General features: G+C 36.2%; 3 protein-coding genes and 2 pseudogenes across 4 annotated transcripts; 2 read left to right on the top strand and 3 right to left on the bottom strand.

Moving 5' to 3' along the window:
• Positions 1 to 13,433: 13,433 nt before the first annotated feature.
• On the top strand, positions 13,434 to 17,693 carry LOC120133314 (probable sulfate transporter 3.4). Its single transcript, XM_039149920.1, is given in 16 exon segments — positions 13,434 to 13,661; positions 13,663 to 13,771; positions 13,774 to 13,850; positions 14,211 to 14,259; positions 14,363 to 14,570; positions 14,804 to 14,975; positions 15,388 to 15,453; positions 15,543 to 15,609; positions 15,612 to 15,655; positions 15,744 to 15,860; positions 16,084 to 16,210; positions 16,294 to 16,580; positions 16,704 to 16,894; positions 17,053 to 17,138; positions 17,209 to 17,285; positions 17,374 to 17,693. Coding segments are annotated over 16 exon segments (1,902 nt in total). The 5' UTR covers positions 13,434 to 13,580; the 3' UTR covers positions 17,518 to 17,693.
• Positions 17,694 to 18,439: 746 nt separating this feature from the next.
• Positions 18,440 to 20,398, bottom strand: LOC120133277 (annotated as a pseudogene).
• A 15,016-nt stretch (positions 20,399 to 35,414) lies between these two features.
• Positions 35,415 to 45,644, bottom strand: LOC120133337 (MAR-binding filament-like protein 1-1). Its single transcript, XM_039149944.1, has 4 exons — positions 45,344 to 45,644; positions 43,975 to 44,027; positions 43,725 to 43,862; positions 35,415 to 37,322 (listed from the first exon to the last, which is right to left on the bottom strand). The coding sequence occupies exons 1-4, from the start codon at positions 45,588 to 45,590 to the stop codon at positions 35,607 to 35,609; spliced, it is 2,154 nt and encodes a 717-aa protein (XP_039005875.1). The 5' UTR covers positions 45,591 to 45,644; the 3' UTR covers positions 35,415 to 35,606.
• A 1,651-nt stretch (positions 45,645 to 47,295) lies between these two features.
• Positions 47,296 to 49,988, bottom strand: LOC120133339 (FCS-Like Zinc finger 10-like). 2 transcript variants are annotated; one of them, XM_039149945.1, is made up of 3 exons: positions 49,845 to 49,988; positions 47,619 to 48,713; positions 47,296 to 47,527 (listed from the first exon to the last, which is right to left on the bottom strand). In XM_039149945.1, exons 2-3 carry the CDS (start codon positions 48,629 to 48,631, stop codon positions 47,374 to 47,376), a joined length of 1,167 nt encoding a protein of 388 aa, XP_039005876.1. In that variant the 5' UTR covers positions 48,632 to 48,713; positions 49,845 to 49,988; the 3' UTR covers positions 47,296 to 47,373. The 2 variants fall into 2 exon arrangements, with proteins under 2 accessions (XP_039005876.1, XP_039005877.1); XM_039149946.1 differs by having other exon boundaries at positions 47,619 to 48,669; positions 49,845 to 49,959.
• A 3,931-nt stretch (positions 49,989 to 53,919) lies between these two features.
• On the top strand, positions 53,920 to 55,633 carry LOC120133338 (annotated as a pseudogene).
• The last annotated feature ends 3,977 nt before the right edge of the window (positions 55,634 to 59,610 follow it).

Raw genomic sequence — 59,610 nt, 5'->3', positions numbered from 1 at the left:
CGCCATGACTGATTAGATTGCGCTATCTGTTATATTGTTGATATTCTCTGCTTTGGACCCTCATATTGAATTTGGATACTCATTACGCGTTCGTGGATAGCTTTTCACTTCGTTCGAGTCTAATTTGCGGTTTGTCAGTGGTATTTCAATAGTTGATATCCTTTTTAATAGTTCTTTGCCAATGCGATCAAATCTGTTTGTATTTATCTTTGTTCGAATTTTCTTGATTATATTTTAATATTCCTTGTATGGTCCTTATGTGATCTTAAGTTTCTAGTTTTGTTTCAATGATTATAGGAATTGTCTTAATATATACTTTATATAATTATGATTGTGAATTTTATTATAATTTAAGTATTTTCTATTTTAAATAAAATTAGTGATTTCTTTAAAAAATATTGTAGATAAGAAAATATCAGATCAAATTATCAGTTCTGGGAGTAAAAAATAACAAGGTGTAGATACACATATGATATGACTTAAAATATAAGTAACAAAAAGAACATTCTTAATAATATAGAGGAGTAGCTTGAGGGGAAGTCAGCCAACACCATGTTCATCTAAAACTACCGCCTAAATTTCATTGGAGTGGCCTGAGGCAGCTTTTCGGAAGCGTGGAGATGTGATTGCTCATACATAGCTAGAAAGAAGGATATGGTTGGGAAACGTTTTAGCTTTGTTAGGTTCTCTAACAAAGAGGACCCGAAAGGGCAATCTAGAGACTGAATGGATTTACAACTTAGGTTTTCGCATAGTAGTTAGGAGGCTAAATATACAGAAAGGTCTCAATTGTGGAAGGTGAATACAACCTATTCTAAGGCGACGATGAGGAATGACGTGTTAGTGTATGAAAATTAGTTCAATTTGAGTTTTGAAGGAGGTTTGAAGTTGAAGGTTGCAAGAGGAATGTTAGTGTAAATAATGAATGAATGAAGTTGTGTTGGCATGGGACATGAGCACAATACTACTGCAGTGCATGATGGTTGCGCCTACAGCTGATACATTTCAGCTAATCAGTTGGAGCAATTAGTTCTGTTGAAGTTGGTTACTTCGTTTGTTATAGCCTTAATTCACTAAATACTCTCCCTAAAGACTTGTAAAATCACCCCTTTGAATATAAATTCAGAATGTTCTTTCATTTCTGTTTACTATTCTCATAGTTTGAATATCATTTCTTAATCTTACATGGTATCAGTCGCCAAAACGATCATGTAGTTTCTGTTTGCCTCTTTTCTTGAAGGTTCTTGGAGGTTCTTGCCTTTCTTTGAAGATGGGACTTGCAACAAGCTGGTGTTCAGTCTCCGGTGAATACAGTTACCTCAATGTCATATGCTCTTCAGTCATGTCCAGTGTACAACATATACCCAAACAGGATGTCATAAAGCTTACCGAGTCAACATACCTTCTTTGGAAGCATCAGGTGACCCTTATAATTGATGGCTATGGATTTGGCTTATCTCTGGTGATAGTCCTGCTCCATCTCAGTTTGTTAAAATGAGTCTGGGCAGCTTGAGGAAAATCAAGTGTATCATGTGTATAGGTAACAAGATAAGTTGCTTGCTCGTGGTTGTTGACAACGGTTAGCATGGAGGTTTTGCCACATCTTACGGGGCTCACATCCACTCGCACAATCTGGAATGCAGTTTCAAGATTGTTGGAGTCGTTCTAGTGCCAGATTTCTTCTCTCAGACACAGTTTGCACTCTCAGAGGAAAGCTGGCTTGACTGTGAGTGATTATTTAGCAAGATCAAGACAATATGATTGTTGAATGCTACAGGTTGTGTTGTACCTGAACAAGAACAAGTAAGTGTGATTCTTGCTGGATTGTCATGGAATTCGAGTCCATTATGCTATAGCATCTCATGATGTAGTGTCACTGGATAGTCTCACTGAAATGCTCCTGGATTGTGAGGCTAGGTAGAAAGCCTTTTTAAGCGATGATATTGCTGCAAATATGGTTGTACAGCCGAAAGAAGAGAAAGGGGCAGGCAGGCTGCCACTGAACCAGATACAACAGAAAAGCAGTTTTATTCGGGAGGTCAACAGGGAAGTCAGCAGGGAGGCTATCGCGGTCGAGGCAGAGAAAGGTTAACAATTCAAATAGACCACATGTCAGTTGTGTGGAAAGTTTGGGCACATGTTCAGCGGTGTTATCATCGCTTTGATCGAGACTTCACTGGAGTTGGCAGTGAAGATCAGTCTGCTGAGCAGTGGAAGAAACCAGCTGAACAGACAGTTCCTGTGAATGGACATACGTATAGTCACACGCTCAATCTCATGTCTTCTACCACTATCCGTCTAGCTTCATGCATGGTGTGCCCTATGCTTTGAATCATCAAGGACTGCCTTACTCCTCGAGTCAGGTAATGAATACCTTCCTGGGGACTGTGGAACTCATCCTGCAAAAACAGAAGGACAAGAGTCGTTTGTTCATACTGCACCTACAGCCTTTGTATCCACTGTGCCTAGTATGGCAACAGCTCACAGTGCTCCAAATCACTCCAATGCTTTGTGGTATCCAGACACAGGTGCCACTCATCACGTATCGAATGATCTTGTACCATTCAATTCAGGTATGGCATACAAAGGTAACAACACTCTTCTAATGGGTAATGGTGAAGGAATTAAAATTGATCATGTTGGTTAAGGCTCTCTGTCTTCTAGCCTCAGACCTCTGGTGTTACAAAATATGCTACATGTCACACACATTAAGAAGAAGTTGCTGTCAGTATCTCAATTCACTCGTGATAACAATGTATTTATTGAGTTTCACCCTTTTGAATGCTTGGTGAAGGATGCACAGACCCGGACCATTCTGTTGAGAGGGAACCTCACACGTGAAGGTTTATACCATTGTTACCGTATGAAGAAAACAAATCTGTTGCATGGTGAATAATGTGACCAAGGCTTCAAACAGTCTGGAACTCTGGCATAGGCGCTTAGGACACTCCTGCGAGAAGAGTGTCAAAGATGTTATGAAAATGTGTAATGTTTCTAGTGAAAACAAATTGAACAATGTTTGTTCTGCATGTTTACAAGGCAAGGCTCACAAGCTGCCTTTTTGTAATTCGTTGACTGAATACAAAGAAATTTTTCAGCTGGTTGTGTCAGATGTGTGGGGACCTGCACCTGTAGTTTCAACTAAAGGTTACGCATATTACGTATCATTTATTGATGTTTAGTAGACATACCTGGGTGTATCTAATTAGAAAGAAATCTGAAGTCAGCCAATGCTTTCTCAACCTTGTTAAAATAGCAGAGGTTCAGTTTGGGAAGAAAATCAAAGCATTGCAGAGTGATGGTGGAGGTGATATCAGGCTCTGAAGAGTTGGTTTTTTACCAATGGAGTACAACATCGAATCTCCTGTCCCAGCACGTCAGAACAGAATGGGAAGGCTGAACGTAAACATCGCCACATTGTTGAGATGACTAGCCATGTTAGCTCAAGCATCACTGCCAATAAAGTTCTGGAGCCATGCCTTTACTATGGCAGTGTATATCATAAACAGACTCCCATCTGAGGTCATTTAGGCAAGACCCCGTTTGAGGTTCTCTATCACAAAGCTCCTGACTACTCAGGTATGAGAGTTTTTGGTGTGCTTGTTTTCCCTTAAGGTCGTTTAATCAACATAAATTGGATTTTCGGTCAAGACAATGTGTGTTTCTTGGGCCCAGCACCTCACATCATGGGTACAAATGCCTAGACAATGATGGCAGAGTTTTTGTCTCTCGTCATGTGAGGTTTGACGAGCAAATTTTCCATTTTATAAGAATCAATTTGTGTGCAAGTGTCATGGACAAGAAGTCATCACGACTGGACAACTGCCTATAGTTTATAATAAGCGTAGAGCCACACCACTTGGAAATCATCATAATGTGCATAGGGTTGGAGCCACCTCGTCTTCTGCACATAGTGATAATCTTGGGACCACACCACTTGGAGTTATATGAGACAATGCTCATGACCATGGGACCACGCCGCTTGGAGCTATGCGAGATATTGCGCATGAATATGGTGCACCAAATTCAAACAATGGAGATGCTCGTGGGGTCCAAGGAGCAAGTGAATTAACAATAATGCATGCGTTGAAGAGACAAATAATCATGGTGCACCAAATTCAAACAATGGAGATGCTCGTGGGGTCCAAGGAGCAAGTGAATTAAACAATAATGCCACTGCATGTGAATTAAACAAAGGCACTCATGTTGAAATATTAAATGCGCATGATGAACATGGGGACCAAGGATTGCCGTGGGTCCTAGGAGGAAATAATATTGAAAGAATAATCCAAGGTCCAAGAAATTTACGTGGTGCACATGAAGAATTAAATAATTATGATATGTGTGGTCACATGGGGAACAAGCTAACGCAAATTCAAACGTTGAAGGTGGTTATATGCGTGGTACGCATGGGCTCCAAGAAGGTTGTCGTGGTGCGGCAGACATGAATAGAAAGAGTAGTAGTCATAGTGCATGTTCACGTGGGGCTCAAGCAGGAGGGTGTGTTCATGTGAATTGAACCACAATAATGCGCCCACTCCTATTGAAGATTTAAATATTGATACGCATGATATGGTGCCTACTCGAATTCAAGAATTAGTTAATGGTGATGCATATGGCGTGGTGCCCACCCATGTTGATAATTCAACAAACGCATGGGTCCAAGAAGAAGTTAGTGGTGCGGTAAACATAAATATAATGGGAGCAGTTTTGATGGCAGCTCACGTGCGATTCAAGAAGAAAATGGTACAGCAGAGCCGTGTTGAAATCCAACGTAATGTGGAGAGTGGTGTACCACAAGCTGTCTCAAATGTACATCCTATGATGACCAGGAGTAAGCATGGAATCCGGAAGCCAAAGTTTATAACGTTGCAATTCAGATCGAGAGCCAGCTAATATTACAGAGGCCTTCATGAGTCCTCATTGGAAAGAAGCTGCACAAGCTGAGTATGACACCTGGTAAGGAATGGCACGTGGACACAAGCTGATGGCTCGATTTCAAGGTACAAAGCACGCTTGGTGGCAAAAGGTTTTCTTCAAAAACCAGGAATTGACTTTGATGAAGTTTTTAGCCCGGTGGTTAAGCCTGCAACGATCAGGGTGATCATTTCCTTGGCGTTGTCACGAGGATGGAAGCTGAGACAAGTTGATGTCAATAATGCCTTTTGAACGGCTACTTACTGAAGAGGTTTATATGACTCAACCACCAGGGTATGAGCAAGGCAATGGTGAGCTGGTGTGCAAGTTACACAAGGCGATTTATGGGCTGAAACAAGCACCGAGGGCCTGGTTTGAGCGACTGAAGGCATACCTGGAATCTGAAGGTTTTTGCCTAGCCAAGTCGGATGCCTCTCTTTATGTTCGAAAGACCTCGGATAGCTTGGTGTACTTACTGGTGTACGTTGATGATATCGTAACAGGGGATAAAGAGTGGTGTTCAAAGTGTTATAGACAAGATGAATGCTCAGTTTTCGTTGAAGGATCTTGGACCATTGAGCTTTTCCTAGGAGTGGAAGTCGTTATGAAGTTGATGATGTTGTTTTGAGTCAACAAAAGTATATCCAAGACCTTTTACTAAGCATGGTTTTGGTGAGGTGAAGAGTCTTCCCACCCTATGGTCTCTAACATCAAGCTGTCAGCCAAGGAGGGAACACCACTTGAAGATGCTGCAAGATACAGAAGCATCGTAGGTGCCCTGCAGTACATTGTGATCACTCGACCTGATGTTGCGTTTTTGTGAACAGGGTGTGTCAATTCATGCAAGCCCCACTGGATGTTCATTTTATGGAAGTCAAGCGAATACTTCGTTACCTACAAGGTACTGTTGACTTTGGACTGCGTTTTACACCCTCCTCGAGATGGCTTTGACTGGTTTTGCAGATGCAAATTGGGGCTCGGATGTTGATGATAGACGGTCGACCTCAGGGTTCTATATATATTTTTGTAGGAACCTGGTCTCGTGGAGCTCTAGAAAGCAACAGGTTGTTGCATGTTCAACTGCTGAGGCTGAATACAGAAGTGTGGCTTGTGCAGCTGCTGAGATGGTATGGCTTCGATCTTTGTTGGGGGAATTGCATGTAGTTTCACATGGCAAGGCTACGTTGTGGTGTGATAATACAAGTGCAGTTGCAGTATGTGCTAATCCCGTACTGCATTCCAAGTTCAAACATATTGAGCTGGACTTGTTTTTCGTTCGAGAAATGGTGGCTATGGGACAGCTACAAGTGCATGAAGTTCTGCAGTTGAGCAGGTTGCTGATGTGTTGACCAAACCTTTATCAGCACCTTTGTTTCTCAAACACAGACAACGGTTGCTGGTGGTGCAACTTAAGAGCAGATCAGTTTGAGTTTGAAGAAGGTTTGAAGTTGAGATTGCAGGGGGAATGTTAGTGTAAATGAACATTAGTTCAATTTGAGTTTTGAAGAAGGTTTGAAGTTGAAGATTGCAGGGGGAATGTTAGTGTAAATGAACATTAGTTCAATTGAGTTTTGAAGGAGGTTTGAAGATGAAGGTTGCAAGGGGAATGTTAGTGTAAATGAATGAATGAATGAAGTTGTTGTTGTGCATGGGACATGAGCACAGTACTACTGCAGTGCATGATGGTTGCGCCTACAGCTGATACATTTCAGCTAATCAGTTGGAGCAGTTAGTTCTGTTGAAGTTGGTTACTTCGTTTGTTATAGCCTTAGTATTCAATATAAATACTCTCCCTAAAGACTTGTAAAAATCACCCCTTTGAATATAATAAAATTCAGAATGTTCTTTCCTTTTCTGTTTACTATTCTCATAGTTTGAATATCATTTCTTAATCTTTACATGACGAGCATAAAGGTTTTCAAGCCATGAATCAAAGTGAAGGAAGGTCAAAGGATAAGGGAGCTAGCAAGAAAACAACAAATGAAGGGTGTTTGGTAGTGAAGGCTTCGAAGAACAAGCTACGAGGAGACTGAAAACTGTGCAGGAGCACGTTAATAAAGAAACACTACGAAAGTTAGAAAAACGTTTGGTAGGTACTATGGCGACGGTGTAGAATTCAAATCAAGTAGAGGAAATGCTACGAGCAGGAGCATTTGGCGAGATAAAAACAAAGTATCTGGGAGGGTGTGACTTTCTAATAGAAATCGAAGACCCAAAGTTATATAGTTTCATGAAAGAAAAAAATGGTCCTGTCTCAAGGAGGTATTTCTAGAAGGTGTATCGTTCAACGAAGAGAGTAATCTGGATTCAATTGACAGAGTCTCGCTTCATTGCTGGAATCACCAGACTTTAAAAAAGAAGCAGAAACGGGGGGAGTTCTTAGCACTGGGGGAGAATGTTCTTCAATCTAGAGATGGAGAAAAAGTTACGATCCTTTCAGCAACGAATCAGTTGGAAAAAATATAAGAAATTATCGAATTGGAGGTAGGAAGAGACCTCTTTCTGGTTCAAGTTAAAGAATTAAACACAAGTATGCATGTCCCAATTTTCAAAATCAAAAGGAGAATAAGTCTACAAAAAGGAAGATTGTTGTTTCACAAGAACAGTACCTCATCACCCTTGTCGGACTCCAATTGGAGCAAATGTTCGACGTCCAAAGTAGAACCCAAAAGTCCCTTAGACAAAGGTGAAATATTCTACATTGCATGGGGAATCTACTTAGTAGAACCCAAAAGTCCCTTAGACAAAGGTGAAATATTCTACATTGCATGGGGAATCTACTTAGTGGCGGCTCATTGTCAATTTGAATTGATGAGGAGAGACAAATTGGAGAGATAGCAATTACGGGGCTCAAAAGTAATGATGAGATGCTCATGCGTGTTTCCAAGCAGTACGTGACTTGTGAAGAACCTGATGATGATCAGAACATGGGTCAAATATTGAATTTAGATAATCTTGTCATAGTTTCTGATCCGTCGAGTAAGCCTACATTGATTAGTGGACATTCAAAGCCCGGACCTACTTGTAGGGCTCTAGAAGATATACAACATATGGGCTTCAAGAATAAATAATGTAATCAAATGACAGTTTGGGAGGAAGGCTCTGACGGTGATACTATGTTGGGTCATACTAAGGTGGAGCCTAAAAGGAAAGAAACCTGGGAGGAAATGGTTGACAACTTGAACAAATGGCCAACCGAAGATAATTCTCATTCTGCTTTAAATGAAGTGGCTCTTCATAGTAGATCTCTTCCACCAAGAACATGAGGAAACAACAAAAAGTATGGGTCACTTGAGGAAATACAAGATAAAGCGTTGACAAACCTATTGAAAAATATAAAGACTCGGTAAACAAGAAGAAGAAAAAAGTTAATCGAGAGGCAGATACTTCAGAGTTGGAATGGAGGTCCCTCTCAGACTCTCTCAGACTTAAAGCAAGGCGGTTGATTCAGATGAGGGAAGCCAAGAAAACTGTGAAACTTGGTCAAGAGTTGGGATAGTTTTCAGAGGTTCTAAAGAAGCTCTATTGCGTGAGTTAGCATCGTTAAAAATCCGTTGACGAATCGTTGGCTTTCTAGATTAGTAGAGAGTTGAAGAGGCTCGAAATGATAATTTTATCCTGGAATATCCGAGGTATGGGTCCGACGTTAAATTTTCAGCTTTACACAAGATTATTAGAGTCAATAAAGTATAAGCAATCTTTATTTACAAAAACAAAAAAAATAGAGTTTGAAGAATATGAAATTAAGAATTTGTGGTTTGATGATAATTTTGAGTTTTGATTCTCTGAAGCGAATGGCAGAGCAGGGGATTCCTCATTAAAGGAAAATGAGTAGTGAGCAAGTGCCACCTTGGAATGAGATAGAGGTGTTAAAACGAACAAATGACACCAAGTGGTTTTTGGCTAGAGATTTCATTTTAGTCCGCAGCAGAATCAAAAGAAAGTGGAAATTTACATGGTATCCGGGTAATAGGAGGAGTTGACCAAACAGGTTGTTTGTAGAGGAAGAGTGGATCTAGGAAAACGTTGATGCTACTTTATGGGGGCTACCAAGATCAGTTTGAACCTAATTCTGATAGAAGGTGGACTGGGGCCATAGACCGTTAAGGTTTATAAATATTCTGTTAATCCAAGTGAGATGTTTAGAGATAATTAAGGAGGCGGTCGTGAATGTTGGTTCGATTGGTCATGTTTTGGCTACAAAGTTGCGAAGAGTTAAAGGAGCACTGCAAAAGTGGAACAAAGAGGCCTTTAGGATTGTAGATAATGAAGCGCAAGTGGAGTCAAGGTTAAATGAGCTTGAAGTGTAAGGAATTAATGATAGTTTGAATGTCTTGGAGCGTAAGGATCTAGCAAAAGGAATGAAAAAGCTTTGGGATTTGCTGAAAAATGAAGGAGGATGTAGGGCGCTAAACATCCAGAATTAACTGGTTGTAAAATGGGATGAGAACTCGACTTTCTTTCTTAGAGCAATCAAACTTCAGAGCAAAAAAATAGGAATGATGTTGTGTTAATATTGTATGTTGCTTTGTTAATACTGTCCGAGTGGGCTGGTCAGTAGCAAGGTTGGAGAGTTATACAGAGTTAATCCATCACTCAGGATGTTGTTTGTTTTTTGTTCTGTAACATAGCAATGTTTGCTTTTATTTAGACTAGTTCGGGTGATTTCTTGTTTTGTGATTTTTGGATGCTGCTCGATTTTTCATTGTCATCAGATGGTTTCTCCTCACACAGGGTTGTTGTTAGTACGCTATTTTGGTGGTTGTTTAGTCTTGATCTATGTTCGGATATGCCGTTAAATTAGCTATTGGGATTGTTGTGGAGGGGCCAGTGCCGCTTTAATGTTTTTGTTTTGTAAGCGTCAGTGAACTTGTACTTTATACCTTGTTAAGAGTACTTTTTTCCTCCAACTAAGTTTAGGGAAGTTTTTAATGAGACTCTTAATGTAGGTTTATTTAATTAATAAAATTCATCTTGTAGAAGAAAAAAAACATAGGATAGGACTTTACAAATTTTTATTTGAGTTTAAGTTCAATCATAGACACGGTTGGCTTTGTTTGATGTTACTCTAATTCACCACATTAGATTTATTTTAACTTTAATAATAATAATAATAATAATAATAATAAATATTACTTATTAAATTGTGAATGGAATACAAAAAATAGCATTTAAAAATCTCGAATAATAAAATAAACACTAAAAAGATAGCATTACTTTTTATCCATCAATGGCATATAAAAGTCAATGCTAAAAAAAGTTGATTGTATTAAACATTTAAAAAAAACGATCATCTATTTCAAACACCACACCCAGAAATAAAGGTAAAATTAACTTTGAAGAGAATAAATGTTTAATAAAAATAGAGTAAGAAAAAAGAATAGAAAACTATTTAAAAAAAATAAAATAAAAACTGGAAAACAAAGGCTATAATTTTCTCTACTTGATGCAAAGGTAACACTGATTAGACGGTCTCAATTTACTACCCTCTCCTCTAATCCTCTTGTTTGAAATGAAGCTGAAATTGGAAATTTTAGATATTCTATTCCTCTGTGTATAAAGTCGTTGCTAACCTCGATTCCAATCCATAATTATATATATGTATAGTTTTTTTTTATATCAATCATAAATATATCGAATTTTCAAGTGTAAACATAATAATAACCCTAACTTTTTCTCTCCTAATTTTCTTTTCTTGGTAAGTCGTTAATCTCTTTTTCTTATCTTTATTGATCAACAACGACACTAATTTTAATGTTAATTGACGACCGTCAGTATTCTTTATTGTCCTTTTATTTTCTTATATTACATCTTTATTATCTTTTATTTTTATTTTCAATAAGTCTGTTTGTATGACACGTTCTCATATACCTTTATGACACGTTTTTTTTCTGTCTTTTAGCATGTTTTTCAACCGTTTGGTCGTTGTTTTTATTTTTTTTCTCGAAGGTTGATTTGACATCGCCACGACTGATCAAGATGTCGATTATATGTTATATTGTTAAACTTCCCTACTTTGGACTCTCAGATTGGATTTGGATACCCGTTATGCGTTTATGGATAACTTTTCACGTTGTTCGAGTCTGATTTACGGTTTTGTCGGTGGTCTTTCGGTAGCTTGATCTCCTTTTGTGGTTCATTTGTCGATGTGATCAGATATGTTTGTATACATCTTTGGTTGAGTTTTTTTTATTAGATTTTAATCTTTCCTTGTATGGTCCTTAAGTGATCTTAAGTTACTAGTTTTGTTTCAATGATTATAGGAAATTGTCTAATTATGTGCTTAATTTCTTTATTGTAATTTAGGATTTCTTATTTCGAATAAAATTAGTTATTTCTTTAAAAAAAAGTATAAACATAATAATATAATAAATATATTTAGTTATGATAATTATTTTTATAAATTGTAAAATCAAAATTCATTCAAAAAACAGGATTTCGTTACAACTAATTACACACAAACAACAATGCAAATTTGGTTCTTCCCATTGGAACATGTTTAATTTTAACCGTTGAGAAAACTTTAAAAATCAATTGGTCTTTAAGCGTCTAAAGAGATGGAATTATTGCCCTCCTAAAAGAATATTTTCAATTCAAGCAGCTGTATTGAGAATTAGATGCACCTTTGTAAATTTCTAAATAATCACTACACTGTTTATATAATGCAAAAGCATTATTAAAATATTAATAGTATAAAAATTAAATTAATATTATATTAATTTGTAATTAAATTTTGGTTTCACTACATGCTATATGCAATCAAAGAGGAATTTATTTTTAAAAAAAAGGGGAAAGAAAAGGAACGGACTGTAATGGATGGAAATGCAAAGGCCATTGTTTTTTAAGAGTAACTTAACCTTTAGGAAAAAGTTAATGTCAAAAGTAATAGCAATGGAGAAACATTTCAAATATTCCCTTTGGCAAAGGCAGTTGGAAAGCTACACGTCTTTCTTTAAGACTCTTTTAGCAAGGCTTTTGAGTTTAAGACTGTAGACTGTTATTTTGGAATAATTTTCCTCTCTTTTTTCGAATGTCGGCTTTTTGAACCTATTCAACAATAATAATAATTTTGCAAATAAATACTCCGAAAATAGTTTCTGATGCTTTTCGAAATTGTTAAAATAAAAATTAAGAATTGTTTTAATTTTGAAAGCCTAACAACTGCATATGTTGATTATGTTCATTGATCCTGCTATATATATATATATATATCTGACTAAATAAGAAGAATACAAGTTTGTAAGAGGAAGAAAACTTTGAGAAGCAGTTTAGCTAAGAAAGAAAAGGGACATAAAACATGCTTATGAAGATCACGTTCGATTGTACTCATGTTTGTTTATATTTACAAGTCAAATTCAAAACAACCACTCACATGTTAGTATCTAAATCTTCCATCACTTTATTCCAATCACATGCTTAAATATCTTCATATTTATCATTTTCCTTCATTTTATAAGTTAAGAATTAAATTTTTATTTTAGAAAAACCTTTTTTATTAATGTTGAAAATAGAAAAATAAAATTATATTATACTACTGTTATGCATTTATTATGGTAAGATAACGAAGTTCATTTTCTTTTTTAGGAAATTTATCGAGTTATAGAGATATACACTCTGACTCCCCTCATATTTTTCATTATAAATTTCAAAACAAATCAAAAATTAAGAAAAATATTATTCAACAAGTTTCTTTTTTTTTTAAAGAAATTAAATTGACATCCAATCTATTAATTGAGTAATTCAAATCGAGTGCTGCAAAGGCAACAAAGATCAATTATGAGGACGACCTTTTCAATCCAATTGTTTCATTCATAACATCACGATCCGAACTCATAACCTTGTTTAAAGAATCTAATGTCTCATCTCACTAGACCAAACTAGTATCCAATTTATTAATTGATTATTTCGAATTAAATACTGTAAAAGTCAATTATGAGAACAATCCTTCTAATCCAATTACTCCGTTCACAACATTAAAATTTGATTATTTGATCTTATTTAAAATACTGAGTGTCTCATCCAAAAGGTAACCTTATATATATACAGTGACGCCATGTTAATATATATAATTTATATTAAAATTATATAGCATAATTAAATATATAATATGACATTTTGAAATTTACATTAAAGTTATATATGCTTACCGTTTCTTACAATATTTTATCTTGTCCAACCTCCAAATTCAATCCCTGAGGTATTGAAATTACAAGAAAAACAAATTCAGGAGGTGTTTAGTGGGGGGCATGGAAAAAAACTACTGTTCAATAGTAATATTAATGTCCAATTACCCTCACTATTTAATTTTAGTAAATACATTAAATTCTGAAAGCGGTCTGTTTCATTTTCTAAAAACCTCCAAATCATAAGTAGGAAAAGGACTAAACTAGCCTAGTCAAGCAAATACCAACAAACTGAACCATAACTACCCTGTGAGATACCCTTGCCAAGTTCCACTTCTCTATAAATTCAGAGCCAATGCCCATCCTTCTTCCACCAACAAACCATCACCAAAAAAAATGCCTCTTTAATTCAAGTTCCAGTTTTTGCCGAAACAAAAAGGGGAAGGGGAAATGGGTTTGAATTCCAACAGGGTTGAAGATTTCTTTAGCCATACTAGAAACACAACCGTAACGACTGTTAAGTTTTCTACATAGATACCAATGCCAGCACCAGAGGCGGCAACAATGGAGATACACAGAGTTTGCATGCCGCCAAAGAAGACCACTTTCCAGAAGCTCAACACAGGCTTTCGGAGATATTTTTCCCGATGATCCTCTCTACGGATTCAAGAACCAAACGTGGTGTAAGAAGCTGGTTATAGGAGTCAAGTCTTTGTTCCCAATATGCCAGTGGGTCTTGAGTACGATCTCCGGCTGTTTAGGTCTGATATCATCTCTGGCCTCACCATTGCTAGCCTTGCAATCCCACAGGTAAAATCATCAATCAACACTTAACCACTCTCTCATGGTTATTCATGGGTTTTTGTCCACTAATGAATATTAGTGGACGTGTTTCTGAATATGTTCCGGTTTCTTTAAGATCATCAGAATGACCTTTGAAAAAAAAGAATGTTTTTCACTGAATGCGTGGCTTATGTGAAATGGATATTTGTTTTTCGTTTACATTTTTCATGATAAAATAATTGTATACAACTTATCTAAAGATGACCCCTCCCCCCATTTGTATGTCAAATATGGCAGTAAATTATGTTTTGGATCAAATCAAAATTCTTTCATTAAAAAAACTCCTTATTCTTTTATGATAATCTATTTTGTTTTGATGGACTGCAGGGAATCAGTTACGCGAAGCTTGCAAATTTGCCACCTATTGTTGGTTTATGTTAGTATCAGAACCAAAAGAAGCCTTATCTCCAAGTTGAATGCAATGTTAGATAAATACAGATAATAACTTGATTGATATGAATTTCTATCAATTCATGCAGATTCAAGCTTTGTTCCTCCTTTGATATATTCTATCCTAGGGAGTTCTAGACATCTTGCTGTTGGTCCAGTGTCCATTGCATCCTTAGTGATGGGCACAATGCTCAGTGGAAGTGTCTCCCCTACTGTTGAGCCAATTCTCTACCTTCAATTGGCCTTCACTGCTACCTTCTTTGCTGGTGTATTCCACACATCTTTGGGTCTCTTAAGGTACCCTTTTTAATGATCTAAAGTCGAAAATATAACAAGCTTAAGATCCCTTCACTCTGGAACAAAGTGTGACATGCATATTGATTCAGCCTTGGTATCTATTAAACATAGGTGTTCCAGAACCTTAGTCATCATTTACAGAAAATAAGAGTTGTTGAATATAGTGGATTAAGTAACAAAAGCTGCTTCTTTTATCTATTAGGATTTTAATTGATTCTCGTTTTGATTTACAGGTTAGGCTTTGTTATCGATTTTCTATCGAAGGCAACACTTCTCGGATTCATGGCAGGTGCAGCAGTCATTGTGTCATTACAACAATTAAAGGGGTTGCTTGGAATAGTTCATTTCACAAACAAGATGCAAATCATACCTGTTTTGACCTCTGTGTTTGAGCACAAAAATGAGGTAAGTGGGTACAACAAGGGAAGCAAATTTCAACTTCCCTTTATTCATTGTCCTTTTTGAAAATAACTGTGTTAGTCACTATGGAAGAATGTCAACTAAGCTAGTAATTAGCAGCATCTCGGAAGTTCTCTTCTTGCTTTTTGGCCAAGAACCAGTGATTATTCTTTTGGAAAGGGGAAGTTTACAAATGCTTCCATAATCATTGCTTGGGATAATTTTGATGAATGAAACATATCCCTTTGATTTGATCCGATAAACTAAGCCACTGAATCAATGACTGCAAGGCATGTGCCTTTTCTACATATGAGATGCATTCCATTCACATTAGGCATTCTTTCATGTAGAGAGACATTCTACTTTCGAAAAGTAACAATGTTCCAACGGTGTAATGTTGGTTTAAATTTATCTGCAGTGGTCCTGGCAAACTATTGTAATGGGATTTGGCTTCTTGTTCTTTATGTTGACAGCAAGACATATTGTAAGTATCTCTATTTTACCACCAAAAAGTTTGTCCAGATTCAAGCTTAGTTCTTTAAAAAAAATTCATGTTTGAAAATTTTGATACAGAGCATGAGAAAACCAAAGCTTTTCTGGGTATCAGCAGCTGCCCCATTAACGTCCGTAATTCTATCAACGATCTAGTCTTCTGCATTAGATCAAAAGCTCATGGAATCTCATATGTAAGAAATGATTCTTTGACTCTTATGTAAAAGATCTTTTGAAAAAGTTCTCCAAATCTAAGTTGTGTCTTTCAACATTATATTTCAGATTGGCCACTTGCAAAAGGGCTTGAATCCACCTTCATTGAACATGTTATACTTCAATGGCCAACATCTGGCTTTAGCTATCAAGACTGGAATTGTCACTGGGATCCTGTCCCTCACTGTAAGCTTTCCTTAACCAGCACTGTCATCAATATCTTACTCGATAACTAAAGCCCTTGTTGATACTGAACACCCTGGAAAACATAAAACATACTAATCTTATGGATGGCCTATCTTACCTATAAATGATTGCGGATGTGCATGGGACTGCCACCATGTTCTTGATATCTATTTTCTGTATGATTTCTCTATCTAATATCCCGATGGTTTATAATGTTTTGCAGGAAGGGATTGCAGTGGGAAGGACATTTGCTTCTCTAAAGAACTACCAAGTTGATGGAAACAAAGAAATGATGGCCATCGGTCTCATGAACATGGCTGGTTCTTGCACTTCGTGCTATGTTACAACAGGTGTTGACTCTTTCACTTAATAATTCCAATATGAAAACTACTTAACAGCATCTAAAACTAATCTATTTGACATGTCTTTTCAGGATCGTTCTCTAGATCTGCGGTAAATTACAATGCTGGAGCTCAAACAGCAGTCTCTAACATAGTATTAGCTGCAACTGTGCTTGTGACACTGCTGTTCCTGATGCCACTATTTTATTACACCCCTAATGTCATCTTAGCAGCCATCATCATAACAGCAGTGATAGGGCTTATTGATTACCAGGGGGCATACAAATTATGGAAAGTTGATAAACTTGATTTCGTGGCTTGTATTTCTTCCTTCATTGGGGTTCTTTTCATCTCTGTTCCTCTGGGACTAGCCATTGCAGTAAGCATTTTTAAACTTTCCAAGTGACTGCTTTCATCTCATCTTCTCTAGTATTGTATCGTTGAAAGCATCGACATAGAATAATAAGTAACAAAAAATTTCAATGGGTGCCTGAAATTGCAGGTTGGAGTTTCTGTATTCAAGGTTCTCTTGCATGTCACCAGGCCAAACACTGTGGTATTGGGAAATATTCCACCAACACAGATATACCAAAACCTCCACAGATACAAAGAATCTTCAAGGGTCCCTTCATTTCTCATACTGGCAATCGAATCTCCAATGTACTTCGCAAATTCAACTTATCTACAAGAAAGGTAACTCCATAAACGCATCCTTTGAATGTTACCATTGATAGGCCAAGAAACCATATAAATAGATTTTAGGCTGAAATGTTTTATCAGTCTAGCAGATTGTAATACAGCATCTTGTTGAACAAACGGTTGACTGACTGAAGGGATCTCTTTTGTTATAGGATGTTAAGATGGATTCGAGAGGAGGAAGAATGGATAATTGAAAACCATGAAAGCGCTTTGAAATGTATAATTATTGACATGACTGGTAAGATAAAGCTACTATCTTTTGTACCAAAAAATATCCCATGTTTGGCTAACAGAATGAACTTTATCAGCTGTCACAGCAATTGATTCAAGTGGCATCGACATGTTATGTGAACTAAGAAAGATACTGGAGAAAAGATCACTTCAGGTAAATGGTTGTCAATTTCCATGCAATGAAATTTCACTGCATACATTAGGACGAGGCTTTGACACTTCGGTTTTTCGATCATTTTCAGCTAGTGTTGGTAAATCCAGTGGGAAGTGTGATGGAGAAATTGCATCAGTCGAAAGCCTTGGAGTCGTTTGGAATGAGTTCAGTCTATCTCACAGTAGGGGAAGCAGTGGGAGACATCTCAGCTTCATGGAAGCCTCAACCATGATGAGATTATTGTAGACAATAAGCAAACGCTTGACTAACCCTTTTAGACCCTCTAGCAGTCATGAATGTGGTTTAGCATAGAGAGGACCTTTTTGTTTTGTTTTGTTTTGTTTTGTTTCGTTTCTTTTTCCTTTTCCTTTTGTGAGAAACCCCCAAGTCAATTAAACATTGTGAATTGGTTTAATATAGAAATCAAAGTAAGAAATTAAATAATTTAACTCTCAAGACAATAACGCTTAAAGCGCCTATTAACTACCAATTTAACTCTTCTTAATTCACTTCATTGTGCCGATGAGCTCTGGGAAATTGGTACGAGGTAAAGGTTGCACCCATTTCTCTTGAACCCTTCCATCAAACCTCTTTGACGTGTGATCAGGATGAGTTTCCACAACCAGAGACCAGGAGGTATATTTTCAATGGTCAAGCTCATGTCATCTAACAAGTAAAGACTTTCCAAAAAAAATGATTTTGATATTTTCCAATCGTTTCAAGCAAAATAAATTAATTGAATTTTGTATCAACGAAAAATAAACCAATTTGTACCCAAAACGAAGCAGAAAGAACCGATCCCTTAGTAAAGTGATCGATGAAGGATAGACTGCTTAAGAATACAAGGTAAAGTGGAAAAAGGGTTATTGTATAGGGGTAGATCCCTTAAGGTTAGCAAAGCCAGAAAAGGGTTGATCCCTTCCATATAGGAATCAAATGGTTCTACATCAATGAAGACTTTTCGAAAACAGTCAAACAATAAACACTCAACCAGTCAATAATAAACAATCATTTTCTACAAGTGGACCCTGCATCGCAAACTTAATTTTCTCGACCTGGAGGAGAAACGCACTGGATTCATTTGGATCCCCGCCATACTGGACTTATCAGATATCACCAGTCAGTAATAAGCACTCAACCAAACAATTCTATTGAAGAATGAAAAGCTACTCAATTATGAAAGATAAAATCAGAAAACAGTATCAGATGCAGTGAATCATCTTTCGCAAAACGACCTAAAATTGTATACTAAGATCTCCCTCAAATGAATGCATACCTAGCCTTATGTGCTCCAGCTTCATATCACTTGAGCATCACTAATCCCAAGCTTTTATGGTTGCTCTCTGCCATCTTTAGAAGTACTTCTGTATTTGTACAGAAGCACTGGACATAGATTATTCAAATTAAGCTAGTTCTCATTACAGATTAGACTTCATATCACTATATCCTTCAGCTCTTCCAAGAAGTGAAGAAATACCATGAATTTTAATGCCACAAGGGATTTCTTCACACATGATTCTTTGTTAGTCAAATATCTGCATGGAGTAGTTTAAATTCAGCCGATATCATGCCATTAAAAGAAACTATATATATAAATCGAAAGGGAACAAAACCGTAAATAATATGGCATGTTAAACCCCAACCCAGAAAACTAGCAATGTCCGAAGCCAATGGCTGAACAAGTATTTGAACCATTTCTGTTTTATGTTTTAACTTTTGCTAAAGAACTGGATCTTTTTATTTTCTATTTTCTTAGATAAGATAACTAACATGAGAATGGATATTTTCTTTTAACAGTTAGGGGTTAAGCATTAAAAGAGAAAAGAACTTTTCTTTTTTTCCTGGAAATGCCTCCATCAATGTCACTGATATAAACCAATAAAGAAAAAATATATATTTATTTCATATCATAATTGGGAACTCATTTTAGCATATATAGGAATTATCTCTTACATGATCTGTATCGGGTGGGAATCTCGCTCAGTTCCCGTTTAATGCATAAATATTCACCTAGCAAAGCCATCACTGCAACTCCAGTACCATTCACAACCCAACAGGTAACAGAGGAAGGCCAACCACCATATACAAGGCATATAAAAAGATGGATAATATAGTGGGTGGCTGAAAATCTAAGCACTTCTTTGCCCTTTCAATCAAATAAATCATGTACCCAGCTCTAAATAGATCCAAATAAACAAAAACGCAAGTTAAAATGAGCTAAGTTTGGAAAATACCTAAATTATTAGTACAGTATACTTCCAAGTTTTAATGGAGGCAATATCATCACATGAGTAATATTTAACTCTGGCCAATTAATTCATAACTAAATAAAGCCTCCCTCTTCCAGTAAAACTGAATCAGCAAAAATAACAGATTCAAGCTTAATTACTTTCAAGCTTAACTACAATATCCTAAAAAAGAGTTCAAGAGTCGATCAACTTTGCATTTCGGCTTCGAAAAGCATGTGCAGAGATGCCTAAATCCTAGTTTTTAGTATCATAAATAGACATCATAAAACTAATGACACAGACCAATATTCGACATGGCAAGTGTGCAACATAATCTGTATGTAGATCAAAGCCAGTCCCATAACCTATATCCATAATGAAATGGGGAATATTTAGTTCAATCCAAAGCAACTGTAGGTGTTATGAGGTACACAGCAAGGGTTAGGCCATAGTTGAGCAAAATAAGATTTAGCTTTAATGCTACCGTTCTTTTATGTTTAAAATTCAAGCAAATCTAATATAAGTATATCAAGAAAGCATCAGATAGAAACTAGCCATTTATTTGATAATTGCATTCAAAAGTTAGGCATATAATCATATAAATGAAGCACAGATAACAGTCGAGGCGGAAATTATATTCTCAGTTTCTCACCCTGCAAAAGCGCTAAGCAGAAACGAAGCAATGACACACCAGCCGACAAGGGTGGAGCATGTAAGTGTAGCGTAGTCAAAGAAATCGACCAAGCTCATACGAGAAACATGAGTACCAACAAGAAAGGACAAGAAGACTCCAAAAGTGAGGTAGTATAAGCATTGGAGGCAAACAATTTGGGCTACAATTAGCCAAGGATCCCATACCATCGGCCCATAGAACACGACTGCAATTTGAATTAACCCTTTCAATTCCCGAATACCCGAGGTCAGTAAGAACCTCAAAGAATTTCCAAAACAGCTACTCAGTAAGATTTTAAATGTTACTTATATCCAAGGGTCAGATCCTAAAAAAAAATTGGTTCCGTTGAATCGAATACAAATCCTTGGAAAATTAGATGGATCAAACCTTTCAAAAGGTAAAGAAAAACCCAGTTTTTAAACAATGAAAATTCAATGTTAAAACAGATTTTGGTGATCAATTTTTTCACTTTGTAATGTACCCAAAATAGAGACTAGGTGAACTCGGATCTGGTAAATCAACGAGTCCGGAGGGGAACAAACCCGAATCTGATAAGAAAGATCGACTGTTATTTCTCAGATAAATTAATAATATATATATATATATATATATTTCCCAATTTCTCAGATAAATCAGTCCAGATAATGGAATGACCCGAACCCACTTTCTAAAGCAAGCCCTTCTCCACGCACACCAAATGTTGCGCCAGATATAGGAAGGCGCCGAGCCTAGAGCAGCATTCATAAAATCCCCCAAAGGATAATATTTGGCCCTTAACACGCGACCTACTAACGAAGAGGGATTAGTCAGGAGCCTCCAACCTTGCTTTGCCAATAAAGCAACATTAAACTTCGCCATATCCCGAAAGCCTATACCTCTGTCTTCTTTATGATTACACAATAACTACCATGTGCACCAATGAATACCTCGTTTACTCTCCGACTTCTGCCACCAAAAACGAGTCATAATACGTTCTAGCTCTACACACAATTGCTTAGGAAGCAAAAAACAGTTCATAGCAAATAGAGGTATTGCCTGTAGAATCGATTTAATGAATACCTCCTTTCCCCATTGAGTGAGAACCCCAATACACCAATTCCGAAAACGAGATTGAAATTTATTACAGAGGTAAGAGAAAGCCCCCCTTTTATTACGACTAACAATAACCGGAAGCACCAAATACTTTTCCGGATTTGACGAGGATGTAACTTCTAAAATTCTTCAGACATCCCTTCAATTTTCATCAATTACATTTGAACTGAAAAAGACTTCCGATTTATCGAAATTAAACAACTGGCTTGAACAAGTACCATAAATGCGTAGTACTTCTTTTATCCGAGAGGTTGCCATCGCCGAGGCTTCACTGAAGATAAGGCTATCGTCCGCGAAAAACAGATGGGAGATCACAGGTGTATAGAGATTAAGTTTAACCCCTTGTAATTCATCCGAAGATACCGCCTGGCGAAGTAAAGACTACAGCCCTTTGTTGGTTTTTGGCAAAAGTCCCACATTGGTTGTGTATAAGGAGGAGGGGAAATTCTTTTGTTATAAATAAAGCCCTCCTCCTCCTTAGTTAATCATCCCACAAATATAAGCCTTCTTCTATTTTAAAGGCTATTTGTATTCTTTCTCTCTTTGTAATATTTCCTCTATTAGTGAAATATTTTGGTGTTCTCTTTTATGTCTATTTAATAGCTATTGTCGGGTATAGTTGTTGTCAATTATTGTCCTATTAAAATTACTTGTCTTGGTAGTTCTGTCTAAGGAAAGTGGGTTTTAAGAGGGACCATTGTGACCCCTCCTCTTTCCTGGGAATCTACCTTGGGGTGATTTTTAGTACAATCGTTTTCACACTAGTCACCTAGATAATAGTTTTCACGGTGAATCTGTTATTGGTGGAAATTAACCCGAATTTCACAACAATTGGTATCAGCGCTCTTGGTTTATTTTAGTATGCTCTGTGGTTGCGGCTTAGGCTGATCTTCCACATCAGAAAAATTTCCTTGGGATAATTGACATTCTGCATTGGCAGCTATTAAATAGAATTTGTAGCAGAAATGGCAGACGCTTCTTCATCTTCAATTTTGGCAAGAAATGCTGTGACAAATGTTAGATTTGCAGTGGAGATTTTTGATGGCACCGGTCATTTCGGCATGTGGCAAAGCGAGGTTCTAGATGCCCTATTTCAGCAGGGTCTAGACATTGCTATTGAAGGAGAGAAACCAGATGATGTTGAGGAGAAAGAATGGAAGAGGATCAATAGAATGGCATGTGGTACTATTCGATCGTGTCTTTCTAGAGAGCAGAAGTATGCATTTTCTAAGGAAACTTCTGCAAGTAAATTGTGGAAGGCACTGGAGGAGAAATTTTTGAAGAAAAGCGGTCAGAACAAACTCTACATGAAAAGAGACTGTTCCGCTTCAACTATGTACCAGGTACCACTATGAATGATCACATTACTAGCTTTAATCAGCTGGTGACTGATCTGATGAATATGGACGTGACTTTTGAAGACGAAGATCTGGCTCTGATGTTGATGGGATCACTTCCTGATGAGTTTGAGTATCTTGAAACTACTCTACTTCATGGGAAGGTTGATGTGTCTCTCAGTGAAGTAACTGCTGCCTTGTATAGTTATGAATTGAGAAAGAAAGACAAGAAAACACAAGTGTCGAAGCAGAAGCTCTTGTTGTTAGAGGCCGTTCCAAGAGTCAGAATAAAGGAAGCAGAGGGAGATCGAAGTCAAAGTCCAGATTGAGCAAAGATGAATGTGCTTTTTGTCGAGAAAAAGGGCACTGGAAGAAAGAATGTCCCAAGCTAAAGAATAAAGGCAAACCTGAAAGGGGGAAGGCTGTCTCAGAATCAAATGTGGTCGAGTATGATGATGGAGATTCAGATTTCGCATTCGCTGCTACGCCATCAACCAGCTGTTCCAGTTCATGGCTGTTAGATTCAGCTTGTAGCCACCATATGACCCCAATAGAGAATGGTTCTTTGATTTTAAAGAACTAAAAGGTGGAATTGTCTACACAGCAAATAATTCCCCTCTTGACACACTTGGGATTGGTTCAATTCGCTTGAGGAATCAGGATGGATCAATCAGAACCTTAACAGGTGTCCATTATGTACCAGATTTAATGAGAAATCTCATCTCTGTGGGAACCTTAGAGTCAAAAGGTTTAGAAGTGAGGGCAAAAGATGGGATTATGAGGATTATCTCTGGTGCACTGGTGATAATGAAGGGAATCCGAAAAGAAACAATGTGTATTACTTTCTGGGTAGTACAATTGTTGGGACAGCAGCAGTGGCAGCTTCTACTGATGAACAGGAGTCAGAAGCAACCAGGTTATGGCATATGCGCTTGGGGCATGTTGGTGAAAAATCCTTGAAATTACTGATAGATCAAGGATTATTGAAGGGTGCTCGGGCTTGCAAATTAGCTTTTTGTGAGCATTGCATCAAAGGGAAGAAGACGAGGGTGAAATTTGGAACAGCAATCCATGATACTAAAGGTATTTGGATTATGTTCATTCAGATGTATGGGGTCCTTCCAAGACAACTTCATTGGGAGGAACACACTATTATGTCACCTTTGTTGATGATTTTTCCCGGAGAGTTTGGGTGTATCCAATGAAGACAAAGGATGAGGTGCTAGGATTTTTCCTTAAATGGAAAAAGATGATGGAGACTCAAACAGGCAGAAAAATCAAACGTCTCCGTACAGACAATGGTGGAGAGTACAAAAATGATCCATTTCTGAAAGTCTGTGAAGAGGAAGGTATTGTTAGGCACTTCACTGTCAGAGGTACACCACAACAGAATGGAGTGGCAGAGCGTATGAACCGGACATTAGTGGAGAAGGTTCGGTGTATGTTGTCTAATGCTGGGTTAGGCAAAGAATTTTGGGCTGAGGCTTTGGTCTATGCTTGTCACCTTGTCAACCGCTTACCATCGACTGCTATTGGTGGTAAAACACCATTAGAGAAATGGTTTGGAGTACCTGCTACAGATTATGATTCCTTACATGTGTTTGGTTCCACTGCATACTACCATGTTAAGGAGTCAAAGCTGGATCCAAGAGCAAAGAAGGCGATTTTTATGGGGATCACCTCTGGTGTGAAAGGCTATCGTCTTTGGTGTCCAGAAACAAAGAAAATAATCTTCAGCAGGGATGTTACCTTTGATGAATCTACCATGTTGAGAAAGGTGACTTCAGAAAAATTGGAGCAGACAGATGGAACTCCCAAAAAGGTGGAGTTTGAAGGAAGCAAATTTGTCCCAACCAGTAAAGAAATGATGTTGACTCTCCTATGGTAGAAGAAGAGTCAGATGAAGAAGAGGTTCAGACCCAAGAACCTCCACAGCAACATGAATCAATTGCACTCAGAAAGGGAAAGAGGACCATTAGACAACCTGCTCGTTATGCTGATATGGTCTCTTTTGCATCACCAATTGCAATTGATGACGTTCCTGCCACTTTTAATGAAGCAGTTCAAAGTTCAGAACATAAAAGTGGAGGATTGCCATGAATGAAGAAATGCAATCCCTTCAAAAGAATCAGACGTGGAAACTAGCTAGTCTTCCGAAGGGAAAGAAGGCAATTGGGTGCAAGTGGGTATATGCAAAGAAAGATGGATTTCCTGACAAGAATAACATCCGCTACAAAGCAAGATTGGTGGCTAAAGGCTACGCTCAAACGGAGGGAGTTGATTATAATGAAGTATTTTCTCCAGTTGTAAAACATTCCTCCATCAGAATTTTGTTGGCTTTGGTAGCGCAGTTGGATTTGGAACTAGTTCAGATGGATGTAAAAACTGCATTTTTACATGGAGACTTGGATGAGGAAATCTACATGACTCAGCCAGATGGATTCAAAGTTGCTGAAAAAGAAGAGATGGTGTGCAAATTAGAAAAATCGTTGTACGGATTGAAGCAATCTCCAAGGCAGTGGTACAAGCGATTTGACAAGTTTATGATAGGGCAGAAGTACACAAGAAGCAATATGATCATTGTGTGTATTTACGTGAGCTAGAAGACGGATCCTATATATATCTTCTTCTTTATGTTGATGATATGCTGATAGCTTCCAGGAGTCAGACAGAAATTGCGAAACTAAAGACTCAATTGAACAGGGAGTTTGAGATGAAGGATCTTGGTGAAGCGAAGAAGATTCTAGGCATGGAGATATCAAGGGATAAGAAATTGGGGAGGCTTTGTTTGTCTCAGAAAGAATATCTGAGGAAGGTACTAAAACGTTTTGGCATAAATGAGATGTCAAAACCAGTTAGTACACCTCTTGCTCCTCATTTCAAGCTCGGTGCATCCATGTCACCTAAGGATGATGCAGAACGGGAATACATGTCAAAGGTTCCGTATGCAAGTGCTGTTGGTAGCTTGATGTATGCAATGGTGTGTACGAGACCCGATATTTCACAGGCAATTGGGGTTGTGAGCAGGTATATGCATGATCCTGGAAAGGAGCATTGGCAAGCTGTGAAATGGATTCTGCGGTATATTCTAAACACCGTAGATGTTGGTTTGGTCTTTCAGCAGGACAAACAAGATGGTCAGTGTGTAGTTGGGTATTGTGATTCAGACTATGCAGGTGATTTGGACAAGCGTCGATCAACTACTGGTTATGTGTTTACATTTGCAAAGGCACCAGTCAGTTGGAAGTCCACCTTACAGTCAACAGTGGCTTTGTCTACTACAGAGGCAGAGTATATGGCAGTTACAGAGGCTGTGAAGGAGGCAATTTGGCTTCAAGGGTTGCTTGGTGAATTGGGAATAGAACAAAAGCACATCAAAGTGCACTGTGACAGTCAGAGTGCTATTCATTTAGCAAAGAACCAGGTTTACCATGCAAGGACGAAGCATATTGATGTTCGATATCACTTTGTACGAGAGATTCTAGAAGAAGGTGGAGTCATAATCCAGAAGATTCGGACCACTGAGAATCCTGCTGATATGTTGACAAAAGTGGTAACTGCGGTCAAGTTTAAACATTGTTTAGATTTGGTCAATATTGTTACAAATTAAAAGATTGTTTTTTAGAGATGTGTGTGGAATTTGCCAAGGTGGAGATTTGTTGGTTTTTGGCAAAAGTCCCACATTGGTTGTGTATAAGGAGGAGGGGAAATTCTTTTGTTATAAATAAAGCCCTCCTCCTCCTTAGTTAATCATCCCACAAATATAAGCCTTCTTCTATTTTAAAGGCTATTTGTATTCTTTCTCTCTTTGTAATATTTCCTCTATTAGTGAAATATTTTGGTGTTCTCTTTTATGTCTATTTAATAGCTATTGTCGGGTATAGTTGTTGTCAATTATTGTCCTATTAAAATTACTTGTCTTGGTAGTTCTGTCTAAGGAAAGTGGGTTTTAAGAGGGACCATTGTGACCCCTCCTCTTTCCTGGGAATCTACCTTGGGGTGATTTTTAGTACAATCGTTTTCACACTAGTCACCTAGATAATAGTTTTCACGGTGAATCTGTTATTGGTGGAAATTAACCCGAATTTCACAACACCCTTCACTGCAGATAAGAAAGAGATAGGGGCTAAGAAGATCCCCTTGTCTTATACCCCGCTGAGGAACAAAGCTTTAACCTTCAATACCATTTATTACTACCAAATATTAAATTGAAGAAACACAACGCTTAACATAATCAATCCACTGAGGAAAGAAACCCATTTTACTCATAACCGCCCAAACAAAGTGTCATTCGACCCTATCATAAGCCTTACTCATATCTAGCTTTAGAGCGAAATACCCCTTGTGTCCTTTCCTCTTCTTCATCAAAGAATATAAGACTTTGTAGGCAACTATAATGTTGTCTGAAATCAATCTGCCTGGCACAAACGCACTTTGAGCTTCATCAACAAGTGCTTCATCAACACAACTATGGAGCAGATCTCGCATCTGATTCACCAACATTTTTGGACAGATTTTGAAAAGGACGTTGCATAAACTAATAGGTCTATAATGCGCTAACCGAGTAGGACTGTCCGTCTTTGAAATTAGCACAATATAAGTTTGATTTATTGAACTCATCTCAAACTGTTCTAACAAAACGCCAATGCAGTACTCAGCAACTTCAGCCCCAACCAAGTGCTAAAATCGCTGATAGAACAGAGCGCCAAGACCATCCTCCCCCGACGCTTTTAAAGTAGACATTGACTTGATTGCATTCGTCACCTCCTCATAAGTGAAAGGCAAACCTAGTGATCGGTTCATATCCTCCGTAATACTTGTACCAATGCCATCCAGAATTTTACTATTTCCTGAATCAGAATTTGAAGTGAGCAGATTCAGAAAATAATTGCGGGCTAACTCATCAAAACCTATATCAGTCTCAATCATCGTTCCATCCTCCGTCTCCAATGGCATTATCCTATTTTTCAATTTCCTCTGGGAAGCAAATCTATGGAAAAACGCTGAGTTATTATCACCAAATTTAAGCCAATTGGCTCGAGCTCATTGTTCCCAATACAGCTCCTCCTTATCAGCTTCTAAACTAAGCTGCAATTTAGTATCCACAATATCACCTAACACGTCATCCGTCGGCTGCTGATCTTATAAATCCTTCAAACTTTTCATCAAGTCAACTACTGTTAGCCGTTTCTCACAGCAAATTCGTTTTTTTTATAGGAATAGAACAGCAAATTCGTTTAAACCAGGCATCTAAACCATGACACACATGATTCAGTTTATCTGGAACCATCCCCTCAGCTTTAGACCATAACCTTTGAACTTCAACTTCGCAAGACTCCTCCAGCAACCATGAGGCTTCGAACTTGAAGTACCATCGACGAACCGTGTTTGTAATCACCATCGTGTTTAAAAGCAGCGGACAATGATCAGAAAAAAGTATGCAGTTGATGTGTCAGGATATCATTCGGGAATAAATCCTTCCACGCCTCGTTTGCAACACCTCGATCCAACCTTTCTCTAATAACATTTGAGGCTAACCTACCCCTCTCCCATGTGAACCAAGAGCCTCTGTAGCCTAGATCGATCAACCCACAATCATCAAGGGCCTCACGAAAAGCAGACATTTGCCTTTCACCACGAATCAAACCCCTTTCCTTCTCAAACGAAAAAATAATCTCATTGAAATCTCTAATGACAACCCACGGTACATCCGGAGTATCATTTAGTTATCGTAACAAACCCCATGACTCGCCTCGATAACTTTCTACAGGGTCTCCATAGAAACCAGTGCATCGCCAAGTACACCCGTCCACATCAGAAGTAAACAGAACATCATTATGTGAGCATGAAACAGAGCGAAGTGTAACGTTAAAATTTGTGCGCCACGCAAGACACAGCCCGCCGTGAGTACCAAGCGGATCTACTTCTAAACCAAAAAGAAAACCTCCCGACCTTCTGAACTTCTTCATTCGCGATTTTTGCACCCTTGCCTCCATCAAAAAACCATATAGGGATTCAAATCTCTCAATAGATGCCGTAGACGACGAACAGTCCGGGGCATCCCTAATCCCCGAACGTTCCAACTTATGAGTTTTATGACACGACTGACCTGTGATTTTAGGCCTGCCGATAAAACGATAGCTCCATCATTCTTTCCTTCATCGTTGTTTTCAACTGAGGAATTCTGTTGCCGCTTAATCCCCTCTGGCTTACGGATAGGAAATATTGAGGAAGTCGACTATTGGATAAAGTAAAATCGTAATTGATAATTTAAAAAAATAAAAATAAAGATAAAAATTATAAAATTTACGTGAAAAATTCCTAAATAATATAGGATAAAAATTACGGGCAACGGTAGAAGAATTTAACTATGAGAAAATAAGAATTACAACCTCTCTCGATCTACCAAAGATAAAACAATGATAATTCTTTCTTGATAAAAATGAGAAAACAACTCTCAAGAAACTCTCTAAATTCTCTAGTATTATGAGAAAACTAGAATGATTTGGGATGATCTTGAAGTTAAATGAGTTAGTGTATTTATAATTGAAGCTTAGAAATTAATCTTATAAATACCCTAAAGTTGTAATGACTAAATTTACAATTTACCCATTACAAAAATTCAACAAAAGTTGATGCCCCTTTTTTTTCTCCACGCAGCACCGAAAGTTGCATTTATTGTGCACACTTTCGGTGCATAGTCAACAATCTCCCAATTGAAGATTTGATTGGAACAATCATATCTTCACAGCATTTTTTCTATCTTGTACCATCATGTTGTTTACGTCTCTAACAGGCAATAAGAGGATCGACACCAGGTAAATTTATCAGCATTGATTGCCTTCGTCATGAAATCTGCTATGTTGTCTTTGGTATGAATCTTCTGCATATCTACCGTCTCTTCTTCCACCTTTTCACGAATGAAATGATACTGAACTCGTATGTGCTTTGTCCTTGAATGAAATGTTGGATTCTTTGCTAGATGCAATGCGTTTTGACTGTCACAAAACAGAGAGACATAATCTTGATTGTGCCCAAGCTCCTCCAATAGCATCTTCAACCAAATTGCTTCTTTACTGGCTTGTGTAGCTGCTACATATTTTGCCTCTGTTGTGGATGTAGCCACAACTAACTGCAATTTTAAAACTCAACTTACAGCTCCACCAGCAACTTTGAACACATATCCTGTTGTAGATTTGCTTTTATCCAAATCCCCTGCATAATCAGAATTTACATAACCATTGATTAGTAAGTTTGATCATCCGTAACATAATGCAACATTTGAGGTCTATTTGATGTATATCAGGATCCCCTTTACTGTATTACAATGCTCTTTGTCTAGATTCGCCATGTACCGACTAACTACTCTCACTGCTTGTGCAATGTCTGGTCTTGTACATATCATAGCGAACATTAAATTTCCCATTGTCGATGCATATGGCACTCGAGACATCTCCATCTTCTCTTCTTCACTGCTAGGACTCATATTGGAGGATAATTTGAAGTTAATAAGAAGAAGGGTATAAATTGAGTTACAATCTTGCATGCTGAATCGTGACAATATCTTCTTCAAGTAATTCTTTTGTGAAAGCCAAATCTTCCTATTACTTCTGTCTCGGTGAATTTGTATCTATAGAATCTTGTTTGCTGATCTCAAGTCATTCATTTCAAATTTTCTAGCCAGTTGTGCCTTCAATTCTTCAATATGTTCTTTGTTGGGTCATGCAACCAATATTTCATCCACATACAACAGTAATATAACAAAATTGTTGGGTCTGCATTAAGTCTGTTGTATCCAATGCAAATAATGAAGGAATCAAATCTCTTATATTAGCACCTCAGCTTCTGCTTTAGACTGTACAGAGATTTGTTCAACCTGCAAACCATGTTCTTTTTTTCTTTTTCTTCAAAACCTTCAGGCTAGAGCATGTAAATCTCTTCTTCAAGATTTCCATGAAGAAAAGTTGTTTTAATATCTAGCTGCTCTAGATGTAAATTCAATGTAGTACACATTGCCAAAACTACTCGAACTATTGTTAGTCGAACCACATGAGAAACTATTCCATTTAAATCAATACCTTCTTTTTTAGCATATCCTTTGACCACTAGTCTTGCACGATACCTCTCAACTTGATCGTCACCATTCGCTTGATTTTGAAGACCCATTTGTTACCAATTAACTTCCTTCCTTGTGGTAGTGGCACAAGGTCCCATGTATTATTATTATGAAGGGCTTCGATTTCTTCTTGCATCACCATCATCTACAGTGAAGCATCTGAGCTATTTATTGCCTCCTGGTATTTGATGGCTCACCGTCCTCTGTTAAAAGGCAGTATGCAATATTACCTTCTATAACATAATCTGAGTGCCAATTGGGACGTCTTCTTACACAATCTGATTAACGAGTTGTTGGAGCTTTAGAACTCTCTAGTTCTTGTTCATCATGTGCTGGTTCTGCTTTAGAAGAATCTCATTGTTCAAACTCCTTTTCCACATGTATCTGTGTAGTCTTTGAATTTTCAGTGCTACCATCTTCTTCTTTTCTTTGTAGCTTATATTCTATAAAGATAACATCCCTGTTAATGATTATTTTGCGGGCAGTGGGATCCCACAAGCGATACCCCTTTACACCATCAGCATACCCCAAGAATTTGCATTTCTTGGATTTTGGATCCAGCTTTGAAATTTCTTGGGAGTTGTACATCACATACACAATACTTCCAAATACATGGAGGTTTGAATAATCAGCTGGTTTACCAGTCCACATCTCCATTGGTGTCTTCATCTCTATTGCAGTTGATGGAGCTAGATTCACCAAATAACAGGCGGTATTGACTGCTTCTGCCCTGAATGATTTTTCTAGGCTTGCATCCCTCAACATTGTTCTTGTTCTTTCTAACAAGGTTCTGTTCATCCGCTCTTCCACTCCATTTTGTTGAGGAGTGTTTGCCACTATGAACTGTCTTTTGATGCATTCATTCTTGCAAAAGTCATCAAATTTTTCATTTGTGTATTCTCCTCCATTATCTGTTCTGAAACACTTGATCTTATTTCCAGAATCAAGTTCCACACGCGCTTTGAAGTTTTTGAAAGTGGAAAATACATATGACTTCTTCTTAATAGGGTAACCCAACATCTCCTAGAGTAGTCATCAATAAATGAGACAAAATATTTTGCTCCGCCTAGGGATGTAACTGGTGCTTACCATACGTCAGAATGAACCAATTCTAGAACACTTTTGCCTCTAGAATTTGACGTGTTGAATTTCAACCGGTGCTGCTTACTTGTTATACAATGCTCACACAAGGTAAGTGATACTTTTGTTAAGCCTGGAAGTAGATTTTGCTCTACAAGGACTTTCATTCCTTGTTCTAACATGTGTCCAAGTTTCTGATGTCATAACATTGCAGAATCTGAACTACATGAGGCAACAGAGGCTTCTGCTTCTAGCAAAGTCTCTCCCTTCAGCATGTACAAGTTTGCAGCTATCTTTTCGCCTTTCAACACCACAAGCGCTCCACGGAACACCTTCATAATTTCATTCTGTGTTTCAATTTTGCTTGCATTATTATCTAACAATACGTAGGATAATAAAATTTTCTTCAGGCCTTTTACATGTCGCACATCTCGAACAATTTTAATTGTTCTATCATACATATTCAATTTGATGGTATCCACGCCTACGATCTCTAAGGCATGATCATTACAACTATACACAGATCCTCCTGAGACAGGTTCATAATGATGGAACCATTCTCTTCTTGAGGTCATGTGATATGTTGCTCCCGAATCAATGAGTCATATATCTGCAAATTGTTTTCTTCCTTCTATGTTGATTGACGCTTCACAGCAAAGAGCATCTCCATCATCTGAAGTGTTTGTGGTATTGCCTTGTGGATTGGAGTTTTTATTTAGACTCCAACAATCCTTCTTCAAGTGACCCTTTTTTTCACAGTTGTAGCACTTTAAATTCTTCTTGCTTCTCGACTTTGATCTATCATGTTTGTGACTGCTGCTTTGGTCATGTTCTGTTGATCTCCCTCTCATCGTTGTAAACGCTTCTTCTTGTTGCAGATTTACTTGTCTGTCTTCCTTGTTCTTGCGCTGATTTTCTTCTTGTAGAACAATAGCTGCAACGTCATCGAAGACTAGACTGATGACGTTGTTGTTTGTCAAGTTGATAATGAGTTGATCATACGAATCAGGTAGACTTTGAATTAGAAGTTCAGCAAGTTCTTGTTCTCCTATTGTACATCTTAAGGATGTAAGCTGAGAAAATAACGTGTTCAGTGTGTTTAAGTGCTCTGTCATTGAAGTAGATTCTAGTATACGGAGAGTGTACAATTTCCTCTTAAGGAAAATTTTATTGTGCAACGATGTGGCCTCGTACAATTTTATTTTACAATTTGCTCTTAAGAAAAAATTCATCTGCTAATGCTATATGAAAGTTTGTCATAGCATTCCCGTCCATTTCGATCTATTTGTTGTCTTCTGTGAAATCTACCGGCCTTTCACTGATAGCTGCTAGACAACCATCTTTCCTCATGATAGCCTTCATCTTCAATTTCCACAATGAGAAATTTCTCCCATTGATTTTTTCAATATCAAATTTTGTTGCCATAGCTTCTATTACGGATAGCTCCCACTATTTCACTATCGTAAATAGTTCTCTAGAACCTTCAAAGAATGGGTAATACTTTTTCACTTTCTTATGTTGGAGGATCCACCTTTTGGTGGCAATCACAAAGACAATAAGCAGATATTACACATTCAAATCTGACTCTGATATCAATTGTTGCGGAAGACGGCTATCGGATAGAGCAAAATCGCAACTGATAATTTGAGAAAATAAAAATAAAGATAAAGAAGACACAAAATTTACGTGGAAAACCACTAAATAATATAGGGTAAAAAATTTTTTTTTGATAAGAATTAAAGGTCTCGTTAAAAACTTCCTTCGTAATTAATGGAGCTTGGAGAAATCTCCTTAATCATTGGAAGGAGGAAAAGAGCGCCTTAGGGTAAAAATCACGGGCAACGGTAGAAGAATTTCACTATGAGAAAATAAGAATTACAACCTCTCTCGACTTACCAATGAGAAAACAATGATAATTCTCTCTTGATAAAAAGGAGAAAACAACTCTTAAGAAACTATCTAAATTCTCTAGTATTGAGAGAAAACTAGAATGATTTGGTATGATTTTGAAGCTAAATGAGCTAGGGTATTTATAGTTGAAGCTTAGAGACTAATCTTGTAAATACACTAAAGTTGCAATGACTAAATTTGCACTTTACCCATTACAAAAAATCAACAAAAGTTGTTGTCCATTTTTTTCTCCACGCATCACCGAAAGTTGCATTTATTGTGCACACTTTAAGTGCATAGTCAACAGGAAATTCTTCTTCCACAGATACCATAACCACATCCGAACTCTTCCCCAGTTCTTTATTAACTTCATGAGAGGACCTAAACCAAGCCTGCTGTCTCTTGCTCTGAACACTACCACTCATGGTTTGCGTTGTGCTATCCTTACTAGTCGCATCCTCCGATTCAATCGGATCACCATACTCCCGTAGCCAAGAGCTAGGAGTATACACCCTGCGCCGAGGCGAGGCCCGTAGTGATGCATCCCATTGTGGGATTAACTCCTGTTTCGGTTGTAAAATACGTATAAGGCAGAAGCTTTCCCCGTGACCGAGCTTACCACACACAAAATAAAACATTTTTAATTTCTCATATTGGAAAGCAGCATAGGTAAAGCCCCGTTTGGGAGAGCAATTTTCATTTTACGCTTCAACGGCTTGCGAACATCCAGCAACACTCTCACTCGTAAACCACCCCTATAGCCTAATGTGATCGCGACAACATCAACTCCATATAAGAACCAACAAAATTCCCTAATTGCACAGCGGCCTATTCAGAGATAAAACCGACCGGCAACTCATTGACTGGGATCCAAAAAGTAACAGAATTAAGGTCCACCATACTTGGATCCCCTCCTTGAGAAAGTCGATGAAGAACTAAAAGGTGCGAATTAAAAAATCAGGGCCCCTCCTTCCAGTTGCGTTCGATATCAATTTCATGATAAAGTCGAAAGAGATTGCGATCCCCCTCCAAATCATTAATTGAGATGCCGCCAATAGGGTGCCAAACATTGGCCATCATTGTCCTCATTGCCTGGAAATTGATATTACCCGTAGTAAGAAACCTGCTCACCAAACAATAGTCAAAAGAGATCAATGGCATAGATTCCGATTGACCAAGATCAAGAAACTCTCTCTTCCTCCCGCAAATCCAACCTTGCCAACTCATTCTCAAGATCGCCCATAACACCAGAACAAAGCAATTGATCACCAAAGCCGATTGAAAGAAAATATAAAATAAAATAGAAAACGGTCCAAAACGACCGAAACTCTAAAATAGAGACAAAAAACCCTAAGATTGTGTAAAACTATTAATTAAGTAGTGAATTAAACTTGTAGTATACTCATATGAACGAACGAATATATATATAATATAATTATATTAAGATTATTATTTGATATACCAAGTGAAATCTTATTTTATCCACAAGTAGGGTTAAGGAATTGCCGTGTGTTTAAATTTAATCATAATATATAGACATATTTTATATTTGTCTCCCATTGTCTATTTTAAAACATGATAGAAAAGAAAAATATTTGAGAACTTGTGTTAGTATTCCATCAGTTTGAAACAAACAGTGGATGTTTACATGCAAAAGAAAATTTCTTAATTTAACATGAACGGTGTCAGATATATATAAAAACAATACGCTGGTATTGCAAAAAAAATGTCTTAACTAGCATACATTTGATTTGTACATGCATAAGTAAATTCCTTAACTAGCTAGGTAGCATACTCGATGTCAGATTTATATAACAACAAAACAATGGTATGGCTAAAAATTATCAAACAACAATCAATCCATGACGAGAATATATTAGAGCTCAGGATTGTTACTGGTGAACCTCATTCTGAGCTACTTTTTCTCCTCCTTGTAGTTTTTCTCGCACTGACTGTAACTTTCGCTTTAGCTTCACTTTCATCTTTCTGCTGAGGCTTATCGTTCGCCGGAACTTTGGACAACTTTATTTGACTCCTCAACCGTAGTATTTCTCCCTTAGCGGAAGCCAATTCGTCCTCGAGTTTCCTCGCTTGCTTTTCCAAACTATCCCTTTCCTTGCCAAGTGACACCACAAGCTTATGAGAATCTTCCATGTTTTCTCGGGCTTCTTTAGATGCATTCTTCTGCTCTGTGAGTGTTTTGTAGAGAACCATTTTCTCATCCTCTAGACCAGATATTTTAGCATTAGCACTTTCGAGATCTTTAGAAAGTTTTAATATATTTTGGTTCACCTCATCAAGTGACTTGGTAGCCTCTTCCAGGTCCATTTCAAGTGATTTTCTTGCTTCCTTGTCCTTTGAGATCTGCTTCTCCAAAGCCTGCAGTTCTTTCTTTAAAGAAGAAACAATCACTTTCTCTTCTTTCAAATCATTGGCCGTAGTTTCTGCCTTTTTATACACATCCACCAATTCCCTTTTAAGGCTGTCGCGGTTTTCTGTCATAGAAGTCAGTTCATGAGAAGAAGTCTGAAGCTCCTCCCTAGTTTTCTTCAGAAGCTCTTTTGCAGCTGCGAGCTCACTGGAAAGAACTTCGCCACTTTGTTTTGCCTCATCAAGGCTACCCTGCAGTCTTACTTTAGCTTCATCGAACTCGGACCTGACCTTTGAAATCTCAGACTCGAGCTCTTTACAATGCATTCTTGAGTTCTTTAATTGCTCAAACAGATCAGAAGCCTCAATTTTGGACTTTGCAAGAGTTTCCTCAGAAATTAGTAGTTCTTCTTTCAGGTTCTTTACAAGTTTCGATTCCACCTCAAGTGCTTTCTTTAGGTTCTCTCTTTCCTTGTTCAAATCCAGAACAATTGCTTTGTTTTCACTTACATATTTTAGGGCAATCTCAAGTTTTTCCTTCAGCTGTTGAATTTCTTTTTCTCTTTCTCCCAAAAGCTTAGCATCTGCTGCAGCCTTATTTTCAGAAGCCAATTTCAGATTATTGTAATCCTCCTGAAGAGCACCAAATTCCTGCCTAGAATTATCTCTTTCAACAGTTAAAGAACTTATCCTTGCATTTAATTCATCCACTGCAGAATTTTTCAATTCAAGTTCACTTTGATTTCTCAGCAGTTCTTCTTTCAAATCTTCAATCTCAGAACTTGCTTTCTCTAGTTCTTCCTTAGTTTTCTTGTATGTGGTTTCAAGGTTCTTTAACTCTGATTCTTTTTCAGCTACGGATGAGCTGAGCTTTTGAATGCCACCTTCCTTACCTTTGAGTTCTGAACTGAGCAAGTTAACTTTTTCTTGTAGGACATCAACTAAATCAAGCTTTTCCTTCAGTTCTTGTTCAAGGGATCTTTTTTCTTCCCCAGCCTTCAAGAGATTGCTTTGAAGATCGTCTATTTGAACTTTAAGGTCCTGAATTAACCTCTTCTCATTTTTAAGTTCCTGCCCTAAGCCTGCAATTGAATTGTTAGCTGAATTTAGTTGATCCAATAAAGACAATTGTTCTTCCTTTGCCTTTTTGAGTTGCTTGGTTTGTTCTTCACTTTCTTTTAGCAACTTTGATTCAAAGTCTTTTTTCATTGAGACAATTGCAGCTTCCTTTTCTTGCAATTTGATCTTTATCTGTGTGTACCAATCAATGTAAAATTAATTTTAAACAAATCCATGGTAATGTAAGTCAAACTTAATTAAGAAAGGCAAAACATTACATTAAGTGGAAAACACCTAAAGCATTCTTTGATCTATAATCTTTTCCTTTTTGTCTTTTCTTTTCTTGAAAGGTGGTAGGGAAGTAGGGGGAAGGGTATAGTCTGAGTGTTGGTAATGCTCATTGAATATTGATATTGGAAAATTAGGTAAATGCTCATTGAATATTGGAAAATTAGGTAATGCTCATTGAATATTGGAAAATTAGGTAAATGCTCATTGAATATTGGAAAATTAGGTAATGCTCATTGAATATTGGAAAATTAGGTAATGCTCATTGAATATTGGAAAATAGGTAATGCTCATTTAATATTGGAAAATTAGGTATTTCCACTAGCATTGGAAATGACTATTTTGCCCTCAATATTTAGCCTATAAATAAAGAGCAATTTCATTCATTTTGTATCATCTCAAGCAAACATTTGCTTTGAAATACTCCTATCTTTAGAGTGTTGTTTGAGTTAAGAGAAGAGCAATACCACCAAGTTCACTCTAGTTTTCGAGTGTACGAATTCTTGGAGAGTCGTGTTAACCTCGAGGGAGCGGTCCGCCTATTGCAGCGATTACACACATCGGGGCGAATTCGTTTCTAAGGCAGTGGTTTTTACCACGACACGGTTATCATTCTGATTGATTATTTTATTTAATATTTTTTCAGTCAGTGCTAATGCCTCGTTTTGCAGCAGTCTATTTTTCCAACAATTTAAAAACGAATTCATACTGCTACTATGCTCGAACATAGTTGAACTTCAAAGCAGATATGGGCTTTGAACAAGCAAATTCCACGTATGGCTGCAAAAAGTAAGAGTTTCAACTATTATCGTTGAAAATAAAAGTTCAAACGTCTGGTATGTTACTTTGATTATAGTAACAATACTATCAATTTAATTGGTAGTTCAATTTCATGTTAAAACCATTGAAAGTCTTTTAATGCGTGGAGTTTTTAATGCATAATAATGTATGAGGTTTAAAACATATGCACGTTAGCATTAAAGCCATTAAATATTATTTTTAACATTGGTTTTAATAGTGATAAGTGCATGAGATTAATGCATTAATGATGCCATGAATTTTAGTGGTTTCAATATTTTAATGCTTGAATTAATAATATATGCTTTCAATGTTTTAAAGATTAGTGCTTCATAATTTTTAAGATCGATATGCGTTAGGTACATTTGAAAGCAATTATAAATTCTTTAACAATTTATTGGAAATGGTATATATAATGCGTTTAAGGACAATGAAAACTATAATATCATTTTAAGAAATGGTATTTATTGGAAAACATGAATATATTATAATCATTATGCGGTCATAACTTTTGATTTAGAGTTATTGGTTGTTTTATGGCATTATTATTATGCCTTAAGATTTATGTGTTTATGATGAAACAGTAAAAGAAACTTTTAAATGTGGATTAAGATTACATTTAAAAATTTGACACATTTGTGTTGTGCTTATGATGCATCGGTTGAATATGCATTAGTGGTAATTTTTTATTGACAATTCATTTGGGTGATAAATGGATTAATATTTGAATAATGAAAAATCATGAAGAAAAAAAAAACGGTAAGCTTTGAATAGAGTTTTTAATGGTTCTATTCTAGCAAGCAATTGAATTGTTTATTAAGCTTTAATGACAATTAATTAAGCTTTAACAATTTTGTCTAAAGGTGGTAGATGGTCGTTTTATTCTTAGTGAATTGTTTCATGTTTCCATGGCCTGCCTTATTTAATTCTTTATTATGTGTTTAAGAATTTTAATATGGTTGGTTCATGTACAATGAGTTGAGCTATGAAACTATAAAGATAACAAAACAGTTGCAATTTTGGAGAATCATGAAGATGATGATGTTGAACGAGAAGATTCTTCAAACTGAATAGTTGTTAAATTCGATTTGATTTCCACATCTTGAAGATAAGAAACCAAAATCCTAAAGATAAGGATCTTGTCACAATCAAATTATTGTTAGTAAATTAATTTCGTGACTAACCATGTATATTCTTCATTTGACTTCAAAAGATTTAAAAGAGATGATGGTTCAGATGAAGAGATTGTCACGATGGAATTTGGGATCATGCTGATTAAAAATGATGATGCAAAGGCTGAAGTAGTTGCATGGTGAGGATGAATAAGTCTATTTGGAAATTATGACTCTACCTGCGAGGTCAGATTATTTAGACTTGTTATCTGCTAATTCATGTTTTTTTAAATACATGAATTAGATTGCATGAGCCTTTAAGATAGTCTTTAAAACTTAGAGATACTATGAAATGAGATAAAACCACTAGTAAAGACTAAGGTAGTACTACTAAGGATAAGATAGTAGTGCAAGACCAAAATATATATATGCTTAATAAGATACTATTGTGATTAAAAGTATCAAGCATAATTCTTTAAGAAGTCTTAAGAAAGAAAAAATCTATAAATAATTTATCGAAAAGTAGTTTGATGAGTATAAAAGTGCATGTCTAGGATTGGTTCTGTGAAGACTTGGTACTTATGAGTGCCTAGTGCACCACCTCTCTTTCATAGAAACCTACCTGGTGCATTGTTCATTACTATACTAACTATTCCAATACTATGACAAGATAAAAACTCTTAAAACTTAGTGCAGGGAGTTAAAAGAGTGTGTTGTAGCTATTAAATCTCTAAGTGATTTTTCCTAAGTAGAGGAAAGAAAAGAGATTATCTATTTCATAATGGTTTATGCATTTTAATCTTAATGATTTGTAACTTCTCAAAACTTTTGAGAATATAATTATTTGTAAACAAAACTTGAGTTTGTTAAAATATAGTTTTATGACTAAAACTCATAACAAACTTTATTCTAGTATGATTGAGTATTTGTTTACATGATTTACAAGACACTTATGGATATCCCAAAATGTTAGAAATGTGGGGGTGTCTTAAAATGTAGATTAAATACATAAATTTAAAAAGAAAATATTCTATCAACTTCTTCTAGTATTCCTGCTAGGTTTTCTCAAGAAATTGATTTCGAGACTAAAAGAAGTAAAAGGCTATTTGGACCAAATTTTATCACTTCCTTTATTTCTAGGATAAATGATTTAGACTCTCTTTCTGATCATATAGCTTAAATATTATATGAGGATCCTAAAAAGGCTATAAGATCTATCGATACTAGTTCTAGAAAAGCGCTATTAATGATGAACTATAATCGATAATGTCTAATCATACTTGAGAATTTAAACCAATCTGTAGCAAATGAATCTTCCGGAAGAAAATAAGACCAGATGGTTTGATTCAGTGGTATAAGGCAAGGCTAGTTGTCAAAGGATTCATTCAAAAGTTTATTTTAGACTACTCTGATTTTTACTCTCCCGTTATGAACATCTCAACGATCCGTGCATTATTTGCACTAGCTTCCATTCATAAGTTGCGAGTACATCAAATGGATGTTAAGACTGCATTTCTGAATGGAGATCTAGATGAGGAGATATATATTGGAAGAATGGTACAAGAAATTTCATAAAACTATACTTAGTTTTGGTTTTGTTGTGAATGGTTCAAATACTTATTAGTACTGATTGCGTCATCATAAGTTTTGTATGTTGATTACATGTTGATTTTCAGTTCTAACATTGAGTCCATTAACAAAACAAACAATTTCTTGTTCACTAAATTTGAGATGATGGATTTGGGAGAAGTTGATGTAATCTTAGAAGTCAAAATTACTAGAAAGGGATTTTCTTTAGGTCAAACACACTATCTTGAGAAAGTGTTAAAGAAATTTGACAGTTTTGATGTCGTCCCTGTTCGAACCCTTGTGACACTAACATATATCTCTTTAAGAATAAAGGAAGTAGCGTTTCCCAAACAAAATATACTAAATTAATCGGTAGCTTAATGTTCTTAATGAACTATACTCGTACTAATATTGCTTATGTTGTGAGTTAACTAAGTAGATATACTCATAATCCGAGTGGTGAACACTAGATTGCTCTTAGAAGCTTATTGAAGTATCTTAAGGGTACTTTTGATTGGAAACTTGAGTTTTTTAGGATATCCTACGGTACTAGAAGGATATTGTGATGCCAACTGGGTTTCTGATAATGATGAGGTAAGCTTTACTTTAGGTGGAGCAACAATCTCATGGAGATCATCAAAGCAGACTTGTATTGCTCGTTCTACCATTGAGTCAGAATTTATAGCTCTTAACCTAGCTGGGCAAGAAGCCGAGTGGCTCAGAAGCTTGTTAGCAAATATTCTGTTGTGGAGAAGATCGACTCCTCCGATTTCTTTATTGTTTGATTCACAAGCTGCGATATGTGTGGCTAAAAACCAAGCTTACAATGATAAGAAAAGACACACTAGCATAAGACATGAATCAATTAGACACTTAATAAAGAATGAAGTGCTCTCTTTAGAGTATGTGAAGTCGGAAATGAACCTAGCAGATCCTTGGTACTAGATTCGTCGAGGGAGATGGGTCTAAAGCCCATTGGTTGAGGAATTCATGGTGGATACCCAACTTAGTTATCTAAGTTCCATGTAGTCAAACGAAACCATGGAAAGACTCATAGTGCACATTCCTACTGCCTATCCATGTGATGAATAATGTGCATGCCCAGGATGAGCTTAATTGCCTTTAATAAATTCATAGCTCAGGCTTTGGGTGGTCTTAGTGAGAAAGACTTGATGAATTTACCAATTTTGGCTGAATATCTATTCTTAATAAGTTCATAACCCAGAGTTGAGTGGGTAGTTCTAATCGCGAAGGACTGGATGAACTTACCGCTTGAGAGGATGAGTTTTATTAAACTCTTAATGAATTCAAACCTAAGAGTTTGGGAGTTCCTAGTGAGAATGACATATTGAATGGGAGTTCCTAGTGAGAATGACATATTGAATGGGAGTTCCTAGTGAGAAGGACATATTGAATTCACCGAATTATGAGGTTGAATATTTATTCTTAATGACTTCTTATCCTAGAGTTTGGGTGGTTCATTTTTAATGAACTTGAAGAAAGTCACCATACCCTTTGTGAGGTTGAGCTATTATAAGAGCTCTTAATTATTTCATAGCTCAGTTTGAGTGGTTTATGTTGAGATAAACTTGATGAAATAACCTATGTAAGTGAGAAGGATTAGTCACCTTCTATAAAAAACGTTGAGTCGTTTTTCTAGTACACTTATTAGAATCCTGAGGAAATAGGGCTAAACATATATACGCTTTTGTATATATTCTTTGTAGACACATCGAGAACTTTGGTGGATGAAGAGGTTAGTTGTGTGTTATGAGTTTACCCCAATCTTAGAAAGTTCAAGACTAGTTTCACTTATCTAAGAGAAGGATTGCTCATCATCACTATGTAGTAGTTCCAGATACGGTCACTAGTGCTTAAGCAACTAATCTCGCTATTGTTCTTCTCGTGTTTTACCTTCATTGCTCTCATCTTTACGAAAAAATTATTTCGCATTAGTGGGAGAATGTTGGTAATGCTCATTGAATATTGATATTGGAAAATTAGGTAAATGGTCATTGAATATTGGAAAATTAGGTAATGCTCATTGATTATTGGAAAATAGGTAATGCTCATTGAATATTGGAAAATTAGGTATTTCCACTAGCATTGGAAATGACTATTTTGCCCTCACTATTTAACCTATAAATAGAGAGCTATTTCATTCATTTTGTATCATCCCAAGCAAACATTTGCTTTGAAATACTCCTATCTTTAGAGTGTTGTTTGAGTTAAGAGAAGAGCAATACCATCAAGTTCACTCCAGTTTTCGAGTGTACAAATTCTTGGAGAGCCGTGTTAACCTCGGGAGAACGGTCCGCCTACTGCAGCGATTACACACATCGGGGCGAATTTGTTTCTAAGGCAATGATTTTTACCACGACACGATTATTATTCTGATTGATTATTTTATTTAATATTTTTTCAGTCACTGCTAACGCCTCGTTTTGCAGCAGTCTATTTTTCCAACACTGAGGACTGGAAAGACAATAATATTGTTGAAAACTATGTTGCTCCAACTCTTCATTTTCTTTGAATTCCAAGTCTGACACATATTCAGAAATGGAAGGGATATGAGCCTCCAAGAACCCTCCAAACAAATAAAAGAACATAGAAAAAAGAAATTGAACATACCCATGTCAGAAAAATGCCTCTATCCAACATTCACACTTGCGAGTAACATAGGTTGAAAAGGGTCCGAGTATCCGAAAGGAGGTAAATGGCTTTTCTTATTTTTATTTCTTCCCATAGGTTCTTTAACTCTTCTTTAATACTCAAAACCATCTATATTGTAAACAAAATTAGACTTTAAAGGTAAGTGATGACTTACTAACTCTAGGGCCTCATCAATTGTTTTCTTCTCCTTCTGAACCAAAGCATAGAGCGGACCAAGCACACTGGTACCAAATAATCCAAGACCATTCAGAAGAGACAGAAAGGGATTAGATGGTGAGTTTCCCTGTGCTTCCTGTCCATGCAAACTACTCCGTTAAGGATTTTTCGAAACTTAGTCAATAAATCAAGAAATAAACATTATAAAAGCAAATAGACTGGATAGGATAAAAAAGTGAGACTCGGACCTCTGCTTTTTGGTTTCCCTTTGGCTTGTTTACCTCACTTTCTGCCTCATTTTCTAACCAAAAATAAATAAATAAAGAAAATGAAGAAGGTGAACAATTATTAGACCAGCCCTCATAAAAGGACTCAAGAAGAATAATGCATACAGGACCAGAGATCCAATATATTATATATATCAACTACAAAGAAAACAATATGCGGCTTACTTTTGATAGAACATGCATGAGCATAAAGACTTGTTTTAAAGATGAAACGGGAGAGTGACTCGTAAACACTTCACTGGAGATTAAACCTCAAGCCAACTAGTCCCGAAACTGTGACTTCATACCTGATTTCTCCTTCATGCAAGGTTACTTGTTCAAATACCAAAAAGAACCACTCAGCATTTTACTAAATTCTCAATAAGATTATAAGGGCACCTGTTACTAAATTTTTGCACTGTAGAACTTTTACTAACCTAACGGTGTTGTTCCACTACCATTAAGAGGAATGTTCCTTTTTTTCCAGGAAGGGAATGCAATTAAATATTTAACTTAACTATAATAAAAGCTAAAACAGAATTCTTAACATAATAAGGGAAAATGGGGAAAATCAAATAAAGGCAATCAGTGCCTTTGCATTCCCACTAGCAACTGCCATTGGCAGCTCCCTTGTTTCTTCTTATCCACTTTGTCTTTTACTCTTTTCTCTGCTCCTCTCTCCTTGCCATTCACAGGTCTAAGGAATCTCTGGCTCTTATAATGGAAGATTGATCAATCTAATTATCTCTTATTAAAAACAACAATAAAAGTGGTAAGTTCAGTTATTGACATCAGTCCAGTTAACAACCCTTTTGAACTTCATTTCAAAGTTTACAACAAACATGAGCAAAATCCTATTGAAATTTCTTCAAGAAAACAGTCTTGTTCCCAGAATTTTGTTTGAAAAGGAATATAAATACGTAAATTATAATAGAGCATCAATCCTAGAAAAGTAAACATTATATATCCAAACTCTCAATGCATCCAACAGATGTTGATGAAATGCAAGTCGGACAAATGACTCAGAATTGATAAAAAGGCAACCCGAATTGATAATCTGACATGTATATCAGAGGAAAACCATAAAATAAGGTTGCTTGGAAGCACTAAGGAAACGGATAAGATACGACGGGACAGAATTAATCAGTAAATGAATCTATTTATCTTATTTCACTGCATGCATAACAAAAAGTATTTCATCTATAAGATTGGAAAATCAAATCATAAAATTCAAAAGAACACTAAAGGGTCACCTAGTCATTCAAGTACAAGTTGGAAGACAAATAGAATAGAAAGAACAAACATTGAAAGATATATATATATATATATTCTAAAAAGAAATGAGGCTTACTTATGGTGGAGACTTCAATAGCGTTGGCTCTGAACTGGAGGAGAGGAAGAATGGAAATACCCACGAGAAGAACTGCCCTCCTCTTGCTGGAAACGTGGTCGTTTGGGTCTTGATGGGACAGAGAAGCCATTGGAGGCTTGAAGCTTTTCCTTCTCTTGGAGTCTGCATTTCTGAGGTTAAAGTAGACGGATTGAGAGTTGGAAATGGGATTTTGCAAATAGCAAGAGCTCCATATCACGAATCCCATTTCTATGATGTTCCCCTTTTTTATAACTTTGTTTGGGAGGAGTTGGGAATGAGAGAAAGCAGGAAGCTCTACTTTGCTCTATCTTCATCTTTTCCAATTTTTGTCAAAGGAAGCTACGTGAAAGACATAAATGTCCTTTTGGTTGTGATAATTACGCGGAAAATCTTTATTTGAGTATATAAAAAAAAAATCAATTTCTTTCCTTTCCCGTCCGTTGGCTGTTGAATTTGAAATTTGCATACCATTTCACATAAATAGTCATTATTTTATTTATTTTAAATATATAATTGTATGTTTAGAAATATGAACTGAACCCCTTATACTTAACAGGATGATAAAAAGAGAGTCGACCTTCGAATTATAAATAATTTAAATGTTACTAATAAAGATTAGTTCAAATAGTAAGAAGTTTAATATTATTAAGTAAAGTCTCGAGTTCGAGTTTTTGTATATGCATAAAACTCCTATTGGGAGACTCACCCACCAAAGTTAGATATGTAACGCGGATCAATCCGGATTAATTAAGACGAAATTTTAGAACCAAGAGGAAAAAAATAACTTAAATGTTGTATAAAAAATATATTTAAATGATTTATATACAAACACAAATATTTATATATTCATTTTGTGATTTAGATTATCGATTTTTTTTATAGAGACGTTAATATTCTTTTAAAATAATATTAATCTTATTTTATATAAAATTTACATATATAAAAGTTAAAATGTCATTTATTATGAATTTATGATAGGGCAAACCGGTAATTCCAAATAGAGATATATGTGGTCCATAAAACCAGATCCATACATGCTGGATCAAATTCAACAGCTTTATACCCAATGCCCGTTTACCACGTGGTGACAACATCCGGAACTTTTTTATCTTCATTCTGCTTGTAAGTCATGTTGCCACGTCATTCAACTTATTTATTCATTTATATAAACAGTTCAACCAGAATTAGTGCGTTGAAAATTTGGTTTAAAATATTGATCAATTTTTTCCTTAGCATTGTGTACATAATAAATGTGTTAATCTATTCCGTTACGGGTTTAGCACTTGTTAATGCTAAAGATAAATGGATTGGACCATTTCATTTGGATTTCTTTATTTCTTTGAAAAGGATGGTTGACTATCAAGTGGGTGCTACCTAAACAATGATTCGCTAATTATAATTATTTTTCGCCTCACCACCAAATTCAATGGTTCTTGTTTCATGTTGTGCAAAAGCAAAAATAGGAAGACTTGTACCATGTTTTGGATTCATGCCTCGACCTTGCTTCCATTAGTTTCTTTCTTTTTTGGCTCCAAAGCTTCCATGAAAACCCAGAAATCAATATCATTAACCTGAAACAGATTTGCCCCACCGACATCGTAAACTGTAACTTGTTACAGACAAGTAAATTAATTGAGCCAATGTCGCATACATTCAGAATTCAACAATGAGTTCTTCGAGTTCAAGAGGTTTGGGCAGCAGCTCACAAGAGCAACAGTAACAAAAGATAAAAAGAAAAAGAAAACCGATGAGATGGGGCTCGTCCGGCCACTACTAACTCATCTAATCAAAATTATAATGCAACGGTCTATTAATATTATACCTACCTCCGGACAATAAATTAAACCCGATGCTGTGTTATCCATGACTTCATTATTTAGGTGTCGATCATCCATGGCTGCCAATAGATTCACATAAACAGCTCTTTCTTCATGAACAGGTGATCATCCAGGTTAAAGTTATCACTCTTGGCATGGATGCCTGCAAAAAGCAATCATAGTAATAGTCCATTACATGTTAATGGACAAACCCATTGGGAAGAGGTCTTCATCAATGCTCTGCTCCAGAGAAACGTTGGAGGAATTATTACAAGTTTTCTCCATTTCCTCCTCAGCAAAAATCTCACCCGAGCGGCAATCGAGGCTGCAAAATGCCTTTTTGCCTCTGCAGGACTCGGAAGATAAAACAGTCTCAGCCATTACAACATTACGCAACCCAAAGTAACAAGTTGTAAGGGGATGTGAAGAGTACAAACCTGTACATGTAAATGTCTTCGTCTTTCTCTAGTTTTTTCTTGCAAGTGTAACAGAAGCTCAAATACTCATCAGAGGCATACAGTGCTGAAGTCCCTTTGCTGTTACCTGGCGGAGGCACTTTGGTACAAGGTTCAGCATTTTTGTCAAAAATGGTTAACTCGTTGTTGTGACATTCCAAAATACAGTCACCGAAAACATGAGTAATTTTAGGGTTCGGACCGTGAGAAATTATACAAGTATAATCCTCGGAAAGCTCTATCTCACGTGCAGAAACAGACACCATGCTATGGCTAAAGAGTATAGGAAGTGAACTTGGTTTACTTACCCAAGAATTATCTACTTGCAAAGGTCTGCCAATTGGCACAGGTGAACTATTAATGTTGATGGTTCCACTTTCTGAACAAAAACTTCTGGAACTCAAATTCGGGTTTTCAGTAGAGGAAATAAAAGAAGGGGAAAGCCCAGGATCCAGTTTTGGTTCTACTTGTACTTCCTCATTTCCAAAGCCGAGATTAGAAACTGTTGACTTGGTATTGGATTTTCCGGCTTGGAAAAGCTGTGAGATTATGTAATTCCTAGGCAAAGAATTGGATTTCATAGAATTACCGAGGACTTCATGGGAATACCTAGAGGAAGAAGGAAATTTAGTCTTCACCTGTGGTCCAAATATTATGTTCTTTCTCATCGGAGAATCAAGGTCTCCGCTGTCCGGTTTAATGTCATCAGCAAGCACATTCACAATGCCTAAACCTATCTTACTGCAATCCCACTCCTTTTGACAACCACTTTGAGATGGTGATCTAGGAGACTTGACACCAAATGGGTTGCTAAAATTTGCAAAAACTCTCAAATCGAGAGGCGATGTAGGGCTTCGTACCGAATCATAATCCGAAGGACCCTTAGTGCTAAATCCAACAAGGAAATTAGGAATATTGAAAAGTGAGTTGCTTATGCGCCTTAATCCCAATGTAGAGGACTCTGAATCAGGATCAGCCATCAGATTACCATCCATTGATCTTGCTTATAAAGTATGTTCTTACCCTGCATTATCTATAAAACCTCAACCTTTTAGCAAGAAAACCAGCAACTCCTTACTGCATTAGAATCAAGAATCCATCAATATAAAACAAATGCCAGCAATAACGATAGTGAAACAAGTACCATACCATGTATGGTGATACCTTAGGGGTATATATATATATATATATATATATACACATTAATTTATCTACCCAATGGCAATATCCAATACTGACAGAAGTGGAAGTCTAACTCATAACAGGGGTAAAAACAAAAACAAATCCCTACATGATTATATTATATCGAAACACACAAGAAAACCCAAAATACGATTCATGAGCACCTTTGAAATCTCCATGGCAAACAAACAGAACAATATCATAATACTTCTATAACAAAAACGAAGTTTAGCCGTATTCTATAGCAAAAAATAAAAACAGTACAAGATCCTTGAAGCACATCAACAATGTAAGATGGGGGAGAAGAAACCACTTGAAAATGTCAATAAAGCTCTGAAAACTCTTCATCTAATGACGTTTTTGAGAACCGATGAAGTATCTAATGAAGGAAATGAGTCCCCCCAGACTTTTGTTTAACATGATAAAGTAAATCCAAATCAACAACAAGGGGCAATCCATCTATAGTTGATATGAAACAATGAACTATATGAATATAAAAAGCAAAGAGACAACAAAGCCCATCATTAATTTACATTCAGCTCTATAAATATGCAGCAAGAAATGAGGCAAGTATAGATTTTGATGATCAACACTGACCAAGCCCCAGATTATCATTAGCAAAAAATCTACCAGATTCCTAAAAACAGACAGATTCGAGGACCTTTCAAGCTAGACAACTGAGACACATGAAAAAAAGGGGAAATTAAGAAGAAACTCAAACAAAAAGCTTTGATCAAAACAAGTTCCAAACTTTACCCCAAAAATGCATCAAATGGGTACTCAAAGAATGGAGAAAGCAATAATATTTAACAAAAAAAATACCTAGCATGCGCCAAAATCAGCGGAAACATCATCGAGTCAAAGTTAAAACATGGAGTAAAGGGAAAAAACCTTGAAAATCAAACTGATTTCTAATAAAGATCCAATCTTTTATACTCCCAGATGCTAAAAAATGCAGACTGATCAATAAATAAAATTAAAAGAACTAAAAGTTTTACTAAATGGCAACAACAACAAAAAACCCACCTGGTTTTCTTCTATTGAAACCTGAAACGAGAGAGATAAAAACAGAAAACCCAAAATGCAGAAAGAGATGTCACTTTGGTTCAGCAAAAACATGAACTCTCTCTCTATATATATTTTTTTTGCCATTCGTTGGGTTTGGTTTTTTTTATTAAAGATTTTTTAGTTTATTTCCTTTTGCTTCGCCTTCAACATATCAAAATCAGAGAAACAGTGTACCACTTAGGCTTCTGATATACTCTTTTCTTCTTCTCTCTAATCATTAAGAAAGAAATACGTATTTCTATACGGTATTTGTTGTTTGTAGAAAACAGTTTCTACAGAATACTTTCTTTGCGAGCGTGACTGCTGTGGATACCCTGGTAAAATCGTTTAGGTAAACCATCCCAAGTCACTACACTATCGGTCCAAATCTATTTTGATCACTTAACTAAAACTTTTATAAATTAGGTCATTAAACTTTCAATTTTTTCAATCAAAACCATCTGTAATTAACTGTTGATGTAACTTCTGACATGATATTTAATTTTGTATAATAACATATTTAGCTCTCATTATGTATATATCATATCGATTTAATCTTGATTTAAAATAACTTAATAATTTAACTCTTTATATTTGATAGTTCTATCAATTCAATCCTTGAACACATCATTATAATCGTAAATCACCTAATTCCTGAAACATCAAATTTTTAATGAATAGAAGGAATTTTGGTTTAGGACATCGAAGAAATTTTGGTTTCAATTTGGGTATCGAAGAGAAGAAATTTTGGTTTCAATTTGGAAATTAAAGAGAATGAATTCTGGTTTGAGATATCAAAAGAAAATCGATTGATGGTGCTAATGATGATATTATTATAACTAAAATTACGATTTCATGATCATCAATAGAATTCTTAAATATAAATATTTAAATTTGTTGAATTATCAAAAATTATGATTAAATTAATAGAATATGTAAATTATAATAAAATGTGTTAGTATATAAATCTGTTTGACTACAATGTCATCGAATTTGTTAATAATTAATGGTCGGTGATTTGATTGAAATTAAATTAAAAGTTTAATGATCTAATTGATAAAAATTTTAGTTCAATGATCTAAATAAAATCAAGTTCATAGTTTAGTGACCTCAGGGTAGTTTACCCAATCCTTCTTCAAGGTAATATAGTCTGGTAAAAGTTACCCATACGCGGTAACTAAGATCGATTAATTATCTTTCAAAAAATCGATTAATCATATTATAAATAAACATAAATAAATAAATTTATTATTACGAGTTTATCGTAAACTTAAAATAAAATTTTAATAATTTATAATCGAAACCAAAAAAATTGGGTTATGATTAAATAGATAAATAGTTTTTTAACTAATTATTCAGTGCCCTTCTAGTTTGTAATCTAATTTCCCAACAGCATGAATAATATGGTCCATAAACAGTGAATATTCCTGTTTTAGAGCTGAAGACAAAAGGAAGAAGAGTTCTCCTTTGTTTCAAGTAGCCACGCCTGATGTACACGGCAGTTGTGATCTGCCCCCACGTTTTGCTTTCCTTCAGTCCTTCCACCGTAACTTTTTTCTTATTATTTCTTTTCTAAAAATATTTATATTTCATATTTTTATAAATTGTATTTATATTAAATAAAAGAATTACCTTTTCGCTTCTCAACACAAATTCCATGACTTCGTTCCGTGTATTTATTTTGTTTTTTGTCATGTTGGATAATATCTTGTGTCTTATTAAAATTATTTTCTATACCACATATGATATAATTGTATATCAGATATGAAATTAAAACCATCAAATGGTGCGTTGAAGATGACCAAAAAAAATCTAGTTGTATAAAGATAAATCATAAAAGCCTTTGAAAGAGTATATTACTCCTTTACCCTTTTTAATAGTGTAAACAGCACACACAAAAAGTGGAAAATACAAAGCTGAACAGAAACGTATTTGTCATAGCCGAGTGGTTTTCTCTGTTGCGTTCAACGACGTTTATCGATAAGGACTAGGAGGGCAACCTAAAGCCCTGTTTGCCTTAACTTTCCCAAACCGTCGGTGTTTAAGTATTTTTGGCGACACAGCCAAAGTTGCTTATAGATTGTTCCAAACATGGTATAAATTGTCAAGGGACTCCAACGTAATGATTTACGTAGTACTTTTTTCTTAAAACAACTTGTTTACAGGTACGTATTTCTCACGAAATATAATTTTATTCGTTATGTTTATTTTATATTTTCAAAATAAAAAATAATTTTTAATCGATATTCTCTGAAGTAAATGGTTACAAATTTTCAGTTGATATCTCTAGATAAGAATTGTTAAAAAAATGATATTTTAAATAATTCATCTTTTCTTAAAAAAAGTAAATCAAAATAAATTAAATAAATTTAGTAATTAGAGTTATTACAGTGAAATAAACATTAGACTTTTTAAATAAAAGCATGATCCGAGTGTTGATATCATAAATGAAATAAATTAAATTAAAATAATTTTTTATTTAATAAATAAATAAATTGATTAATGAATACCTTATAAAAATTATACAAATACTTCTATATATAAATAATATTTTATATATCTTTTAAAAATAAAAATAAAAAGTTTATCAATTATAAAATTAAAAGGAATTTATCTTTTCAAAATATTCGACTCGTTGAACTTGGACGTGGTAAATTGAAAAATACTAAAAATACTTTAATTTTAGAATTACGTAAATCTCACTTAAAAAACATTAGTTCAAGAAAACATTTGTGCAGCGTTTTACGCAACCAAAAATGGTAAATAATTTATTACAGTGTACGAAGTTTGAAAACTTCGGGTTTGACACATCATTTGTGGTGGAACCGAACAATAAATTAAACGGCGTCAAAAAAAAAATTTATGATTTAGTGGGCCCGAAAAAGGTGGACTCCACTATACAAGACCTCGCTCCTAGTAATGATTCCTCACGGTCACATACCTCTTTATTTTACAGTTTCATTTTGTCGTTTAGCTTGACTCGGCTCTTCTTTTTATATATAACATAACAATTCAGTAAAAATAATTAATTACCACAAATAATAACAATAATATGCATAAAGGGGCTGAAGATTGGTTCCGTTTCGGTGTAAAACCTCGTGCAATCCAACGGCTGAAATTCGAAAGATTCGCTGTGGAAAAGTCAGATGATCTGACGGAACAAAATTGCATAGTTAACTGCTCCCCTAAGTGGGTCTACCACACGTGGCGTGCAGTGTATCGAAGTGCCTGAAATTCTTCTGTTTGTTTGTGGCGCACGACATCGTAACCACATTGGGATGCCAGGAGTTGCATCACGTGCTTTCCGTTTTAATATTATTTTCTTAATTTGCTAACTTTAGGAGAAGAAATTGTCGAACGTTATTTGAACATCTAATAAATTTAACTTCTTCCTCACATTTGATTCAAAGGGATATTTTATATATACTTGTACAAAATAAAGAACACCATTCATTTTTGAAAATGTATAATAAAAATAATTAAAATAAAACAAAATCATGGAGTACCAAACTTAAATTTTCATTGAGTTTATTATTCTGATTTCAATCCAATAAAAATAAGACAATCAGCCGTAAGCCCCGTTGACTCGTGGGCTTATAAATTTCAAGGCCTGCTATCATGAGAAATAAAACACGCACAAAGCGTATAATAGCAGCGATCCTCTTTTTATCTCGCGCGCGCGCACACACATCTATATATTTTCCTATTTTCTTAAGCTTTTCTCCGCCATCACAATGTATTGTTTTCTCTCAAGTGTTTAATTTTCTTCCAAGAAAAAATAAAAAGTTTCCATTTGCCTTAAATTTGTATGAGTTCGAGGCTTCTTAGAGCTTCAATTTGGATTTGATGTTGAAAAGTAGTTTAAGGAATTTGAGCGCTTTTTTCAGGTAAGTTTTGATTCATTTTGTCCTTGAAATTGGATTCTGATTTTATTAAATATTTATGGCTTTTATTGAATTTGATGATGTATCGCCCGGTGTCATATATCTGGAAAAGACAAATCGACGATCGAGCTGGGTCGTAAAAATTATCGATCAAAAGGAACTTGAATTTAGCTCCTTTAAAAAAAATCTTTGTATAATGAACGGTTTCTTTTTCTATATTAGGTATGATTTAGAATTCTGTGATTTACATCTGAGAATGTTGATTTTTTTAGTATTTTCAAGTGTTTTGTTGTTTGATTCAATGTAGAGTAGAAAGGTAGATTTTGAATATCTTTCTTTTTATGAAGAGAAAAGATTCAAAAGGGTTTTAGAACCTTGGGGACGTACTTTTTCTCCTAAGTGTAGGAGTTTCGATGAAAGTTTCTGGGATAGTTTTAGGAAAAAGAAAATGATTGTTATATTGTTCTTCGAACTTGATTGCATGGGAACGACGAATTTTGGGTTTGGAGCTACTAAGGTGTAGGAGAAGTATCCTTTTGTAGTTTTTCTGTTTCTAATTTTGTTTTTTCTATATACAAATTTGGAGTTTATCACCACTGAGTCGAGTCTTCGGTTTTAATGGATAAGATTGACGATGATAATCCATATGGTGTTAGTCACCAGCAGGGTTATGGTTCTTTGAATAGCCAAAAGTTTTCTGTAAGAAATCTTCCATATTCTAGATCAACTGGGAACCGAAATGTTAATGATGATTATGATGAAGAAGATGAGGAGGATTTGGGAGGGGAAGAGAAGAACCATGACCAAAATAATGGTGTTCGGTGTGTAGGAAAAAACATGGATGATGAAGACAACGAGGACGACGAGGATGATGATGATGATGAAGATGGTGATACACCTAAAGTCTATAATGAGAACAACAACGATGTTGACTTGGAGAGGCACCCAAAAAAGAGGAAATTGAAGAATTTGGTGTCCAGTTATGAATTTGCTCCTCGACACCCTTGCATACCAGTGCCAGCACCAGCAGCTGCAGCTCCATTGCTATCAGTGCCAAAGCCATCTCATGGTGGGAGGAACTCTCTTACGGACTGGACTGAATGTGAGACATTTATTTTACTAGATGCATGGGGTGACAGTTTCTTGCAACGTTGGAGGAAGAGTCTTCGATCCGAAGAATGGAAAGAAGTTGCAGAGAAAGTTTCAGAGGTTTCAAAGATTGAAAGGACTGACACTCAGTGTGGCAATCGATTGGATAAGTTGAAGAAGAAGTATAAGAAGGAGAAGGAGGCTATGCTGGCAGAGATTGGTGCCAACCTCTAGCAAATGGGTTTATTTCAGGAAGATGGATATGTTAATGTCAACTCCTCCGCAGCAGGGTGGACTGGCTTGTGGCTTGGACTCGGGTGAGTCTGTATTCGTCAACCCTAGGGTTTGCTCAAGCTGTGCAAATGGTATGGACGAAATGAGAGATAGTCCAGCAAATTCAGAATCTGCTGATAGCGATGAGGACATCTCTGATGGACTGCCACCTAAAAAGAGAAGATTTGGAAGGCAATATGACGAAGGTTCTTCATTCCGATTGCTTGCAAAATCAATCCATAAATTCAGCAATATATATGAAAAGATCGAGAATAGTAAAAGACAGCAAATGTTGGAATTAGAGAAGGTAAGAATGATTTCCATAGGGAGTTGGAAATGCAGAAGAGGCAGATCATGGAAAGTGCTCGAGCTGAAATTGCAAAAATTCAGCATGGTGACGAAGAGGATAATGATGTCTCTGCCACTAATGCCAGCAGGTAATGCATGCAAAATCCAGTTATCTTCACCATTTCAATTCGCTGTTGACTGCTACATGTTGTATAATATGTTGGAGCCTCTTCCTAGATGCTATTCTGAGTTAGAATTTTTAAATTTTTTAACAGACATTCTCATTTTTACAACCCTAACGGTTATATTTGATGTCGCCAACAGTCAATCTTGAAACATGCTATCCAATTAAAGTAACATCATTTGTTTTCAACAAGGGCAAGTTGATCACTTGATTACGTTTTAGGTTTCTAAATTTTAATCCATGATAATTAGCGGTGCAGTCTCTTTTACATTATCTAGTCTGGGGCAAAATTAAGGTTGCTCCACAATCCACCATTAGCATGGGCAACAGATTGGTTTGAGTCGGTCAGTTTTCAAGTTTTTTCAACTTTTTCCTAGCCGTTTTCAGCATTTGTTCTTAACTACTTTCAAACAATCAACTTAAGGCGAGGCCACAAGACAAATGTACCGGAGTAGAAAGAGGGCAGAAACCTAGTTCTTTTCAGCCAGATCAATGCCATCGAATTTGACATCATCTGACATTGTTGTTCATATGAACTATTAATGCAATGAGCCAGCCGATCAGTCGAAGATACATGCATATGCTCATTCAGTGGATCTGGAATGTTGTTTGAAAAGAATACAGTCCCACATAATTAGCCACCATAAACTCTTGTGCTGAACTAGAATGTATTGTTGTCATTAGGGTTGCACATAATTCGGATTTCAATCCGATCCGGATCGGTTTTTATCCGATCCGGTTTTTTCCCATAGAAAAAAAACCGGTTTATAAAATAATCGGTTCGGTTTCTAACCGGTTTGGAGGTCCGGATATCCTAACCGGTGTAATCGGTTTCGGTTTTAAAAAAACCGGTTATAAAAAAACCGATTTTAATATTCCAGATTGCTCATAGGGAACCAATTCCCCCCCCCCAAGGGGGTACCGATTCCTCACTGAATGGTTTGGCTCCGAGATTTCCAGAATGCTCGGAGGGAACCGATTCCCCCATAGGAGTACCGATTCCCCCCTATTCAACGGTCGAAATATTTGAATTTTACATTTAGGGAACCGATTCCCTATGAGAGGAAACCGATTCCCTATGAGAGGGTACCGATTCCCCCATGCTCCAAGCATTTTTATTAAATGTTTTCACACTTAAACGGCTATATTATCTTCATTAATTATCACTAACGTTCAGAAGTGATTCAAGGTGTATTTAAGCAAGCTTAGAAGCCATTGATCAAAGACAAGAAACATCAAGCAACTAGAATCAAGAGATAATCAAAGAGAAAGCATCAAACCTTAAGTTCGATAAATTCAAATACTTAATTGAAATACTTAATTAACTCAACATAATTGAATTACTTAAATACTTCCAAGTTTGATAAATTCAAATACTTAAAAACTTTCAAGTTCGATAAATTCAAATACTTAAAAACTTCAAGTTCGATAATTGAAACAAAGTTTACGATAATTGAAATAAAGTTATAAAATAAACTACATTGCCATCTCTTCTTCATCATCTTCGCCTTCTTCGTTTGGAGGGGATATTCCAAGTTCGACTTCTTCAATGTGTAAGTTTGCTTCCAAATCGGCATCAATTGCATCTTCTAGGGTGGTGATATATTGCTTACGAGCCGTTCCATCCAAATAATCCTTTAAACAAATGCATACTTCCACCGACTCGGGACTTAGTCTTGATCTCCGTTGTGATATAACCCTGCCACTAACAGAAAAAGCGGATTCCGAAGCTACCGTAGAAGCTTGGACGGTTAGTAAATCACGGGCCATGGCGGCTAGAATCGGAAATTGTGCTTCCTTTTCTTTCCACCAAGCCAAAATATCCAAACTTTCAAACTCTTCAAATGTCATTTTTAATAGAAAATCGCATGACATGTAATTTCCCAACTCGCTACTTGGGGTGGTAGTACGTGATCGTTTGGATTGGGAATTTACAAGAGTGTTAAAAAGATTCAAATTTATGTTACTTGGACGTCTACTAGATGATTCTGCATTCATTCTCATTTGATCGTGTATTACACTACTTGATCTGTATTTAGTTAAATAAATTGCAAACATGTCTCGAAAACATTTGTTAAAATAATTTATTTGGTTTTGGACAAAGTTGGGTTCATCATCGGTTAGATTAAAAGAAAACGCAATTTGTTCAATTAGTGTTTCAACCCCACCAACATTTAACGTTGGGTTTAAAGCGGCGGCACAAGTAAAAATGGGGGGAATTTCCTTAAAATATTTTAAAAGTTTTTCCTTCATTGCAAAGCCAATTTCTTGAAAAACTTCGGTTTCAAATTCAAAGTCATTTAGTCGGGTAGCCAACAAAAATATTTGATTAAGAACCAACGGGCTAGTAGGGTAATAAACACCGGATAAAAAAGTTGTTGCATTTTTAAAAACCTCAAGCAAATCGGTTATTTTGGTTATAGTTTCCCAACTCGAATCCGGATAAATGTTTGGGACATGACCCCTCTCGAAAAGCCGATCGTGAAATGTTTGCAATGTTTCCCTTTGCCTTAAGGCCTTAAGGCAGTATGCATCATCATCCAAGTTGAGTTCCAACGAGTTGGACAATCCAAATTAGGACCCAAAGCTTTTTTATTAACAGACTTACAAAATCGTTTATAATCATTTAGTCTTTTATTGTTGTTACAAAGAATCGATTTTATCATTGTTTTAAATTCTAATCTAATTGGCTCAATAACCTCCAAACCGGCTTGCACGGATAAATTAATTATGTGTGCAACGCAACGGGTATGAAAAAACGCACCGTCTAAAATCGGTGAAAGTAATATTTTCAATCTTGGAACCGCGTTTGTATTATTCGATGCATTATCAAAGGATATAGAAAAAACTTTATTTTCTAATTTATAAAGACAAATTACCCGTTTTAAAAGTGTAAATAAATTAGCACCGGTATGTGACTCACCGAATAATTCAAACGCGATTGTTCTTTTCATCATTTGCCAATTATCTTGATCTAACCAATGTGACGTAACGGCTAAAAAAGAATTTCCGGTATTATGAGGGGAACTCCAAACGTCACATGTAAGCGACACACCATAACGGTGTTCTTGGAATCCTAAAATAATTTTTTCCCTCGCCGTACGCCACATTTTTATAGCATCTCTTCTAAGGGTAGTACGACTTACTTGAGTATAACGTGGTTGCATTAGTTGTTGAATTGTTGTCGTGAAATTTTCATCATCAAAGTGGTCGAACGGCAATGCTTTTGTAATCACGAACTTTGTAAACGCTTCTCGTAATTTTTCGTTGTCGTAAACAAAAACACCACCTTGCGGTGTAAGATTCGATTGACTAGGATCCAATCTTGAGCGAAGTGCCTTGCATGTCTTCTAAGGGTAGTACGACTTACTTGAGTATAACGTGGTTGCATTAGTTGTTGAATTGTTGTCGTGAAATCTTCATCATCAAAGTGGTCGAACGGCAATACTTTTGTAATCACGAACTTTGTAAACGCTTCTCGTAATTTTTCGTTGTCGTAAACAAAAACACCACCTTGCGGTGTAAGATTCGATTGACTAGGATCCGATCTTGAGCGAAGTGCCTTGCATGATTTTGTCAAATGGTTCTTCAACGTTGTGTTTCCTTCCGATGCAAGAAACTTTAGACAAAGTTTACAACGCGCCCTCCTCGAGTCATTTGACATCTCACATAAATCGTAGTGATCCCAAATATCTTTGTTTCGAGTGTGTTCGATCACTCTCACGACTTCAAGGTTTTCCCCGACGGAAGATTCAGCAGTGTTACTCATGATGAACAAAAAATTACAAAACTAAGATTTGAGAGATGTTTAAATGTTGTGTAATAAGATTTGAGAAAGTTGTAATCAACCAAATACATCCCCAACCTATTTATACATGTTTAGGGTGGTAAAATAGTAATTTTTTAAAGAAAAAAACGGTCAAAAATGGTCACAAACGGCTATATTAACGGCTAGTTTTTTTTAACCGGTAAAAAAACCGGTCTGGGTTTTTTTCTCCAAATCGGTTAAAATAACCGGTTTAAAAAA

Source organism: Hibiscus syriacus, unplaced genomic scaffold (assembly GCF_006381635.1).
Source record: "Hibiscus syriacus cultivar Baekdansim isolate YM2019G1 unplaced genomic scaffold, ASM638163v2 tig00110578_pilon, whole genome shotgun sequence".
In the NCBI taxonomy this organism is placed as follows: Eukaryota; Viridiplantae; Streptophyta; class Magnoliopsida; order Malvales; family Malvaceae; genus Hibiscus; species Hibiscus syriacus.
The sequence above is the reverse complement of the archived record's forward strand: the minus strand, read 5'-3'. Positions and strand labels throughout refer to the sequence as shown.

What these genes read in the sequence shown, in the direction of transcription:
- LOC120133337 (XM_039149944.1), bottom strand. Translation starts at nt 45,590, where the DNA reads ATGGGATTCGTGATATGGAGCTCTTGCTATTTGCAAAATCCCATTTCC. An exon ending in TATTGAAGTCTCCACCATAA is followed by an intron (nt 44,028 to 45,343) that starts GTAAGCCTCATT and finishes ATTTTTGGTTAG; the next exon opens with AAAATGAGGCAGAAAGTGAG. An exon ending in TTGATGAGGCCCTAGAGTTA is followed by an intron (nt 37,323 to 43,724) that starts GTAAGTCATCAC and finishes TGGTACACACAG; the next exon opens with ATAAAGATCAAATTGCAAGA.
- LOC120133339 (XM_039149945.1), bottom strand. Translation starts at nt 48,631, where the DNA reads ATGGATGGTAATCTGATGGCTGATCCTGATTCAGAGTCCTCTACATTG. An exon ending in GAAGACATTTACATGTACAG is followed by an intron (nt 47,528 to 47,618) that starts GTTTGTACTCTT and finishes CGAGTCCTGCAG; the next exon opens with AGGCAAAAAGGCATTTTGCA.